Raw genomic sequence first — 72089 nt, 5'->3', positions numbered from 1 at the left:
TCTGAGATGGATGTAATTGATGGAAGGGGGTTACGGAGCATTGAAGGAGTGAGTTATTAAATGGATGAAAATTAGGGCTACACTAAAAACAATTCCCTTAAGAAGATGCCAATACACAAACTCAATTTATTTTACTTTTGAATTATTTTAATATCAAGAAATTATAAGAAGCCTTAGTATTTTAGGAAATTAGGGTGATGGACCAATAAAAAGATGCCAAGTGTACATAATCTCAATTTTTTTAATAGTATAGATAGATTAAATGGATGAAAATTAGGGCTACACTAAAAACAATTCCCTTAAGAAGATGCCAATACACAAACTCAATTTATTTTACTTTTGAATTATTTTAATATCAAGAAATTATAAGAAGCCTTAGTATTTTAGGAAATTAGGGTGATGGATCAATAAAAAGATGCCAAGTGTACATAATCTCAATTTTTTAATAGTATAGATAGATATTGTTCACAAATTAGTTTAAAAAAACGCTAAGCGAGGCGAGGCGTTTTGGTCCAAAAAGCCGAACCGTGAAGTGAGAGCTTCATGTATGTGAGGCGCTCAATTAAAAAAATACTAAAAATTAATTATACAAGACATATTCTACTTGTTAATCAATCATAAAGATAAAACATATTTGTAAAACCGAAAATGAATACTTAATACATAGTTTAAACATTATAACAACATACTTGAAAATTGCAAAACACTTAAATTCTTAGAAAAAAAGCCGATTAAAAATAAAAAAATGTATTACACAAGCATTTAATAATAAAAAAATAAAAATGTATAGTAAGAAGTAATAATGAAGAAAATACCTCTAGATTCATAAATATGTGTTTAAGTTAGGAGGGGTTTGAACCAATTAAAAAGATGGGACTAATAACTAAGGAGAAGATAAACTTGAACCATCTAGAAGGTTAATATTTGGAGAAGATAAACTTTGAATATGAAAATTAAAGAGTGGTTTGAAATGAAGATAGACTGATAAGATATATATATATATATATATATATATATATATATATATATATATATATATATATATAATACGGTTGGGTAATGTTTTATGGATGGGCCCCAACGTTAATATTTTAAGCAAATGGGCCTAAACAGTTACATTTTCAACCTAACTTAGTCTGCATCACATGAAGCGCCGTCTCAAACGCCTCATGCCTCACCCGCTGATGCGACGCTTCAGGCCGCCTCATGTTCGCGACTTACGTAAAATAAGGCGTTTTACAAAACGCCTCGAGCGCCTCACGCCTGAGGCGCACCTTTTTAAACCAAGTTCACGAACATGTATTTCTTTTCTTTTTGTTACTACAATAGTGCCTCTATTGTAACAATATTTTCTGATTACGATAATAAGTTGATTACAATAGTATAGTTTATACATAACAATAAAAATTTTGTTATGACAGGCTACTTACAAATTTTTGTTATTTTCCTCATTTCTATGTTCTTGATTGCTATTAAAAAAATTAATATGTATTTTTGAATCTCTTAATCATGTTTGATTCAACTTGCATATTGTCGATAATTGTGTTAAGTAATGACTCTTGTGGTTTTTTTATTGGTGAACATTCTATGTGATCTTACTTAAACGAATGTCTTCATGTTGTAATTGCTGAGCATCTCATGCATGCCTAAATAACAGGAAAGTTATTTAAAAAGATTGTTTATTATAATTTGAACTATTAGAAAGCTATATTATATTGTATAGATAAATGTTGATATGTCACTGCCACAAAATGTGTGATCTTTTTTGTTGTTCTTTATACAATATTTGTTTGTTGGGTTCAGAAACAATAAGTAGTTTTGTTCACATGGTATTTGGTGTTTCTCTTAGGTCTCTCTGCAGCTTTAATCTGTGAGAGTTCAAACCCTATATTGACTGTTTCTTTTTTTTTTTTACTTATTTCTCAACTTTTGTACTTTATGTTTTAGTGATTTGTCAGGCTTTATGGTTCCGAACCGCATTTTCCGGTCTTATGATAGTAGATGCTGTGTTTTTTATAGTACTTTAGGTCTATTTAGAGGTTTGCATACCGAAAACGTTTAGTTTAACGAGCAAGTTCATTTGGTAGTTCGGTACCGGCTTTCCGCATTTAGTTGTTCAAAGTTTTAGTTAAAGTTTTGATTGGATATACTTATTTAACTTTTTCGGTTCAGGTACCCAAAAACTTCGGCTTGGTGGTTCTGGACCGGGGTTTGGTGGTTCGGTTCCAGGCTCTCCGCTGGTTAATTATTAAAGTTTTGATTGTTCAGAGTGTTAGTTAAATTTTTGATTGAACGTATTTAGGAAACTTCTCCGGTTCCGGACCTTCCGGTACCAGAAAAGTTTGGTATGCTGATAGTTTGGTGGTTTCGAACCGGTCTTTCCGATTCCTGTTTAATGGCTTCATGTTGTTCAACTTTTTATGATTGTAGATGTTTTTTTAGTACTTTAGGTCTCTTTCAAGGGTTATATACCGAAAAAGTTCCATTTAGTGGTTCTGTACCGGGCTTTTCGGTTCCTGTTTAATAACTTCATGATGTTAAACTTTCTATGATTGTAGTTTTGTGTTATTTTTTTAGTACTGTAGGTCTATTTTGAGGTTTGTATACCGTAAAAGTTCGTTTGTTGGTTCGGTACCAGACTTCCCAGTTCCTGTTTAATAGCTTCATGTTGTTATACTTTTTATATTTGTATACCTTGTGTTTTTTTAGTACTTTAGGTCTATTTTAAGGTTTGTATATTTGGTTGATGAGTAAATATTGGTGTTCGAATTGAATGTTCTGTTTTCCCAAAACATAGGCTTTTTTTCCTACTATGTCGTTGTATACCAGTAGCGTCGTTTAGATATATTTAGGCAACTTTTTCGGTGCTGGTACCGAAAATGTTCGGTCTACGAAAAGGTTCGGTTTGGTGCTTCCAGACCGAGCTTTCCAGTTACTGTTTAATAGGTTCATTTTGTTAAAGTTCTTTATGATTCTAGATGCTTTTTTTAGTAATTTAGGTCTATTTTGAGGGTTTTCCCAAAACAAAGGCCTTTTTTTCCTACTTTTGTGTTTGTATACCAGTAGCAGTTTTAGTTACCATTTTGATTGGATATATTTTGCCAAATTTTTCGGTGCCAGTACCGGAAAAGTTCAGTTTGGTTGTTCCGGACCCGTATTGAATGGTTTTCTTTTTAAAAGTTTTAGTCAGTTTGTATCTGAATTAATAACTCAAACCTTTATTTTTTAATTCACTTTTTGATCTTTTGTAGGCTTTGAGTTCAGTTTGGATTTGCTGAGGCTTTCAGTCCCTGCATGTAAAGGTATAGAAAGTTTTGTTGTCTATAGATATTTTGTACGCATTTAGCTACCCTTAATTAAAAGTAGCACATAAACAATAGTTATTTATTGAAAGCTTTTATATATCCGTCTTAGTGTAAATATGTTATTGAGAAAATTCTTATGTTATACATGTCGGCCTCATCTAATAATGTTACCGAAGATCCGTTGTGTCCAAAAAGACAACATTCGTCATCATTTTCTTATGTGCATTCAGCTGATGCGTCTAACCCGGCAACCGTTAATGATACGGTCAACGGTTTTGGCTTATGGTTTGGATGTGGGTGCAGCTAGCCTAACTTTGTCTTTGTTTATTTATGCGCGTAATAATCTGCGGACTCCGTCTAACCCTTGCATTTCTTTATCCGGGTCGACTTCAGCCAGTTCGTGCTATAACGATCTGGGAGACTGTACTTAGTCGTGTGAGTTTTGTAAGGCTCTTTTCTGGAATGCTGAACGACTGATTTCGGTCCCTCTTAATAGAAGGCCTAGGTATAATCAGTGTTATAAAGGTGGTCGTGTTCGTTTTCCCCTTCGTCCTGGTCCGCCATTGCAAATGAAAAACCATATTGAGTAACAATATTATCTTAGAAGACATACATGCTTACAACTCAATGTTCGCAATGACTTCGTTCGGCGTAAAGGTTGACGTTCAGTAAATAGTGGTTCGGCCCCATATGTCTATAGGGTTGAGGGTCAAATTTCACATTGGCTTGGCGGCATGTGTCCGGATAATGATCAGCCTCCAAGATTTTTGCAGATGTATTGTCGTCATTGTGGGTTGGTGTGCTAAATTTGTTTTATATTAAGCCCATAAGAACAGGTGTCTGGGACAAAACAGAACTAATGTTTTAAAGTAACAGCAGTACGGGACTATCTGTTGTTTTATTTGCAAAGGTCAAACTGCAAATTCCAACAGATTATGATCATATATGTTCGTCATCTTAAAAAAACCTGTTTTCATTGTCATTTGCTACAACCACCAGAAATAATGTGGGAGCACTTTCTTAACATAAACATTGGTTTTGACTTTAGACTAATTGTCCAACATTGGCACATTTTGACCTGTTTGGTTTAATTCGTGGTGTTTTATGAAGTTTGACTTTAATATGATTTATGCTCTTATCCTAAAGCTCGAACAGAGCTCGTGAGTCGAAAGTCAAATGATCGGCTTTCACCAGTCAAAGCCGACAATTCCGCTTAAAACCACTTCACCTAACAACTAAAAAGGTCAATGATCGGGTTTGAACGTTTTTCAACCCAGGTTATGTGGCAGTTAAGCTCTGGTAGCCCAAAAGTTTGACAACAGGGTGGTTAAACGGTTAATGTAACACTTAAATTGTGTTGATATTTAACTCTAAATCTAAAACTAAAATGACAACTCAACATAATATTTTCTTATTAACATATAAAGTTTTGATCAAACTCACTTGGTTAGTATTGTATCTGTGGTGGACTTTTAACACTTAAAATGGGACAAATCCAACATATAATCGCCTGTTCGTATTTCGTTCATATAACTATCACATACAAAGAACATGTTGCGGGATACATGCGATTGGTGATTGATACATACCGTGGGATTATCTTTTAGGTCTTTTTGGGGGTTATTGGGTCTATACTAATTTCTAGACTGTATCTCTCTTTTTATATAAGTGATGACTACCTTTTTATATAACCGATACTACTTTTGGCGTTTGCAATTTAACCTTTCGGTTTAGTACCTTTTTTTAGCATAACCTATACAAATTTGAGCTTTTTTATAAAAACACTGTTTCAAGCGTTTACAGGTCAAATTTGGATTTAGTCTTGGTAAAGTAACGAAGCTAAACGATAGAATACGCGCCGTTGCAACGCGGCGGGCATAAAACTAGTTATTCATTTAATATCTGCCTTTTCCTTTTGATTTGAGTTTATATTTTGGTTTCTTAAAGCTAATTATGGATGGTCAACCATGTATGCATTAAAAACACAGAATAATTATTCGAAAGGTATGCCCATTATAAATTTGTATTATTAGAAGCGTATATTACTCATTTAATATCTATGTTTTCATTTAGATTTGAGTTTATATTATGGTTTCTTGAAGGTAATTATGTTAACTTGATGATGCAATTGGTAATCTAAACAAGTGATCACCTGAAACTAGGGATGAGCAAATGGCACCGGTCAGTATCGGTATTTACCGATTTTTGCCTACGGTATTAGTACCGAACAAAAACTTTCGATACCGATATAGATACCAACTTTTTTGTAAAATTATAATCGGTACCGTACCGGTATGCTACCAGTTAAGCTCATAATTATCTGAAACATTAGGTAAATTGTCGAATTGCTTTAGTATTTTTGTTTTTGTAAATCACTGTAATCGTGTATTTTGAACAAATGTGTTATGTATTTATTTAACATAAGATTTATTGATTTTATAAAATAACTAGCAGGTTAATGGTTATCGGGAAATTACATCTATTGTTGTTTTGACTTTTGAGTACAATAACTTGTATACTATTTTGATGTTGTATGAGATGCAATAGTATACCATGTTTTATATAGATTGGGACTGGCGAAAGTTATGGTTCTCGAAGACACTGTTAAATACTTAAATTATGGTTTTATCACTTTATGTTCATAAATATATGAGATATTTTTTGAATTTTGTTAACATCATAGCACCAAAATTATGCACTTACTATATTATTTACATTAACCTTTTTATCTCCCTTGGTTGTTGACTTGTTGCACTAATATTCAATTTATTGGATGACAATCAGATCAATTATTCTTTTCTTATAGTATGATCGTTATGATACAATTATGTTCTTAAATCAATAACAGTTATCGAAATTTAGAATGTTTTGAACTTATAAAATTACATTTATTGTACACGAGTACCTAACCTAGTATGAGATTATAACAAAGATAAAAAAAATCGGTCGCAAACTTTGCGACCACTTGCAATATAGTTGAAATAATTGCAACCGTTTAGGGCTGTCGCGAAACATCAAAGATGCAAATCTCTCACAAACTTTACAACCGTTAGAGCGGTCGCAAAAATAATATATAATACAATAGTTTAAAATATGAGAATATAACAAAGATAATAAAGCGGTCGCAACCTTTGCGACCACTTGCAAATTGGTTGAAATAATGCGAAACATCAAAGATTCAAATCGCTCACAAACTTTAGGACCATTGATGACCGTCGTTCAAGTCAATCAAAAACCTAGTTAAACTATATAGATATGATAAGTAAGGTATCGTATCTACCAGGAGTATGTGGTCAATGTAATCGTGTAAACAGTTTCAATATTATGAAGTAATAGATTTAGTGCTGATCACACAAGCAAATAAGATTGATTTTAATAATAATAAAGCAACTTTCAAATAATTAACAAAAACAAATCGCACTCGGGTTTCAAGTAAGCAATTATACAGTAATCTCATGTTCACTTAACAGATTAATTGTCAAAGATCATATCAGATTGACTAACTAGGCAAACCTTAGGCATCAACAATCGCTAACACACGGCACTGGTTATCAAAAAGTCATTGCCAGTGTGACTCAACTAAGGGCAATTGTATGCTTCATCATATTTAAACTAGTCAAAAAAACCCTATAAGCAATTATTATAGCAATTGGCAAACTAATCGTTCTGATCGAAATAAACCTAAACCGACTGAGTGCACAGTAATACCAAACATCAATACTCATAGATTAATAATAAACAATTACAAAATAATTCGTTCTAAAACACATGAGAAAACTAAAAAATGCAAACTCTACATTCCGGGTATGACTTGAAGGAGACTGGCCACTCATGGTATCATTAGGGCTTCACTCAATGTTTCGGAGGCCATCAAATATGGTGAATGAATGAATGGAGATTAATTAATATTTTCTTTTTCTCCTTTCTCCGTTGATGCCGTCCGTCCTCCTGTGTGTGTTGCCTCTCTCTTTCATCCTAATGTTGTGCAAGAACAACCTTGTACCTCTAAAACCTCCTCCTGTCTTCTTTTCCAACTGTTATATCCCCCTTTTCTTTTAATTGCATCACTCATTTTATTTCATGTTGGGCCAATGACATCTCAGTTTTGCCATTGGATCAAGACTTCCTTTCAGCCCATTGAGATTAATCTTTATGTTCACGTGAGTGCATCTCTAATTTAATTCAACCTGACATAGTTCAAAAGCAATAGGTGAAGTATTGTTGGCAAATCAATTTAATCTTTCATTCACATATTATTTTACAAGCTATTTTCATTGTCAAATATAATTAACTAACATGAATATAAATTCCCAATTAATGTTGTCACGTCCATTATTATTATTATTGATATTATTATTATTATTATTATTATTATTATTATTATTATTATTATTATTATTATTATTATTATTTAACCCCGAATCATGCGTTCATCGAACCCGATCCCGAGGCTTCCAAGTATGCTCGTAAATGTCTCCAATTAGTATCTTTATGCCCATGACCTAAAACACAAAAGCAATCTTGAAGTACCATTTGTCTAACAAAAAACTAATTAAAAACTATACAATTAAAGCAATAATATACAAGATTTATACCCGACCATCACATCCCCACTATTATCTTTTGCTTGCCCTCAAGCAAACTCTAAAGTAAACATTAACCTCCATCATAGGTATGTGAACTATTACCATTTAGACTTGTAAGGTTTAAGGTCATACCCAGTTTCCAAGACTGACACATTTTTAGATTGACATCCCACAAATAAGGTTAAAGGGTACTATAAAAACAATAGAGCCGCCCAGACGAGTGTACTTTGTTTCCGGTTAAGGCACACATGCTCATACCCCTCAACCAATTACCAAACTGACAATCGAACCTGCAAAAATCTCGAGACGTGTAAAAACAAGCTTCTCGCAAGTGTAAGACATAGGTCTTTTAAGGATTATGAAAATGATTTTCTGTTAATTTTATTAAAACAATTACCGAGCCGAATTAAGTCGTTTCATAATAAATTTTGTTAAACAAGTTAAAACGTTAAAAGACCTATTCGTAGGAATCACGATTGCATTTAGCGTATGCAACAAGCCCTTTAAACCTCCCCGGTAGCCCGGGTGGACGAGTGAGGTCGCGTGAGGGTTTATAGCGAACTACACCCACCAAGTTCAAAATACAAAAAAATATACACGAACCTGGAAACACATGTAGTTAACCATCAAGTGTCTTCATAAACCGGTGAGGTTACAATGAAACTCACTGATTCCATACCCATGTTATGAATATCCTCCATCTCCAAGTATGGCTTCAGCCAATAGCCATTCACTACTTGCCTCACGTGGTCATCAAAATCTTCAATTTCGTATTGCCCGTGATTTCCAACTCGAACAATCAAATACGGGCCCATCCACTTACTTTTGAGTTTACCCGGAAAAAGCTTCATCCTCGTGTTGTAGAGCCAAACTCTTTGACCAACTTCAAAATTCTTCAACTAGATTTTAGTATCATGTATCTTCTTCATCTTTGCCTTATAAGCCGATGCACACTCGTATGCCCCATCCCGCAACTCCTCGATCTCGCACAAGGCCAACTTCCTAGCTTTACCTGCATCATCATAACTAGTGTTAACTTTTTTAGTGGCCCAATAAGCTCATTGTGCAATCTCAACTGGTAATGGCAATCCTTTCCATACACAAGTCTATATGGTGTTGTACCAATCGCCGTTTTATAAGTTGTTCGGTAAGCCCACAAGCATCGGTCAACTTAGTTGACCAATCCTTACGGTCCGTCCGAACGGTTTTCTGTAAAATATGTTTAATTTGCCGATTAAACACTTCAACTAGTCCACTCATTTGTGGATGGTAAGGAGTTGCAATCCTATGATCAACCCCGTATCGTTTAAGCACCTTACCGAATTTAAAATTCTTGAAGTGGGATCCCCCATCACTAACGATGGTTCGGTGGATTCGAAATCTTGAGAATATAATAGATTGAACAAAGTTGCAAACGACAATATGATCATTCGTCCTATTGGCTATCGCCTCAACCCATTTAGACACGTAGTCGACGGCCACTAGGATGTATAAATTACCGTAATATTTCGGGAATGGGCCCATGAAATCGATCCCCCAAACATCAAAAATATCAACAACAAGGATCGGGTTCAAGGGCATCTCCTCCATCGTGGAAATGCTCCCGAGTTATTGACACTTTAAACAGTGTGTCGCGAATTCGTGAGCATCCTTAAACAATGATGGCCAACAAAAGCCACTCGTCAAAACATTTCTAGCTGTTTTCTGGCCACTAAAGTGACCCCCACACGCGAACGAATGCGTGTGTTCTAACACCGATCTGACATCCTCCTCGGGTATGCATCGTTTAATCATTTGATCAGCACCAATTTTCAACAAATCCGGGTCATTTGATTAGCTTGTGACATCAAGTGCTTCTTCTTCCTCCTTGGCCAATGCTCCGGTATGTCATCTGAAACTTTAAAATTAACAATATGTGCAAACCATGGGGTTTGGGAGACAGCCATGATTTGTTCATCTGGAAATGACTCGTTAATGGGCCTGTCCATGACTCCATCTTCCACCATGATTCAGGAGAATGATCTGCAACAACATTTTCACTACCTTTCTTGTCCCGAATCTCTAGATCAAACTCCTGAAGTAGCAAAACCCACCTGATCAATCGCGGCTTCGCGTTCTTCTTATTAATGAGGTACCTGACATTATAGGTCAAAATATATAATGACTTTACTACCCCAAATATAAGACCGGAATTTATCTAGAGCATATACTACCGCTAGTAACTCCTTCTCGGTTGTGGTATAATTCAATTGAGCATCCGAGAGGGTTTTACTTGCATAGTATATAGCAACGGGTTTCTTTTCAACCCGTTGACCCAAAACAGCCCCAATCGCATAATCACTCGCATCACACATTATTTCAAAAGGTAAATTCCAATCAGGTGATTGCAAGATTGGGGCTTCAACCAATTTTTGTTTGAAAATGTAAAAGGCCTTAGCACATTCATCATTAAAGTCAAACGGGGCATCCTTAAGCAATAAGTTACATAAGGGTTTGGTAATATCACTAAAACCCTTAATAAACCGTCTATAAAACCCGGCATGCCCCAAAAATGATCTAATGTCTTTGACATTCGTGGGATGGGGTAGAGTGGAAATAACTTGAACCTTCGCTCGGTCCACCTCAATCCCACGACTCGACACAACATGGCCCAAAACAATCCCCTCTTGGAGCATAAAATGGCTCTTTTCCCAACTCAGAACCAAGTTTGTTTCGACACATCTTTTCAAAACTCTTTCGAGTTGATTTAAACATGACTGGAAAGATGTGCCGAAAATAGAAAAATCATCCATGAAGATTTCTAAAGACTCCCCCACCAGATCGGAAAAGATACCCCAAATGGCATTCGCCAATATGCGAATGTGCCATACGGGCACGTAAACGTGGTCTTCTCCTGATCTTCATGATGAATAGCTATCAGGTAATACCCGGAATAACCGTCTAAAAAGCAATAAAATTTTTGACTAGATAGCTTTTCAACAATTTGATCGATAAACGGAAGCGGAAAGTGATCTTTAGATGTTGTCACATTCAGTTTTCGATAATCAATAAAAATGCGTCACCCGGTTACCGGCCGGGTGGCGACCTCGTTACCTGAGTCGTCCTTGACGACTTGGATGCCGGCCTTTTTCGGTATTGTCTGGGTCGGGCTCACCCACGTGCTATCTGATATGGCAACTATAATGCCAGCATCCAACCACTTCAGCACTTCTTTCTTCACTACTTCCCTCATGTTCGGGTTTAACCTCCGCTGAGCATCGTGTGAGGGTTTGACAGCCGGATCTGTTGAAATTTTGTGCATCACAATTGAGGGACTGATTCCTTCAAATCCGCTATCGTCCATCTGATTGCTTCCTTGTTTGCAACCTGCACCTCCATCAAAGCATTTTCCTGATCAAAAGATAAGTTAGAAACTATAATAACCGGCAAAGTATTATTCTTACCAAGAAAAGCATATTTTAAATGCTTTGGGAGCTCTTACAGCTCGAATTTCGGTGCTTCTAGCATTGACGGTCTCAACCCGGTATCAATCTTCTCGGGAAGTGCTTCCACCTGGACTGACCATGGTGCGTGATCTCCTCGCACAGCTGCAATTTCCATCTGTTTCTCCTCCCCTTCCAGCAACTTGTCCGTTTCCACCTGTAACCTGTCAAACAAAAAACACATCTCCGCTATGCTATCCGTGCTGACGACAGAGTCGTAAAGCGGATGCACTCGTCAATGACATCGGCCATGAAGCACTCGTCATCAACCGTAGAATTATCTCCACGTGTGAAAACATTAATCCTCAACTTACAATTACCAATGCCATGTCAACAGTACCATTTCTACAATTAATGTTGGCATTTGCGGTGACCAAAAATGGTCTACCGAGGATAACCGTAGGCTGTTTGGTCCTTTCACCCGAAACATAATCGAGGACCAAAAAGTCAACTGGAAAATAAAAGTCTTCCACCTTAACAATAACATCACTCAGTATTCCTCGGGGAAGTTTCGGTGTCTGGTCAGCCAAGACAACCGTGGTAGCAGCTGCCCGAAGCAGGCCAAATTCATACTGATCGTATAGACTTCGGGAGAATATTGATGCTAGCTCAAAGATCTAGAAGTGCCCGAGTCATTTTAAAATCACCCACTTGAATGGGTATAATGGGCGTTCCCGGATCTTGTAGCTTGGGTGGAAGAGCACCCGAAAGAATTGCACTCACGTTATTGGTAAAATCAATATGTTTAGGAATCTTATGACTCATTTTCTGTGTGCACAACTCTTTTAGATACTTAGCATTGGCGGGAATTTGTTTTATGGCATCTAAAAGAGGAATATTATTTTTTTACTTGTTTAAACGTTTCCCACATTTCCTCTTGTTGCGGGCCTCTTTTCGATGCCATCTTCACCTTCGATGGCGCCAACAAGGCATCGGGATAAGGGACGGTTTCACCTTCTCCTTGTCCTTAGATTTGTTGGTGTCATCCTTCGGAACTGGTTTGTTAATTTTAGTTTCACTTTGATTAGGTTCATTTAATTCAATCAGTTCCAGCTCGTCATCACTGACGAGGTTTTCATCAATCTCTTCCACCACCCCCTCAACCAATAGTGGTGGAACCCCAACTTTATTATCATACTTTTTACCACTACGTAAAATACTTACCGGGTTAACGTGCTTTTTCTAACTCAAGCTGTAGTGGTTCGGGTTGACTGTGGTGTTGCTTGGGAGCTGGCCCGCGTTCTTCTGTATCTTAGCCATGTCTGCAGCGAGCTGACCAATCTGCTTCATCATTGCCTCTGACGACTTATCCTGTAACTCGAACGGTTGTTTAGTTTCAGCTTTGTGATCAATCATGACTTTCAACAACGCATCCAACTTTGAGTGCACCAACTCATCCGAATTTCCAGAAGACCCTTTCTGCTGGTCCTGATTACCCGAAGAATTTCCACCCCGGTTACCGTCTCTGTTATATCCCCGATTCTGGTTATACGAACCCTGCTGCTGCTGATAACCGCCTTGGCTGTAATTACCATGCGACATGTTCTGGCTCGATCCCTGAAAATTCGGGTTAAACTGAGTAGACGCGCTCCTGTAACGAAAGTTCGGGTGATTCCTTAGGCCCAGGTGATAAGTGATTGAATTGAACCCTTGGCCTTTGGAATCCCCGTAAGGATAGTTAACCTCCTCGGTGTCATCCTCATCGTCATCATAAACTCGGGGCAATTTTCTGCCTTATGCCCGAGTTCACCACAATCTTCAGAAACTGGTAATTTAACACCAACCTTCTCGACTTCTTTCTTCTTACCCATTCTGTATCCAGCCAGTTCACGTTCTAACTCAGCAATTCTTTTAAACTCACTCGTGACTGACTTAACTGACCTGGAGGAAGTACCACGTCTTCGTCTCTCAGCTGCTGCTTCTGCCTTGGAATCTTCACACATAAACTCTAAGAATTCCTAATCATCTTCCTCTGGCTGATTCAACAACTGACCATTACACGAGGCCTTAAGATGCTTTCAGTCCTCGTATGTTAAACCGTCAACAAAGCATTTCACCAGTTCCCACAATTCAATCTGGTGGTGTGGACATTTTTTGATCATATCCTTATACCTGGTAAAAGCTTCATGGAATACTTCACCCGATAATTGTGAAAAGTTTCGGATCTCCATTCGGGCCTCACTTGTCTATGATTGCGAATAAGACTCGTCTAAAAACAACTGCTGCATCTCGGCCCAGTTCCCGATACGGTGCATCGGTAGCGAGTTAAACCAGTTCTTTGCTTTGTCTTTTAACGAAAACTGGAACAACCACAACTGAACCTCATCCTGATCATAAGTACCATCACCAATCGACCCGCAGATAGCCGAAAAATCAGTCAAATGAGAATACGGGTCCTCAGAAGCCATCCTATGAAAATGAGGTACGATGTTGATTTATGACGGTCGGGACTTATAAGTCGGTTGTCCCTTCACTCGTACTTGTGGAACCAACGGGGATGCTCCATCTGAGATAGCCTGTCTGAACCGACTGTTAACACCATGAACCGAGGCTACAAAATTCCTTCGCCCCCCGGGATTTACCATACCACCCCTGTTCACCTGAATCTGTCGAACTCTTTCGGGCCTTTCCACCCAATTCACTCTGTTTCGACCCAAACCATTTCAGTTAACCGCTTCAGCCCGTCTTCGATTCATTGGCTCTTCTACCTCTTCATCCCAATTCTGATTTCCCTCATTTTCCATCTCAAAACCCTCATTCTCGGGCTCAACCGCCCGATTCCTTCTAACCCATCGGTTAACCTCTTCCTCAACTTCCAAACCCCGGTTCTCATCATTTTCTTCCCCCTCTTCTTCATCCTCTGTCGAAATGCTAGGAACAGCATCATCAAGGTTAATCTGAACTATGCGGTTAGGGGTTTTAGGTGGGACTGCTGGTTCAGCCTGGTTAAGGTTTCGGTTTCGGGTTCTAGAAGCACGAGCTGATTTATTATGGTCGTTTCGGTTATTGATGTATGGTGGTGGAGGTATGTTGTCTGGGTGAAACGCGTTATTCTGTGGGAGTGGGTCTTGGTTCCGATTATCGTTCTGGTTTTGTTTTTGGTGTTGGTTTTGGTTCAGGTCTTGATCTGCCATTTCTGAATTTCTGTTATGCGCTCGGTTCTGCCGAGCTACTCTCACAATTTCGGGCTCGAAAATTAACGGCGACTGTCTGCCCGAGTGGCGGGTGTGCATAAACCTATTATCTGCACAAACAACACACCCCGTGTAAAATAGAAAAAATAAATTTTAAACTAAAAACTGAAAACAAAATTAAGACTAAAATTAAAAGTAAACACTAAAATAAAATAACACGAAAAACACTAAGCGCACTAAATCCCTGGTAACGGCGCCATTTTGATGACCGTCGTCCAAGTCAATCAAAAACCTAGTTAAACTATATAAATAGGATAAGTAAGGTATCGTATCCACCAGGAGTATGTGGTCAATGTAATCGTGTAAACAGTTTCAATATTATGAAGTAATAGATTTAGTATTGATCATACAAGCAAATAAGATTGATTTTAATAATAATAAAGCAAATAGCAACTTTCAAATAATTAACAAAAACAAATCACACCCGGGTTTCAAGTAAGCAATTATACAGTAATCTCATGTTCACTTAACAGATAAATTGTCAAAGATCAAATCAGATTGACTAACTAGGCAAACCTTATGCATCAACAATCACTAACACACGACACTGGTTGTTAAAAAGTCCCTGCCAGTGTGACTCAACTAAGGGAAATTGTATGCTTTATCATGTCTAAACTAGTCAAAACAACCCTATAAGCAATTATTATAGCAACTGGCAAACTAATTGTTCCGATCGAAATAAACCTAAACCGACTGAGTGCACAGTAATACCAAACATCAATATTCATAGATTAATCATAAACAATTACAAAATAATTCGTTCTAAAATACATGAGAAAACTGAAAAATACAAATTCTACATCCCAGGTATGACACGAAGGAGACTAGCCACTCATGGTGATGATTAGGGCTTCACTCAATGTTTCGGAGGCCATCAAATATGGTGAATGAATGAATGGAGATTAATTAATATTTTCTTTTTCTCCTTTCTCCGTTGATGCCGTCCGTCCTCCTGTGTGTGTTGCCTCTCTCTTTCGTCCTACTGTTGTGCAAGAACAACCTCGTACCTCCAAAATCTCCTGATGTCTTCTTATTCAATTGTTATATCCCCCTTTTCTTTTAATTGCGTCACTCACTTTATTTCATGTTGGGCCGATGACATCTCAGTTTTGCTATTGGATCAAGACTTCCTTTCAGCCCATTGAGATATCTTTATGCTCATGTGAGTGCATCTCTAATTTAATTCAACCTGACATAGTTCAAAAGCAATAGGTGAAGTATTGTTGGCAAATCAATTTATCTTTCATTCACATAATATTTTACAAGCTATTTTCATTGTCAAATATAATTAACTAACATGAATCTAAATTCCCAATTAATGTTGTCACGTCCATTATTATTATTATTATTATTATTATTATTATTTAACCCTGAATCATGCGTTCATCGAACCCGATCTTCCCGAGATTTCCAAGTATGCTCGTAAATGTCTCCAATTAGTATCTTTATGCCCATGACCTAAAACACAAAAGCAATCTTGAAGTACCATTTGTCTAACGGAAAACTAATTAAAAACTATACAATTAAAGCAATAATATACAAGATTTATACCCGACCATCAACCATTTAGAGAGGTCGCAAAAATAATATAAAATACAATAGTTTAAAATATGAAAATATAACAAAGATAAAAAATCGGTTGCAACCTTTGCGACCACTTGCAAATTGGTTGAAATAAATGAAACCGTTTAGGGCTGTCGCGAAAGATCAAAGATGCAAATCTCTCACAAACTTTACGACCGTTTAGAGAGGTCACAAAAATAATATAAAATACAATATTTTAAAATATTTAACGACCCATACAGTTTGATCATTAATTAGTCAACCATGGTTAATATTTATCAACGACGCTCAATCATGGTTAACGAGAGTCGGGTATAGACAAATGCCACCCATTATGGCCCGGCCTGGTTTTTCTCATTTGGCTTGCTTATTAGCTTGGCTCAGTTTTGGCTCGCTCGTTAGCTTGGCTGTAACATCCGTCAAAATAAGAAATAAAGATTATATATTATATTAGAATGATAGTTAAAATATTCGCCTTGCTTGCGGTGCACGCATATAATATATATATGTGTGAACCCCCGGGTGGGCAAAAGTGAAATTGCACTAATTTTGACGTTATTTTACTAATCAAGTAAAAATAACGTTAAAAGTGGCAGAAGGTTAATCGGGTATCATGTGGTGGCATTGATAGCCGAAAGACAAGGGTACATGCACCAATCGGCGGTGTTCCGATGGGTGAGTGTTATGTGCCTTATGTCAAAGGCTTGATACAAAACTACTATCGAGCCGGGGGTCTCACCTATTGAATAGGTTTAAATAACAACAATTTGAATAAATTAACTCCTTGACTCAATTTGACCATTTATATTGAATATGTTTAAATAACATTTACATACTCCTAATTTGACTAATTTTTTTCAACCCTTTTTAATTTTTTGAATACCATCCATAATTATAAACCTATTTCATAATTATTCAATATTCATGCCTTAAATAAAAAAAATATATTAGTTTCTTCTAAATATTTCAAGTTATTATGAATTTAATGTTAATTTCAACTAAATCCCTTTAGTGAATATTAAATATTATTTATTTAAACCATTTTGAAATTCGAATTCTTGACCACTTATATGAAGTTTACAAAAATAGGTTACACGGTTAATAATTCGGTGCTCACGTACATTATAGAATCTTTAATATATTTGACCAATTTAATGTGTCTTTATTATAATTTTTTAATTACCGCGAGAATTAAGGTAATCAATAAATAATTATTATTATTAATTAGTTAATGTATTTACGTTCTTATAAAAATTCTTATAATACGTGTTTTGGTTAGGTTAACCAAAAAATAGTTATTAATGAATGTATTTCTGTTTCTCTAGAAATTTCTATAATTTTCATGTTTTTATTAAGGTAAACAAAAATTAATTATTAGTTAATGTATTTTTGTTTTTTATACAATACTATAAATCTGAATTTTAAACTTTTAATTAAGGTCACCAAAACATGTTTAAAATTATTGAACAAGAAGTATGATCTATAAGTTTATGAGGTTAAGAGTGGATATGTAGCTATAAGTGAAACAAATAACATTTTGTCTTTTTAAATTTTGATGATTGTCTGCAGATTAAAGAATGGGCAAAGACACATGGTATCATAGATCCCAAAGCCAGACACTTTAATTCTTATTCACTAAATGGTGTTTTTAAATGTTTGTTTTTAGTTTTAGTTAACACTTTTTGATGTTTGTATCTTAATTTTTTCTTAATATTCATAACACATTTAAACCTGATTAAATACGAAATTTGACCAATCTTTAAATACTATTAAAGCAATACAATGTGGACACATGGCCTTCTTCTAGGTTATCCACATGTGCAATCCAGTCACCATGTTTCCATTTTCATGTGCTCTAATATTCTGCCATGTGTCATGTTGACCAAACACCAAAAAACTTATTTAAACCTTAATATTTTCCACCAAAATCATTTTAATCTCTCTCTCTCTCTCTCTCTCTCTCTATCTCTCTTTATCGACTTACTAACTCCACCATCCACGATCTTCTATATTCCGGTAATGTAGATCGGGATTAATCGTTTTCCGGTAAGGTTATATATTATACTCTAATGGCCAACAATGTTATTTGATTTTCCGGAAAGGTAATATCTCTTGCCGGTAAGGTTTTCCGATATGGTTTATATTTATTTTAATTGTTATATAATTTTGTAATAATCTCTTTAGGTTGTATATCAAAATCCAAGATTGAATTGATATTTTAAAGTTATTACGGTTTTGCGGTAAGGTTTTCCGATAAAGTTTCCGGTAAGATTTTTGTCACAAATTCAACATTTTCCGGTAAGTTTATATATTATACTATAGTGGCCAACAATGTTATATGATTTTCCGATAAGGTTATATATTTTTCCGGCAACATCATATTTTCTTCCGGTTATTGTAGATCTAACCTTTTATCTTTGTTTTCGTTGTTAACTGGTTTTTTTAAAATCAGTTTAGGTTCTAAATCGAAAACGGCGATGTAGCTAATATTTCTACGTTTTTACATTTTTCAGGTAATTTTTTCCGGTAAGTTTTTCCGTTCATGTGTTATACCTATAACAATGGTTGTTTTATATTTATTTGAAATTTTATATTTTTCATGTTTTTTTCTTTCACATGTTGTTCTTTTAGGTTATTAATAAAAAGTTACATCAATGGACATTATCGTTATTCTTTTTCCGGTAAGGCCAATAATAAATTGTAAATCAGTGGTTTAACATTCCATAACATGTAGCATTACGACGACTAATTTTTTTTATTTCTAAAACGATTACAGTTTCGAATTTTAAATTCCAAATTTAAGTTAAAGTTGAAATTTGTAAATGATTGATCAATATTCCATAACGTCTAAACTTACCATCATTACAATTTATTATTTTCTAAAACTATTTGATTGCAAAAGTCTAAATTTCCAAATTTAAATTAAAGTTGAAGTGAAGTGGAGGATGTGGTTATGTGGGATGTTTTGAAGTGAAGTGGAGGATGTGGTTATATATGGTGTTTGAGGGAAGGGTTAAGTTTGGCTATATATTACCTCCATTTTTATGCAACATTTCGTTATGATCTCGAAAAGCATTCCCAAGACAAGTTCTAAATCACACGAAACAAATGACTCACTCAATCCGCCATAACGTAAGCGATGATATATTGTTGTAAGGCTTGAAGCTTTGCTCACGGAAACGGAGGGATTGGGTTTACACGCCACATTTTGCATAAAGTTTGTCTCAAAAAATACAAACCATATTTTTGGTTTTCACATTAAGTTAAAGTTGATTCGGTGGTTGGTTTGAACGAGCGCTTTTCGAAATACAACCTTAACCTTTGGTTTTGTCAAAACAAAGTTCATTAAAAGCTTAACGGTCTTTTATTTATTATTATTCCTTTTATTTTGAAGTGTTTTATTTAAAATACGAAAATTAAAACAACTAATTAGATAGAATAATTTATATTTTTTTAATATGAAAATTAAAATAAGTACATACAAATGCCTAGCTTTGATTTGGGTCTTGGCGAGACCCGAGCATTATTTATTCGTTTTTGGGGTGGAGGTGAACAACCTCCAACGTTAGCTCGACCGGTCTGTCGAGATATTGTTTTAGGCGGTGGCCGTTAACCTTGAAACTGCTACCGTCATCATGTTCTACCTCCACGGTTCCGTATGGGAAGACTTTTCGGACCGTGTACGGACCCGACCACCGAGACTTCAACTTTCCGGAAAATAAACGCAACCTAGAGTTGTAAAGTAAAACACGATCACCCGTTTTGAATTCTTTGTTTTCTTTCAAACGTTTATCATGTAACAACTTAGTGCGTTCCTTGTATATTGTGGAATTCGCATAAGCTTGATATTTCAATTCCTCTAGCTCATGAATTTGCATGAACCGAGTCTCGCTCGCATCGACTAAGTCGAGATTAACGGCTTTCAACGCCCAGTAAGCTCGGTGCTCCAATTCCACAGGAAGATGACAAGCTTTTCCATAAATCAACCTAAATGGTGTGGTACCGATAGGAGTTTTATGAGCGGTCCGCAAAGCCCATAATGAGTCATCTAACTTTTCAGACCAAATCTGACGATTTTGTCCGACTGTTTTCTCAAGAACTCGCTTAATGCCCCGGTTAGTTACTTCAACTTGCTCACTGGTTTGCGGGTGGTATGGTGTTGAAAATCTGTGGTGGACACCATAGCGAGACAATGCTTTTTCCATCTGGGTATTGCAGAAATGTGTTCCACGATCACTAATGAGTGCTTTCGGGACACCGAAGCGCGAGAACAGTTTTTTTAGGAATTTAACAACTACGCTAGCATCGTTGGTGGGTAAAGCCTGAGCTTCCACCCATTTTGAAACATAGTCGACTGCAACTAGGATGTACCGATTTCCAAACGAAGTCGGGAATGGTCCCATAAAGTTAATCCCCCAAACATCGAAAACTTCACAAACTTGTATGCCCTATTGCGGCATTTCATCTCGTGCAGAAATGTTGCTTGCCTGTTGGCATGCATCACAAGATTTTACAAGGTCATGAGCATCTCGAAAGATGGTAGGCCAGAAGAAACAGGCTTAAAAACCTTTTTCGCGGTGGATGTGACCCCATGATGTCCTCCCGTGGGCCCTTCATGACCATGTTGGAGGATTTTGGTTGCTTCATCTCCGAACACACATCGACGAACGACTTGATCGGCTCCGATTCTGAACAAGTGTGGATCCTCCTAAAAATAGTTTGACATCGGAAAAGAATTTTCTTCTTTATTGATGTGTCAAACCTTTGATCATGACCCCACTTGCGAGATAGTTAGCAATGTCAGCAAACCATGGACATTCCTCTTCGTTTGTTTGGATATACATAAGAATTTCGTGGGGGAAATTGTCATTTATATGGGACCCCACTAATTCTTGTGAAGCTGGGCATTCCAAACGGGAGAGGTGGTCGGCTGCTACATTCTCGGCGCCTTTCTTATCTTCAATTTCAATATCGAATTCTTGAAGAAGTAGAATCCATCGGATTAATCGAGGTTTATCATCTCGTTTGCTAAAAAGATATTTAGTGGCAGCATGGTCTGTGTAGACAATGGTCTTGGAAAGGATAAGATAAGAACGGAACTTATCAAATGCAAATACTACCGCCAACAGCTCCTTCTCAGTGGTGGTGTAGTTTTCTTGAGCATCATTGAGAGTCTTGATGGCGTAATAAATAGGATGAAAGTGTTTATCCTTTCTTTGACCCAACACTGCCCCAACTGCGAAATCACTTGTATCGCACATGAGTTCAAACGGGAGTGTCCAGTCCGGAGCTACCATGATTGGGGCATCAACAAGCGTATCCTTTAAAAATTGGAATGCTTTTAGACATTCCTCGGAGAACACGAAGGGAGCATCTTTTTCTAGAAGTTGTGTCATTGGCCGAGCTATTTTTGAAAAGTCTTTTATGAAGCCGCGATAAAAACCAGCATGGCCAAGAAAACTTCGAATGGATTTGACAGATGTGGGTGGCGGGAGCTTTGAAATGGTCTCGATTTTTGCTTTATCAACCTCAAGTTTTGCCTGGGATATTTTGTGTCCCAAGACAATGCCCTCTTTGACCATGAAGTGACATTTTTCCCAGTTCAATACAAGATTGGCTTCTTCACATCTTGTTAACATCTTTCTCAAATTCTCAAGACAGTGATCAAAAGAATTTCCAAAAACAGAGAAATCATCCATGAATACTTCCATAGAATCCTCGATCATGTCATGAAAAATAGCCACCATACAACGTTGAAAAGTGGCCGGGGCATTACATAGTCCAAAGGGCATTCGCCGGTAGGCAAATGTGCCATAAGGGAATGTGAATGTCGTTTTCTCCTGATCTTCAGGGGAGATAGGAATTTGAAAGTATCCAGAAAAACCATCAATAAAACAATAATACATCTTCCCTGATAGACGCTCAAGCATCTGATCAATGAAAGGAAGGGGGGAGTGATCTTTTCTTGTGGCGTCGTTCAGTTTGCGATAATCAAGGCAAACTCTCCAGCCTGTGACGGTTCTCATAGGAATTAATTCATTCTTATCATTTGTTACAATCATCATACCACCCTTTTTTGGTACCACCTGTACTGGGCTTACCCAAGGGGAATCGGATATTGGGTATATCAATCCAGCATCGAGCAATTTAATGACTTATTTCTTTACAACGTCTTGCATGTTTGGATTGAGACGTATTTGATGCTGCACGACTGGTTTGAAGTCCTCTTCCATCAGGATTTTGTGAGTGCAAAATGATGGACTGATTCCTTTGATGTCCATGATTTTCCAAGCAATTGCTTTCTTGTGGAGTTTAAGAACTTCAAGCAATCTTTTCTTTTCCTCATTTGATAAACAGGAAGAGATGATAACGGGTAATTGAGATTCACCATCGAGAAAGGCGTACTCGAGATGGGAGGGAAGTTCCTTAAGTTCAAGAACTGGTGGGTCTTCAACTGAAGGTTTTGCCTTTGGTTCCAATTTGCGGTCAACGGTTTCGTACACATCTTGGTGTTCACTTACCTCCTGATCCTTAGTGGATTGCTCCTCATGGAGGATGGCGTATGCTTTTTTCTCAATCACCTGAGTGTTGCATGCTTCCTTTTCAATGGTTTCACGAAGGTGACAACTTACTATAGACTCACACACATAATTATAATAAACTGAATCATCAGTGTGTTGCAGGTGTTTCATGGATCTGCCTATATCGAATGTTACCTCCTCATCTTCGACCCTTAGTGTGAGTTTGCCTGTGCAAACATCAACGAGAGCCCTAGCGGTTGCTATAAATGGTCTTCCTAAGATGAGGGGCACAGATTTGTCCACGTCCATGTCGAGGATTACAAAGTCTACTGGAAAAACAAATTTATCAATTTTGACTAACATGTTTTCAACTATGCCCCTAGGATACTTCACTGATCGATCGGCTAGCTGGATGCTCATGCGGGTTGGTTTTGGTTCTCCAAGTCCTAATTTAGAAAACACCGCATAAGGCATCAAGTTAATGCTAGCTCCGAGATCAGCTAGGGCATTGCTGACAAATAAATTTCCTATCAAGCAAGGGATGGTAAAACTCCCTGGATCGGTCTTCTTTGTCGGTAGATTGTTTTGGAGGACAGCAGAGCATTCTTCATTCAGAGTTACATGTGATAGCTCTTACAATTTTCTCTTGTTTGTTAACGCATCTTTCAGAAACTTTGCATATTTTGGCATTTGTGAAATTGCCTCGATGAAAGGAAGATTGATGTGTAATTGTTTAAAGAGTTCAAGGAATTTTCCATACTGGGTTCCATCTTTTCTTTCTTAAGACGGTTTGGGTAAGGAATGGGTGGGACATATGGTTTTACTGGTTCTCTGACTTGTGCGGTACTTGCTGGGACTTGCCGATAATGCACCTTGTCAGGAATCTCAGTCTCATCATCAACTGGCTGTGATGGGAATACCACATCTTGAGTGGTCTCGCCACTTCTTAATGTTATGGAATTAGCTTGAGCATTTGGCTTTGTTACCGTGTTGCTTGGAAGACCACCGGGTTGTCTTTCAGAAAGCAACTGGGCTAGTTGACCCACTTGATTTTCGATGTTTTGTAAAGATGCCTTCTGATTCCTTAACTCCGCCTCATTCTTATGGAACCTTTCTTCGGTCAATTTGTTTGAAGTTTCAGTACTGGCTAAGAGTCGTGTTAAAAGAATCTCCACAGTATCCCCACTGTTTGGGTGTTGACTGGTGCTTGGCCCTTGACTGTGGTATTGAGGCTTTGGTTGGGCTGGATGAGTTTGGTTAAAAGGACGTTTGTCAAACCCAGGCGGTGTTTGATTGTTTGCTCCATCCTTCCAACTGAAATTAGGATGATTCCTCCAACCAGGGTTATATGTGTTTCCGAAGGTGTTGTTTTGTCGTCTCACGTAATCAACATCTTCGACCATCATGCTTTGCTGGCAATATTTCGTTTTGTGTTCACCCCCACAAGTGTCGCACTTAGTCTTTGCTTTCACTAACTCTGTTTGTAGTTGCTCAAACTTCTTTGAGAGTGCTTCCAGCTGTGCAGTGACAAGAGTGTTGGAGTCAACATGGTGCATACCCTTGTGTGATGGGGTTGATCGCGGTGGGTTGTATGCGAAGCTTTTCTTTGCTGCTTTCTCTAGAACCTCGAATGCTTCGTTGGGAGATTTGGTTCCGAGATCTCCACCGGCGATTTGATCAATTGCCTGCTTGTTTTGGCTGGATTGGGCATCGAAGAATGTTTGAACTTGGAGCCATTTGTTCAACCCATGGTGTGGGCATCTTCTTAGCAAGCCCTTGTATCTCTCCCAGGCTGCGTGCAGCGACTCGTCTTCGTCGGTTCTGAATCCGGTGATGCTGGCTCGGTACTTTGCGGTTTTGTCTGGTGGAAGGTATTTCAGGAGGAACTGCTCTACCATTTGGTCCCAATTGGTAATGGTGCCAGATGGTAGTGACTCTAGCCACTCCAAGGCATGGCCTCGGAGGGAGAATGGAAAAAGTTTGAGCCTAATTTGGTTCTCAGAGCAGTTTTGGATTTTGAAAGTACCGCATATTCGTAAGAATCGAGCGATATGAGACAAGGGATCTTCATCGAGAAGCCCGTGGAATTGAACAGAATTTTCCACCATATGAATGATGCTGGATTTGATTTCGAAGTTTACAGTGAATTCCGGTGGTGTTACACCACTTCCATAACCTTCGAGGGTCGGCTTGCCGTATTGGTTCATGTTAGGTTCGTTTTCTGGACCATCTTGTTCCGCCATGTTTTGTTCCGTTACGGTTTCTTCGGTTGTTACGTCCGCAAAAGCCTCGTTTTCGATTGTCTCAGCTACTACACGTGAACGGTTGCGTAACCTTTGGTGAAGGCGACGTTCGGGTTCCGAAAGTTGTGAAACAAGCTCAGGTGCGGGCGTGGTGGACATTCATTACATAAGAAAATAAATAAACTAAACAGGTAAAAGTGAACTACAAGTAAAATGGAAATAAATAAACTTTTTTTTTAATTAGACTAAAAGTAAATATACTATTTTTTTAGACTAAAACTAAACAAAGTAAAATGAACAAAATTTTTAATTTTTTTTTGAACAATTATAAACAACGGTTAAAATAAAAAAACTTAGATTAGTATTAAAATTTTACCGTGTCCCCGGCAACGGCGCCAAAAACTTGATGTGGTGTGAGATATATATATTTTTATTAAAGATTTTTCACACTTTGTCGGGTTTTAAAAATGGTTTTCACCTAGACTTAACCACACACACAAAAGGCAAGTGTACCCATCGTGTGGTAATATAGTAACGGCGAGAACCGGTTATCAATCCATGGACACTTAAATTTTAATATCAAACCTTTGTAAATATAATAACCGTGAGAAGTGAGCTTAATTGATTTGTTTTTAAGATTAATTTTTAGAAAAAACTTGTAACAATAAATTAAAGTAACACGATAATGGAGATAAACAAGAATTAAGAAGCTATCACCTTAACTTAGAATCCACTTGACTCCTAATGATGGTAAATTTAAATATATGATAAATTCACTATTTTGTTTTAAAAAGAATAGTTTCTAGTTATAGATAACCATCCAAATGATTTTTTGGAAAACTTAGTATGAATTATACAAACTAATCACCTCAAATCATACTATAATGTAAGTGAATCTTTATGTTGAAATTTAAAGATATAAATTATCATTCAATTACGAAACTCAAATCTAACAACCGGTCGGAAAGATTACATGAACAACACATAATCCACCTATGGTTGATTAAATTAGACTAAGTTCAAGTATATCCTTGATTTATGAATTTTCAACTCAAGTGTAAAGCGTTAACAAATTATTTATAATATTACTTAACAAGAATATCAATTCATAACAAATGTTCAATCTTTTCAAATCTAAACATGAGGATATGTGTTTAACCAATTTTCATGTACCATACAAGAATTAATTTAACTATTTCTAGATTAAAAGTTATAAAGTTGCATGAACAACATTTATAAATAAATGATAAAATCAAGAGTCTTTCAACATAACAAGATGTACCATTTATAATTCTTGTATATTACTTTCAATTGTTTAAACACAATATTTCATCAAAGGATAACCAAGAATTAGTCATTATTTTAACATAAAGTTATCATATATTAATTCCAACCATCAAAAGTTGTCAAGTTTCATCATTGGTTAAGGTGATATAAAGAGTTTTAGCTCATGATAATTATAAAAGATACACCAAAATAGAAGAATATAGCATTCGTGTTTAATATTAAGGTATTCTAACCAAGCTAGATAATTATGATGATGCTAAGACTTCTTCTTGATGTTGTATGAAGGTTCAAGAGCTTCTCTTCTTTTACTTCTATGAATTATGAGAGTGAAATGGGTGTGTTTTTCTCCAAAATTGTGCACCCCAAATGAGCAACATGCATGGTCTTTATATAGGCTAAATGTGCACAAGGCATGACCCATGCTTAGTAGGGCATGACCCATGTTGGTCCCCATGTAGTACACCACGTGCTCCCTGGTTGTACTCTTTGGAATATAGCTAGGCACGGGGCATGTTTGGTCTAGGCATGGGTTGTGCTGGTCCCTCAAGCATTAAATGCGCATGCTACTGATTGTACTTTCTTGGCAGATTTGATTGGCATGGGGCATGCCTGGGTGAGGCATGACCCTATGTGTCTTCAAAAAGGGGGACAACCAACAATGTACTTTATTTTGTCATATTCTGAGGAGGCGTGGGGCATGTCTGCCTGAGGCACAGCCTCATGCTTAGCTGATGTGTCTTCAGATGGAAATGGGGCATGCCTGGCTGAGGCTTGGCCCATTCTTAGCTGACAGATTCTCATTTTTCTTGATTTTTTCTTGGTTTTTTCTTTGTTTTTCTTCATGTTTGATTTCCTAAGCTCATTTTTCCTACAAAAACAAATAGAGGCTTATTAGAACCGATTCTCAATAATATTATCATGAAAATAACATGAATCGAGTATAAAATGATGCAATAAAGATGTATAAATAACTATACATCAAACATCCCCACACTTAAACCTTGCTTGTCCTCAAGCAAACTTAAATATAAAAATTCTCCAAATTGTAAAAGATTACGAGACCATAGCTATAACACCCCCAAAACATTAAGGTGGTCTCGAAGAAAGACACACGGACAACCCAACCATCGGAGATCGTATGAATATATGTAGTGACATAGAAAACATGGCTTGTATTTATGAGTTTCTTTTTATGCAAAATTACACGTTCTCACAATGTTCACTCACACTTGTCTTTATATCTGATCATACATGTAATGTTGTATGTATATGAACACTCTTGTAAAAATGCAACTTGGGAAAATAAGCTTGTCGAGAGATCTAATCTTCACCAACTAATGTGAAATGTTGCATAAACGGAGAGGTAATATATGTTGGTTTTTTTGGTTTTCTGTTGTGAAGGTGTGGGTATGATTGGTGACTTAGAGTTATTTTATTTTGAAAGATGTGTGTGTACAATCTTGAATCGGGAGCTTTTTGATTGTCTTCAATGTCTTGAGTTCACAATTTCTTGCTCTCTTTATCACCTATTTTGTGGTGATTTACTTGAAACCATTTTTTTTAACATAATATTTGTTGACCGAAATATGAAGATTAATTCTTGACTAGCATTGGTCATCCTTGAGACTTGACTTGAACCGGAAATAAAAATGGGAGTTGGCTAAATTTGAAAGGGTTGTTATGTGGGAAGTTTTGAAGTGAAGTGGAGGATGTGGTTATATATGGTGTTTGAGGGAAGGGTTAAGTTTGGCTATATATTACCTCCATTTTTATGCAACATTTCGTTATGATCTCGAAAAGCATTCCCAAGACAAGTTCTAAATCACACGAAACAAATGACTCACTCAATCCGCCATAACGTAAGCGATGATATATTGTTGTAAGGCTTGAAGCTTTGCTCACGGAAACGGAGGGATTGGGTTTACACGCCACATTTTGCATAAAGTTTGTCTCAAAAAATACAAACCATATTTTCGGTTTTCACATTAAGTTAAAGTTGATTCGGTGGTTGGTTTGAACGAGCGCTTTTCGAAATACAACCTTAACCTTTGGTTTTGTCAAAACAAAGTTCATTAAAAGCTTAACGGTCTTTTATTTATTATTATTATTATTCCTTTTATTTTGAAGTGTTTTATTTAAAATACGAAAATTAAAACAACTAATTAGATAGAATAATTTATATTTTTTTAATATGAAAATTAAAATAAGTACTTACAAATGCCTAGCTTTGATTTGGGTCTTGGCGAGACCCGAGCATTATTTATTCGTTTTTGGGGTGGAGGTGAACAACCTCCAAAGTTAGCTCGACCGGTCTGTCGAGATATTGTTTTAGGCGGTGGCCGTTAACCTTGAAACTGCTAACCGTCATCATGTTCTACCTCCACGATTCCGTATGGGAAGACTTTTCGGACCGTGTACGGACCCGGCCACCGAGAGTTCAACTTTCCGGAAAATAAACGCAACCTAGAGTTGTAAAGTAAAACACGATCACCCGTTTTGAATTATTTGTTTTCTTTCAAACGTATATCATGTAACAACTTAGTGCGTTCCTTGTATATTGTGGAATTCGCATAAGCTTGATATTTCAATTCCTCTAGCTCATGAATTTGCATGAACCGAGTCTCGCTCGCATCGACTAAGTCGAGATTAACGGCTTTCAACGCCCAATAAGCTCGGTGCTCCAATTCCACAGGAATATGACAAGCTTTTCCATAAATCAACCTAAATGGTGTGCTACCGATAGGAGTTTTATGAGCGGTCCGCAAAGCCCATAATGCGTCATCTAACTTTTCAGACCAAATCTTACGATTTTGTCCGACTGTTTTCTCAAGAACTCGCTTAATGCCCCGATTAGTTACTTCAACTTGCCCACTGGTTTGCGGGTGGTATGGTGTTGAAAATCTGTGGTGGACACCATAGCGAGACAATGCTTTTTCCTTCTGGGTATTGCAGAAATGTGTTCCACGATCACTAATGAGTGCTTTCGGGACACCAAAGCGCGAGAACAATTTTTTTAGGAATTTAACAACTACCCTAGCATCGTTGGTGGGTAAAGGCTGAGCTTCCACCCATTTTGAAACATAGTCGACTGCAACTAGGATGTACCGATTTCCAAACGAAGTCGGGAATGGTCCCATAAAGTTAATCCCCCAAACATCGAAAACTTCACAAACTTGTATGCCCTTTTGCGGCATTTCATCTCGTGCAGAAATGTTGTTTGCCCGTTGGCATGCATCACAAGATTTTACAAGGTCATGAGCATCTCGAAAGATGGTAGGCCAGAAGAAACAGGCTTAAAAACCTTCTTCGCGGTGGATGTGACCCCATGATGTCCTCCCGTGGGCCCTTCATGACCATGTTGGAGGATTTTGGTTGCTTCATCTCCGAACACACATCGACGAACGACTTGATCGGCTCCGATTCTGAACAAGTGTGGATCCTCCTAAAAATAGTTTGACATCGGAAAAGAATTTTCTTCTTTATTGATGTGTCAAACCTTTGATCATGACCCCACTTGCGAGATAGTTAGCAATGTCAGCAAACCATGGACATTCCTCTTCGTTTGTTTGGATATACATAAGAATTTCGTGGGGGAAATTGTCATTTATATGGGACCCCACTAATTCTTGTGAAGCTGGGCATTCCAAACGGGAGAGGTGGTCGGCTGCTACATTCTCGGCGCCTTTCTTATCTTCAATTTCAATATCGAATTCTTGAAGAAGCAGAATCTATCGGATTAATCGAGGTTTATCATCTTGTTTGCTAAAAAGATATTTAATGACAGCATGGTCTGTGTAGACAATGGTCTTGGAAAGGATAAGATAAGAACGTAACTTATCAAATGCAAATACTTCCGCCAACAGCTCCTTCTCAGTGGTGGTGTAGTTTTCTTGAGCATCATTGAGAGTATTGATGGCGTAGTAAATAGGATGAAAGTGTTTATCCTTTCTTTGACCCAACACTGCCCCAACTGCGAAATCACTTGCATCGCACATGAGTTCAAACGGGAGTGTCCAGTCCGGAGCTACCATGATTGGGGCATCAACAAGCTTATCCTTTAAAAATTGGAATACTTTTAGACATTCCTCGGAGAACACGAAGGGAGCATCTTTTTCTAGAAGTTGTGTCATTGGCCGAGCTATTTTTGAAAAGTCTTTTATGAAGCGGCGATAAAAACCAGCATGGCCAAGAAAACTTCGAATGGATTTGACAGATGTGGGTGGCGGGAGCTTTGAAATGGTCTCGATTTTTGCTTTATCAACCTCAAGTCCTGCCTGGGATATTTTGTGTCCCAAGACAATGCCCTCTTTGACCATGAAGTGACATTTTTCCCAGTTCAATACAAGATTGGCTTCTTCACATCTTGTTAACATCTTTCTCAAATTCTCAAGACAGTGATCAAAAGAATTTCCAAAAACAGAGAAATCATCCATGAATACTTCCATAGAGTCCTCGATCATATTATTCGTCACATATGATTTAGTGAATATTATTAAACATGACAACTTTTCATAATTTATTAATATTATTATTCCCATGAATCAAGATATTTCAAATTATTTCTATCTTTACATAGAAGACCAAATTCAAACTTAAAACTACAAAATTTAAACTCCTTTTTAATTAACATATTTAAACTCTTTTAAATTCGGAAATTGATCAATATTTCAAAAAAAATTAAAGGTTTTAATACTCTCCAAAATTTTATACTCATTTCAAATCTTTCTATAACTTTTTGAAGTTTTAAAATTAACCGATTTAATTTTCATTTTTGTAATTATTTATAAATTAATTAGTCATATTAGTAAAATTAAAACCAATTTGATTTTAATTTTTGTGATTTGACATTAACTAGAATAAGTTATCATTTTAATATTCAAAAAACTGATTGTCAAACTAAAAATACTTACCATAATTGTAATGTAATCTTACTTTAATTTACGTGAATATTAATTAGTAACTAATACTAAAATAATAACCGCGTTATTTTAGAACACGTTATTCAAATTGACATAATTTCTAATAATCAATACTTAATATATCATAAATTAAGTAACCGTTTTATCATCATTTGTAAATATTATTCGGCACATATGATTTAGTGAATATTATTAAACATGACAACTTTTCATAAAATATTAATGTCACTTTTTATTTCAAAAATTAAACTAATCACATATTAATTTATTATTGTTATTATTTATAGTGGATTCAATTGATTATGAGATTCCACACCCGAAACATAAGTTTCTTTTTATATTCATCGTTTTAAATTTGGTTATGTATGTTCAATTTTTTTTTTGAATTTGTGTTCACAAAATATTAATGTCACTAAATTTCTGAATAATATATAATAAACACGTATTATATTTTTATCCATTTTAACTAAAAAGTTTTTTAAACATAATATAATTCTTCTAATTATAACATCCAAACAATTTGATAGTCTAAATCTTCATAATGTTTTCAAAGAATATTATAAATATTTGATAATTTATTTCTTATACGTTTATATTTTGTTTTCATTGATTTTGCATCATATTTTTTCACCTTTAATTTTTTCAAAGTTAACATAAAATTTTTTAATCTTTCCAAAGTTATTTGAAAATTCATTTATTGTAAAACGTTTTCAAGTTTTCCAAGTTTAACAAAATATTAATGTTAGTGATTTAAAGTTTGTTGGAAGATTGGTCAAAAATAAAAAAAAAATCATAATTTTTTAAAGTTGACTAATTCCAATTTTTTTATATTTTGTAACTATTTTGAAAATATTTCAAAACATGTTGTTTTAGAAGAGTACCAAATTCGTTAGGTATAAAATTACGGCCAAAAAGGGTTTTTATTGATATATATTTTTGGTTTAATGGTTTAAGTTAGAAATATATTTTATGTTGTCATTTTACTTTGTTTGTTGTTGTATGTTATTTTGTTTTTATCAAAACAAAAAATTAATAAAAACAACTTTATTAATGTTCAAATGTTACTCATTATTAAATATGTTATTATGGTATATTTAATTTGGATGATATTGTTTTATTATATTTTCAGGTGGTGAAACAAAATGAGTTTCTTTTGGTAGAATGTTTGAAGAAGTTGATGGTGGTTTAATATGAAAGTACATGTTTATGTCTTTTGTTGATATTGTTTGGTTGTTCGATGTACATAAGTTATTGTAAGTTTTAACTTTTAAGATTTAGACAATGAAAATGGTTAACGTTTTGGTCCGAATGTTTGAAGAAGTATTGTGTTGCTTGAATTTGTTGTTTAAATTTATGATGTTTGTTATGTTCAAATTAACTTCCTGTAATTTGGAAGTTATAATATTAAGACAACGTAAATCTATAACTTTTTGGTTGGTATGGTGATGTGTTAGGTGACAATGTAAATCTATCAAGTTTTAATAGTTAAAGAAATATTATGTTTGTTTAAATTGATGTTTAAGTTGATTATGTTTAGTGACAAGTTATTCCACCCGCGTGTCATGTGGGTATATAACCTAGTTAACAACAAACTTTTAAGTTTTCTATACTCTTCAACCTCAACAAACTTTTTCATTTTCTTATATTGGACCATTTTTTTAATTATGCCTAAATGTCAAAATTAATTTTTGAAATAAACACACCATTTTATTATTTCAAAATTAATAAAATTTTTCATATTTTTGGAAGTTGACTAATTAACCAATTTGATTTTAAAATTTTTATAATTATGTCGAAATTATTTATTACAATACAACTGTACTAAATGTTTTTTTTTTTGAAAATTTAATAATTTTTTATTCATAAAAGTGAACCATAGCTTTGGATTTAATAGATCTAACTACAAAATCATTGAATGTCTCTTATACAAAAGTTAAAATAAAAATTATTTTATAACAATTTGTAATCAATTGATTACAGTTTTATATAATTATATGTTTTTGTTCATATACAAAACGTGTGTATGTTTTAACTTCATTCAAAATTTTATTAACAAGTACTATAATCATGATTTGTCAAATTCTAAAAATATAATCTAATTGTAGTAGTATCCCAATATCAACAAACATTATTTGACAAATTCTCAATGACATCTAAAAGATTTTAATGAGTTTCAATCACAGGAAAGTTTTCATTTTTTATTTATTTGATCAATTTATAATTATGTTTAAATGTCAAGATGCATGCCTAAAATAAACCACACATATTTTCGATAACCATTTTATAATCATAGCTCACTGTCTCTTGAAACTAACAAAATTCAAATACGAGCCAGTCATGAACAATATTTATCGAAAACTAACTCAAAAGAAAGAGTATGGAATATGTATAATTATCGAAACAAATATAACTTTTTAAAATTAAAAGTTAGACATTTTAATTAAAAAAACAATTTTTTTTCTTGATTATAAGTTACTAACTATATATTTTTTTCCAGTTTGACATTTGTTAGAAGTAATTCGAATTTGCAGCAGCCAAGTCCAAGAGATTCGCAATACAAAGTTTATCGTTCATTTCAAAGTCTATACTGATTGAATAAATGAGACGAATGTTGTAGGTTATTAGTCTACTTGTAATCGTCTTTGTATTTACACATATAATCTTAGATATTCACTATAATTGATTAATTATGCTAGATAGTCATCATCTTTAATTTTAATGATACATTACAATCATTTATACATTTATTTATTTATGCTTTTAAGAATCGAATTTGACAACTCTTTTGTAGTTTATAATAGTCTCAAATCTCAACAAAGTTTCCAACTTTTATATTTGAACAATTTTTAATTACACATAAATGTCAAAATTATTGTATACAATTGAAAAAATAATTATTTAATGAAATTAATTTTAAATAAAGTAATGATGTAAAAGAGTTTAAAACATAATTTACTACAGATTGCAGCCACTTTAATAAAACTTTAATTAGGGAATGACTTCAATATAATAAAATTAAAATTAACCGGTTTAATTTTAATTATCTTTATATTATTTTAATTATACTTAATTAGTGAAATTAGTATAAAAAAACTTTAGTGGATCGATTTAACTTAATACACTTTTAAAAAGGTCTTTGAATCGAAATAAAACAAAAGTTTAATTATAAAATAGTTTATAATAAAATATACTTTTATTTATTTATTAATGTTAAATGAAACTCATAATACCTTAAGAATTTAGTTGTATATTTACTCAAGTTGCTATGATTTATTTTGTTTTTTATATTGTGAAGCAAAATGATTTTTTTTTTGTCAAATGTCGAAGAAGTTGATGTTGAGCTAATATGATGATAACATGTTCATGTCTTCGTTTGGTTTTGTAATTTAGGAGTATAGTAAGTTTGTGTAAGTATTAACTTTTTATGTACACAATTTAAATGTTTAATATTTTGGTTACAAACTTATGTTAAATATTTGTGTTGGTTTAATATGTTAGTTATGAAATTTTATGGTTGTCTATATTTATATGGTTGTTTCTATGTTTTCAATCCATGTGTAACATGGGCTACTATTATAGAAATATATTGGTGGGTTAGATACTTTTGCATAAATGAATTTCTGATCATCTATATCGATTCAAGTTAGCCTACAGTCTTCATATCCAGTTGAGTAAGTTGTGTTATTTTTGTTTCATGTGTAATATTTCTAATTTTCATGTCCTTAATATCTCTGTGAACACCAAATATAAATAACCTACAATTATCACTAAATTTAATAGTACTTGGTTTCCTGGTTTTCTAATTTTTCTATTTTTTGTATTAAAATTCTTCATTAAGTCAGCAAAATTTAAACATCATGCTATATAAAATTCTGTTTTTATATTTATGTTGTTCATCTTTTTCATATACTAACCATATTATTTTCTATTATAGATGTCTTCAAAATTAAATAAAATGTAATTTTTAGTCAATCAACATATTCCAATAAAAGGGTAATTCAAACGGTTAGTCATTTTAATATTTTTTAGTTACCCTTTAATTGTTTTTAAGAATGCATTTTTTTGTAAACGTGCAGCTTCAACTCCAAGAGAACTACTTACTAGCATTTTGAACGGTAACATTTTATTTTGAACGCGTTAATACACTATATTGTATTAAAATATAATTTTTTATTGACTAAAATATAGTATATAAAAATTAATATGTTATTAACTAATAATTAGGCACTTGTAACAGAAAATTATAAACGATTTTTAATGTATTTATTATTAACTACATTATACCTTTTTGATAAACAAATTTTTAATAACATTAAATGTATGTTTACACATTTTTTTTTCTATTTTCTTTTTTAGAAATGATACGAAACATAATTTTCAATTATCCAATACTAATTTATTTTCTTAAAACCAATTAAAATATATAATATAACTAAGATGTGTATACGAATCAATTTATGTTAATTAGAGGCGCAAAGATATTTCTCCATTTTTTTTTACTTATATTTGGTTAAATCAATTTATATTGTTCCAAACTTTGCAACAAAATTCACAAATTTAGTTGTGGTCCATATAAAAAAATCAGTTTTTTGGTTTTTAAGTAATATCATACCAATTATTTTTTATATTTCATTTGAACTAAAATTTTCATAAACACATTATGCTAAACAAAATCAAAAAGACCAAGATTATTTTGACTCATAGATTGGTTTTAAAAGTCGGTGTGCCAATAATGTTACTAAGGAATATGGATCAAAAGAACGGTTTGTGTGATGGAACTAGATTATGAGGTATTCGTTTTGTTGTAGTAAAAGTTATTTCATGTACTGATACTAATTATCGCACTTATATAATTCGTTTTGGTCTAACACCTTCAGTGTAAAGCCCCGTTACCAGTGCCTCACTTTAACGTTGGATTTACTCATAAACACATTTCTAAATATCAGAGTTAATTAAAACATTCGCGGGATATTAAACTTCAAACCAATATATTACATATCCATCATTTCTTGTCATTAACGAACATTCAAATCATTTAAACTCAAAACATTGTCTTTTAAAATAACATAACACAACACTTCATTGAGATGCCAGTGTCTTCAAATGCATGCCATGTGCGTCCCCTCAAGCAAGTTGCTTCATTCTGCTCACCTGCGTGCATACTAAAAGTCAGCTACGCAGAGTGAGTTCTAGTTAATCAAACAACATACCATACATTCACATACTGACATATGCACCCGAAGGTACATACTTCATATTTACTTACATGCTTACATACATTCGTACTTTCATCCTTTCTTTCATACTTACGTAATACTTCCATTCGTACATATACGTTTTAAAGAGCATTTCGCCCGATTAACTTCGCACATATTCTTAGGGTCGGTTCCCTACATTCGCCGATACTATTATGGTCGGTTCCCTTCATTCGCCGATACTATTATGGTCGGTTCCCTTCATTCGCCGATACTATTAGGGTCGGTTCCCTTCATTCGTCGATACTATTAGGGTCGGTTCCCTACATTCGTACTACTATAACATACCTGTCCTTTACATACTTTCCCTGACAATACGTGCAATCTCCGAAGAGCGTTCACGTACCATCAACATATCATACATACATTATTCAAACATCATATATTTTCATACATACATCATTCATACATCATACATATCAATCATACCTTTAACTACCACTTGACGGCACATGCAATATCCGAAGATCGTTCACACACCGTCAAGCAATCATCATATATAAATCATACAAAGCATACGCTTACCACCTAAGGTAAGTGTATTAACTATCACATCGAGTATGCACACAGCCCCGAAAACATAACAAGAAAGTGGGGCTAGAAACTCACCTATACTCGATTACGTTCACCGTTAATTGTTATTCCTTTCCTTAGCTGGGGTCGACTACCTGTATAACAATTACACGTATCAATTTAACTATCACTACTCAAATCGCGTTTTTAGTCTAGTTATAACACTCAACGAACGGGGGTCCGGGGGCAGCGCCCCTGGCAGCAGGGTCTAGGGGCGGCAGCCCCTAGCAGGGTCCAAGGGGCAGAGCCCCTGGCTGGGGTCGAGCTGTTAGGTCAGCTTGGAAAAATTTTATTTTTATTGTCTTATCACATTTTCCATTAGAATTTTGAATCATTTTCTAATTCGCTAACTCACCTTCCCTAACGAATTAAGCCAGATTCGTTAACTAATTCGTTTTCTCAACATGGTCTGGTTCGTTACTTGGTTCTTAACGAATTGGGTTCATAGCGAACTGGTCTGTATAACGAATTGAACCCTATAACGAATGAACCCTCTGTAACGAATTGAACCTTCTAATTCGTTATCTCCTTTAACGAATGACTATAACGAATTGGGGCTAATTCGTTATCTTTTCCTTAACGAATCTGGATACGAACTAAAGCTAGTTCATTAAGCTTCTTGTAACGAATCATCTGATGAATTGCCTCTAATTCGTTAACTCTCCGTTAACGAATTAGGGTTAGGTCAGAGAATGTCAGAAACATTCTCTGACATTCCCTTCCTCATACCCGCCGCCTTTCCGGCGCCGTCGTTGGAAAGCCGCCGAAAAACCGTGGGTTCGCCGGTTAACTCGTTTTTCACCGTTTTTCGTCCCGTTCGATCCAGATCTGATCTAGGGTGACCCCTAAGCTCATCATAGGTTCGGTTTATACCCGATTCCACCCGGATCTCTTGACTTAAACGGTTTAACGGTGTCGGCTCGTCGTTTTGTGACTATATCTAACGGGTTTAAGCTCATATAATATCATACTATCATTACCTTGGATCGGTGGTTGGTTTCCTTCTTGATTTCGGCTAAGATAAGGAGAGGATTAAAGAGAAGGCTTAAGTGTGTGTTTTGAATGGTGTATGGAATATGTATAAATGAGGAATTAAGTGGTGTTTATGGTTTATATATTTATGGATCATGGGCTTAGCCCATGGTCTTTCCTTTTTTCCTCTAACCCAAGTCCATAACTCATCTTCCTTTAACCGACACAGGCCCAACTCATGTTCTATTTATCTAAACCGATAACGACCCACTATAAAATAGACGAAAATTCAATTTATTATTATAACCAAAAGTAGGATGTTACATTCAGAAAAGAAACTTTTGTTTACTTGAAGAGAATGTAGTTTTTCCAATTGTAGTCTGTTTTGCAATGACCATTAACAAAAGTTAAGGTCAATCTCTAGTAAGAGTTGACATATATCTCAGAGACCCGGTGTTTACACATAGACAACTCTATGTAGTTTATTCAAGAGCAAAGAGTGGTGTTAAAATTCTTATATTAAACAAGGAAGACAAAGTTACAAATAAAGAAAAAATATGGTTTATAAGAAAGTCTTTTTAGTAGCTTATGAATTTTACATTTTTAACTTTTGATTATGTTTTCAAAGATTGTAATTTGAATATTGTTTGGGTTTATCTTTGTATTTCACAATCATTGGGTTTCGTACCAATATTATTTACATCTTAAAGTATGTTGTCGTCTCGAATAACATATAACAACTTATGTTGTCCTTTCAAATGACATGTGTTTATTCGAAAATTTCAATATTTCCACCCGTGTAGTACATGAGTTAATAACATAGTATAATATATAATGTGTAATTTTTATTTTGCTTATGGCATTGTAAAAAGAACAAGTGGAGAAAGATTTACCCATTCATACATTTGTTAATTTTATAAGATACTAGGTTTTATCTCCAATATTACGGGATTATTTTTATTTTTCGTTTCTAATATTTATATATATTTTATTTTAATTTTATTTATTGTAAAGGAGTTAATAATATACTTAGGTTTTGATAAGATTTTCATAAACAAATGAGATGTTATAACCCGATTAAAAGCAATCTGGGTTTGGTGAGACCCAGAGCCCGCGTATTTTTTACTATAAAATTGTTTCTCAAATATAAATAATATCTTTTTTTAATGAATATTAAGTTTTAGTATATCCCTATTTTATAGGAATTTCATATTAAATATTTGGTGATTAATTTTTAATATAATGAGATGTAATAACCCGTTTGAGGGTTATCTGGGTTTGGTGAGACACATATCTTGAATTCATATCAAATACATGATAAACCTTCATTTACAAATAAAATAAGCTATTGGCTTGGAAGGATGCAGAAATTAAGCAGGGAGCTTTTAAAGGCTTCTTTTGAAATTTAAATGCTTAACCAACTTTTATCCATGTTATTATTTGCAAAGCTTTAAAATAAAAGAAGATGCGCAACTTTTAATTTTGCATGGCACTAGTAAAATAAAGTTGGATTTAATAAAATAGGGTTAATTCCATTACCAATTCCATATAAGAGCATTTACATTTAGTTTATCAATACATGTGAGTAAAGTTTGGAGTAGTTTAGGGTGTTGTGAGTGGATAAAATAGAAATGCAATGATTTTTCAGTATATTTGAAAAATTACCGTTCATATCCTATAATTTTTTAATATATTTTGAAAGTGGTTGAGTTAAGGAAGGAGAAATGATAATGATAAATGAATAAAAATGTATTATTTAATTGAAAATGAGAGATTAAATGTAGTTATTTTTAATATAATTTTAGATTTAGAAACAAAGTATTGGATGAGAATGCTCTAAGGAGTTAATCGCCACTACCAACACCTATTAGTTACACCTACAACTTTTCTTACATTTCTGCCATACTTATTACACACTTACATCTCCCACTTAATCGCCAAAACTTATGGCAATAACCCCTCTTGTGATTGAAAAAAAAATCTACCCCCCCATGTGATCAAAAGCCTCAAAAGAGCCCAAGTTATAATTTTTTTTTTGCAAAACTAGACCTTTCGGTTTATCTAAAAATCGCATTTATGACCTTATAGCAGCTACATTAGAACTCTCCAAGGGGTTTTAGAGCTTGTTGAACCACCCTAGGCCAAGTTTGACCTCGCAAAGAAAGCTAGACCATACCATGATTAGACTAGACGTCGTATAAGGTCAAAATGCACAAAAATGGGTTATGCGTGAACCGGAACTTTTGCAAAATCTAGATCACGCGAGAAAGGAAAATTGCGTGAAACCCCCTTCTCACATGATCCTTCTTTTGCAAAAAATCAGGTTATGTGAAAAAGTCCATCTGTGTGATCCCTTTTTTTTCGAAACACCAAGTCATGTGAAAAGCCAAGCCATGCTGTAAGGCCCCGTTATCGGTGCCTCACTTTTGACGTTGGATTTACTCATAAACGCCGTTCTACAAATCAGAGTTTATTTAAACTTTTGCGGAAACGTTAACTTTAATCACTCAATACAAAAATTCAATCTTTTCTTTAAAACATAATATACGACATTATAATTAAAACACCATTTCTCTTCTATCTTCAGATGCCAACCTTTCAATCCATGCCATGTGCCCTCCTCGTGCTAGCTCATCAATCATACTCACTTGCGTGCATACTAATAGTCAGCTACGCTAAGTGAGTTCTAGTTAATCAGGCAACATACCATTCATTCTCATACATTTCTTCCCGTATTCGAGGACACATATTATTAACTTAACCTTGTATAAATATCCATAAGAGGAACGTCATGTAATATCTATTAAAAGAACTATTACTATTACTATTACCCGTACTATATATATATATATATATATATATATATTCTCCATAGAAGGAACACTCTATATACTTTCCATAGAAGGAACACTCTATATATTATCCATAAAAGGAACATTATACTATCCATAGAAGGAACACTACACTATCCATAGAAGGAACACTATGCTATCCATAGAATGAACATTATACTATCCATAGAAGGAACTCTATATATTATCCATAAAAGGAACATTATACTATCCATAGAAGGAACACTACACTATCCATAGAAGGAACACTATGCTATCCATAGAAGGAACATTATACTATCCATAGAAGGAACTCTATATATTATCCATAGAAGGAACACTGTATATAAGTTATTATTTAATATCCATGTAAGGAGCTAATCACTTCCCTTGGCAATACGTTCAATATCCGAAGATCGTTCACATACCGACAAGCTTTCTTTCATAACGTTCATATATCATCCTTACATTACATACAATATTCATATCTTTATTTATAACCTGACAGTACGTGCAATATCCGAAGATCGTTCACGTACCGACAGGCAATCATTCGTATCTATCACATATATCATACATGGCATACACTTACCATTTAAGGTAAGTGTATTAACTATCACATCGAGTATGCACACAGCCCCGAAAACATAACAAGGAAAGGGGCTAGAAACTCACCTGGATCCTGTTGCATTCGCCGTTAATCGTTATTCCCTTCTTTAACTGAGCTCGGCTAACTGTTAAATATATATTTGTTAATTAACCGTATAATTACTTAAGTTGGTATTTTAGTTAACCAGCTTATTTTCTAAGTTGAGCTTGCTGGTTTAGTTCATGATAATGGGCTAGTCTTGTTTTAACTTATGGGCTTGACATTTGCGGACTTAGTTAAGTCAGTCCCATTGTCCATTAAAGCATCTGGTCCTAACTGGGTTCAGGCCCAAACCAAACAGAAAACTGAGTGGCCGAGAACTCAAGGCAGAGAACCCCTGGGACCGAGAACCCATGTTGACCGAATACTCATGCTGACCGAGAACTCCCTTTTTGAGCGAGAACTCTTTTCTTGACCGAGAACTTAGTTCACCGAGAACTCAATGGCCGAGAACCCTCAGTCTTGGCCGAGAACCCTCAGCTTGGAACGAGAACTCTCAGGTCGGGTGTGTTCAGCTCATCTTTCTATCTTTATCACTTTTACCTAGCTACGTTAACTGTTTATGGTTCATATCATGAACTTTTAACCACTTTTCTCCACCATTCATAACCGTTTTACACCCATCATCATTACGGCTTCAAGATCTAGCTCGTTCTAGTCATAAAGTTTAAACCTTTATAGTGTTAAAACGTTCTAGCTAGATCTAGGGTTTCCTTTATGAACCGTACATAATCATAAGTTCGTTAAGTCCATTTTAATCCTCAAGTTTGCAACTTTATGGTATAGCTATACTCGATTTACTATCCTACTTAGTTTCATGCATAACCGACTTCGTTTGCCCGTCCTTTTCACAAACCGAACACTACTCGTTTTACCCGATACGAACCAACTAACCCGTTTATTATCAAGTTCATTACTTTATCATTAATCATGACCCGATCTATCATCATACCAATTTTCATGTAAATCCGTTCATGAAAAGTAAGTTTTTTTTAACAAAAACGTACCTTTAAGGTTTTTGTATGAAATCACTCGAGCTACTCAAAACCATATCAAACGAACTCCGATTTGAGTGATTCAAGCGGCCACGGAACCATCTCGTCCAGATCTACAAACCCATCAGCTCACCTTCTCCGTAAACCGCCGCTACAGTCACCGGAACAGCTGAACAGTTGCCGGGATCTTCACTTTTGAGCTGCTATGGTTTTGCTGATAAAAATCGGACTTCCCGTCCTCTGATCGAAGATCTAATCGGTGGAAATATTCATTTACATACCATGAACACTCAGTCAAATTTTGAGACCGATCCGACGGCTAGATCTCCGGGAATCGTTGTGTCTTTGTGGGTGGTTTTCTCAAAAACGAGAATTGTGTTAAGTGTGTGTTTTGATGGTGTAGGCTATGGTGTGGAGATGCATGAAAATGGAAAGAATTAGGGTTTTAAGGGGTATTTATACTCCCTTAAGCCCATGAACCTTAAGCCAATCTTTCCTTTTTGGTCCATAATTAATTCCATCTAATTAGCCTACTTATCCTTCCATCTTTATCATTTTATTTCTCTATTAACTTAAGTAAACTTTTCCACCATAAATAAATAATATATTAAATATTATTCTTAGAAATTTCGGAATGTTACACATGCACAAGACCATAAGTGGTCAATGTGGCAGCATCAACTTTTGCAAGCCCAACGATATTTACTATTATTATTTTTAGCTCCGGTAAAATAATGAATGTAACCAAAACCGACCCAATTCGCGCTGACTCGCCGCTGTAACTACTGGGTTTTATCGATCGATTTTTTTTCTTTTAGCTCGAGCTATATGTTACGAACTAATTTAGTTTTTATATTTAGTGCCAGTACCATAAAGAAGCTAACTGAATTCGTGTCGCTTTAATCATAAGTCGTATTTGTTATTTTTTTTTTCTAATGTTAATATTTCTTATTATAAGTTATACCGGTGTCATACTGTTTTCTACAGAGAAATATTATTTTTTTCAATTTTGTCAGTGTAACACGAACTTTTCCCATACCAACAGAGTACACGTTAATGTACTACTTCATTTTGTAGATTTTACTGAGTTGTTTTTCTTAATTATGTTCCATTGCCCTGGTTTTTTCATCGCATTATCCAAATTGCAGTGTTATACCAATCCCGAGTTCCAAGGTTTTCAAGAGTGATTCTTGAATCTTTTTGGACAATGACACTATTAAACTCCCCAATTCATCATCAGATGAGCAACTCACTTCATGTGTTCAAACTGATTTATAATATATTATAAGCATGTGGTATAATGTACAGGCAACTATTTATTGTTTTGTGATTTAAATTTTTTTAGAATTTACAAAACAATTGTTTTAGAATGTGATACCCAAGTTCTGGTATATATCTGCAAGGGCACGATATAGAGTGGCGGCGGCTGGAGGAGCAGGTAACGAACCAAGAAGAATTTCCTGCGCAGTAATCAATTGTTTTCCATAGAATCGGGAATTTTTGTGGACACGAGTTGTGACCACACTCCCCTCCACCGAGCATCCAACAAATGCTCCTTTTGTACAGCTGTAAGTGTAGCACGTAGCATACCCGCCACTTCCAGCTCGTACATCTGCTTCAGCTGTTCTTCCGATAATACCAAGAGCCGCACTCAAGCCAGCTCCAAATGAACCATGCACATCACTGCAGAATGTCTTCACAGCTTCTTCCGACCTCAAAACAATTATCAAGTCTGCAAATTCACCCCCACCCTGCATTTTATAATTATTAACATCAGAAATAATAACTACCTGATGAAATAGAATATGAAACAAGACAAATATACCATATACTTGGCAAAACTAAAAATAACATATTTGCCCTTACAAGTAGTTAAAATACCAAATATACCAAACTAATAAAAATATATAATATATGACAATTTTACCCTTATTTTCTAAACTTTAATATTTTATATATACCCATCTTTAAATTATAAGTTTTTTCATTTACCTATTTTTAGCTTAAATTTCCTTTTATCCTCTTTTTACTTACTAGGGCTGTCAATTTATGACACGGACCTGTTAACACGACACGGGTTTTAACAAGCTTTGGTTTGAGCTTAACAAATAGATTTTCAATTTAAAAAATAAATAAATATGCACTCCTAAAGTCCTAAACCTAAAGTCATACTTACATACAACATTTCACTCATGCGGTCATGCCCGTTGATATAATATTTTTAATGAATGTTATGATTTGCCTCAATGGTTTTTCGTCTTAATTATGTTATGGATTTGTAGTTTTTTGTTTCAAATATGCTATGGATTATGTATTAATTGAGACTTTTATACTCGTTTTGAAAATTTTTTTTTCATTACACATGTATTATTCATTGTGTTTAAAGAGGTCCCTCAACAGGTCTTAACAGGTTAATTTATTACTAAACAGGTTCCTGTTCGTGTTTGGAAAAAAAATGACACGATTAATTATTGTGTCGTGTGCGTGTTTAGTGCCACAGGTCATCATGTCTTATCGTGCCGTGTCCGACATGTTATGGCAGCCCTAATTTTACCCATATGTAATAGTTTTCGCAAAACACTAGATTGCTTATCGTTCGATTATCATGCAATTATACCTGGTATGATTTTCTGATTCGAACATGCAGATTCTATTGTTCGATTATCTGTTGTTGAGACTTGAGAGGACAAAAGAAAAGCGACCACGGTTCAGTTCGCTTGCTTATTTTCGATGTCAGTCAAAATCAAAATTTTAATAATTTTTTATTAAAATTGGGTGTGTATATATATATATGATATTTTTCAAGTTTGTAAAAATATATATGAAATTAATCCTAAAACGAGCACTGTAATACCTGAGCACCCCATCCAACACCAATACAAGATATAGCAGAGGGGGGAGACCAAGACCCGTCTTTCCTACGAGCAACCACCAATCCGGTTCCGACTTTATAGGTAACCATCATACCAACCTTTACTATTGTAACTATCGCGAGGCCCTTTGCGTGTCTTAAAACTGCATCAGGAATTGACTTTTCGGGTCTCGAAGAACCAATCTTGCTATGATATCCTTGAATCGTGTTTGTAGCTTTGTATATCTCATACTCCATCGACTGCCCCCAAGGAAAATTCAACCACGATCTTAACGTGCTTAGATCCGTGAGATCATGAGTTGGCAGTTGTGAAGCACGGCTTACACAATCCATCAAATATGGTTGCACGGATTCAAGGCGCACGAAACACACGTCACACACTCGTTGGGTGTTTGCAACACGAAACTTTACAGGCAGTAAGCTTCTTCCTTTGGTACACTGACCGCAAAATATTCCTCCACAGAAACGACAGTGGTGTCGGGTGCACATGATGGGGTGAAAGCGCACGTTACATAGCATACAGGCGGTTGCACAACTGTCGGGCAGCCATTTAGGTGGTTCAGTTTCGAGGAGTTGTTGGATGTTGCCAAAATTGGCCTCAGTTAGAGTTTGAGCCATTTCTTTCCATGCTTGGTTAATTACGTTTCTAGACGTATTATTATTGTTACTATTACCACGAGCCGCTAGTAGCATTTCATGTACAACATTCCACATGGTGAGCTCCTTGTCTTGTTCATCAGGAAAGATTCCGCCAACCGAGTTGGAGATACCTCGGCTCCATTCTTCATGTTCGGTTTCTGACATAGCGGGTACGGAAACGGGTATCCACACTCCGGTTTCTTCTACAAGAGGCGGGTCGTAAAAGAAGTATCTTCCAAGCATCTTACTTTCTGTATCGTAATGGTTACATTTAAGTGATGAATTATCAATTTGGACCGAGCGTTGGGTTAAAGGCTTTTCATCATTTATCGCGATTTCTTCCGTTTTGAAATCAGGAGTAGTTTCAGACTTGTTACGAGCTCTGCAGCCCTGTGAAGATCAAATTTTTGTTATTCGTAGATTTCACATAAAAACGATTACAGTAAAGTGGGAGGCTGCAAACCCCTTTTTATTATGCAAGACCCGCTAAACAAACTTAGTTTGTGTAAGAGTATGTATGTATGTATGTATCAGTTGTTTGTTAAAAAGACATAGCTAACAATTAATGGTTGGAAAAAAAATGAATAACATAATTATTAGGTGACTGATCGATCGAGCTCAGAATTTACAATACAATTACCAGAACAGAATCAGCAGCAGCAGTGTTGATTGAATTCAATGTCTCTTTCATTCTTCTATCTGCTTCTTTAAATTCCATGTTGATGATTAAATAAACCAACGATACGAAACCCTAGATTTATTTCACAGAATAATAGTAGTAATATTATTATTAATTTTCCGACTGCATAGCGAGTTATAAACCTCAAAGACTAGGAGGGGTCATCTTTTTTTACAATCTAGTCCCTCCTAATTTGATTAAATAAAAAAAATAAATTAGACTTAGCAAAATGGATGAGTTTGGGTCAAGACAGTTTTGGTTTTAGGTTAAGTCGTTATGATGGGTCATTTGATAAATATAAATAAATAAAGATAGGATGGGTTTTAATCAAGATGAGATAACTTAAGATTTTTTTTAATACTAGATAACTTTTTTACGCATTCGATTTCGAGTATATCATCCAGTTCTTTGTTAACTAGTTAAATTCGAACCTCTAGCAAATATTTTAGAAATCAGTTTACACCGACCGATTATAATAGTTGCCGTTCACTAGCCTAGTATGTTTTAGACCGGTAAATTGTGTGAAACGTAATACTGGTTTGTACCGTTGTACCGTAAGCTCAATGTAAAACTTTAGGCTTATGCTTTAGACCCAAGACTTTTAGCAGCCCATCCATGAACAATTTACCTCCCGATTTTAAGTTTCAACCTAGCAGTCTTTGATCAATTTACCATCGTCATTTTACCATTAAATCTAATTGCTCTCAATATTGTCATCGAGCAACTTTGGATTATTTGGTATTATGAAATCATGCACTTTTCAAATATCTTTTAGTTGAAGTATTTTTATGGAAATATAAGGTTAAACATCCACCCGGTAAAACTGGTTGTGCCATTTTTAAGCCCAATCATGTACGGTTAAAAAACCCTATTTTAATTCACTGCCTCTAGCCACAGTCTTTACAACTTTATATTAGGTCACACTTCGTATTCAAATAATTCAAAAAAAAAAATATGACAGTTGATCATACAGTAATCTATACTAACGTGCCTAATTTTTTGTTTTGACAACTAAAATCTATCACCCATGAAACTCAAACAATCACCAATTTAGTGGAGATAAACACCAAATGATTGAAGTAAACACCAAATGCGCTAGGCCTAAGGAACATAGGCACAATGTGATTTATCATATTAAGTATGCTCATAACTTATAACATTCTGATTGAAGTAAAAATAATCAATTGTTCATCTTAGTCACACTGACATACCTTTCCATTAATGTATAGTTGTCATTGGCAGCGAAAATGAACGTTAGTAGTGTTAATTGATCATATTGTCAATATGTATTATATTTATTATCATATAATATGCCTTATTGTGGATTGTTCATCTGACGAGACACGCCTAAAAATGTCATACTAGTCAATCACTTTGTATAATAGAACGAGGAACAAGGGTTAACTCCAAATGAATTTTTGAAAACATTGGATTTCAATTATGTAGATTTTCATGCTCTAACTATAGTTCTTTACCGGCTTTAGTGTAAGATTTGATCCAATAATTTAACCTTTTTTTTTTTTTACTTTTACAAAATTTCTTAGCAACTTTTGCAACAACTCAAGAGATTCTCGTATCCAAAGTAACTACAATAGAAAGAGAAAAATGCGATGTATAGGGGTTCAAGTGAATATTAACAAAGTTAACATACATCTTCCAGAAAAAGTTATACCTCATTAATGCTTATCTAAACAGAGATCGTCGTGTCTCATTACCATCAATGGTCACTTTTATATAAATTGTGAAACTATGTTTCAAGGGTACTTTTAAAAACAATGTTGTCAAGTGCAAGATGTGTGTCAAGAATGAAGGATGGCCGTTCATAGTTAAACTGGATCACTATTCTCATCTATTGAATATTTATAAAAATTAATCTAAATGAACACTAAAATATCAAATAATCAAAACAATATAGTATCTATTTGGTTTAATGAAATGGAATATGTTTTTACATTGCTTGTAGCAACACAAATAAATAACAAATTCAAATTAATACAAAAATATAAATGAAAAACTAAACTGAATCAAATATATAAAATTACAAAACAATTAACTTACATAAATTTACTATATGTTCTGCTTCTAAATGAATATCTTCATTAAAGAAGGGGTAATTTACCTCTTGGTAAACATCCCCTGCGTTAACGAAGAGAAGTCGTATTCGCCTCCTAACTGAGTCGGAAGACTTAATGGTCCCTTTGAATGTCTATTTGCCCCTACAGGTTTTGTGTTCGGGGCAACCTGACTTGCACCATACATACTGCAAACAACAAATACAACCCGATTAATGTACACATCACATGAAAGTTGTTCTTGAACAAGAAATCAGGTAACTTAACTAGGAGTGTAAACAAGCCAAACCACCATGAGCTACTCGATATTGGGTTGCTAAAAGCTTGAATCGGAGACAAGCTTAAACGGGCTTTGATCCAAAAATTAGTTCGTTTAATATACAAGCTCAAGCTGGCTCATGAGCCTATTATTTATGTAATGTTTATATAAAATAGTAATTATAAATCTTTATAATAATTATCACTGTATATAAATTTATGACTAAACAACTAAAAAAAATTACTGTTTATAAAAATTATATTTGAAATATAGATAATAACTACAAACGTATAAAAATTAATTAACAAGTAATACACGAGCTGAGCCCAAGCTTAAAAATTTGCTCACAACTTCACGAGCGAGGCTCGAGTTTCAGAAATAGAGCTTGAAACGAGCTGAGTTCGAGGTCGAACCTAAACAAGCTAGGGCTTGGCTTGACTCATTTAGAATCCTACGTGAAATTACACGTGTTCACGGTCCGGTTTTGACGAGAATTATGGGCCCAGTTGGATGGGTTGGCGGACCCAACCGGTTTTAGCGGTTTAAACCAATTGTTTTGTACTATTTTTTTTCAAAATCATAAGTTTGTATTAGAAACTTTAAAGTGACAAAAGAAGGTTCGTGGATATAATACACATACTCAACTAAATGACTAAATAATATAAAAGTTACCTTGATGGTCTGTAAAATCCAGGATTCCCAATAGGCCGGTGGAACCCGAACCCATTCACGCTGTTTTGTTGATTACCCGTGTGCTTAGGTTGCGGTTGAGTATGAACTACTAGCTGTCGCTGAACTGAAGATGTTGGCACCATAGTCGACTGGTCAAAGGTTCGCGAGACACATTAAAATGTTGCAGTTAAATCAATCAAAATAACCTGGTTTGAACCTTGAGCATATGTGTTGGTGAGCATACCTTTTCTGAAAGATTCATGATGTCTTGTTTACATGGTTGTTGGGTGGGAGATGGGGTCACCCAATCTAATCCATCAAAAAGATCCTCAAATTCAGATTTTGTTTTTGTTTTCGTGTGTGCTATGTTACTTAAACTTTTGTCTTCTGCCACCGGTAACATTGGACTAGATGCTGCAAATATGTATATCAAATTAATCTTTTAATTAATATGCAGCTGAAAAGAGTATCTATCTTCTAGGATGCAAAAGACTAATATACCACTAAAACTTACTTTGATTCCTTGCTTGTGGAAGATCAAATAAATCTGTGGCTTGATAGTTATCAACTTTTTGATCCGACACAACCTCAACAACTTTATGTTCCACTGGTTTCAATTTGGGTTCGATTTTATGTTCCACTGGTTTCAATTCGGCTTCAATTTGTTTTGGATGAACAATGACCTATACACGTCACGGGTCAACTGATGTGACTATTTTTTCATAAAAAGACAAAGCTAAAGTAGTTTAAAAACTAAGTGTCAACATTAATAATACCTGTTGCTCAAGAACTTTAGGAGGGAGAGGTGTGGGTTTGTTTAAGTTGCGAAGTTGAGGGTTTTGTTTTTGATCAGGTAAATGAACAATGACTTTAGTTGGGGTGCTGACAGTGGGCCCGGTGGGTTTATAAACCGGAACATGCTGCTCGCGTGTTGTACTCGAAAGAGGTTCGACTTTTCGTTCTCGAGAAACCCATCTCTTGTCTACATACCTGACCATAATATTATTTACAAATTTATTTGGCATATGAATAGTAGAAAAAAAGAGAAAACCACATTGTAAACATTAAACTGGCTTTTTTGTATAACCTTTTTTTAAAAAAATAATTAAAATCGTTTTAGTGAAAATGCTAACAAAACTAAGGAGTGTAATTGAGCCAAGCTGCACGGGAGTCGGGAGCTAATCGAGATCGGCTTGCTAAAAGCTTGAATCGAGTATGAGCACAAGCGTAAAAATGAGCTTGTTTAATAAACGAGTCAAGCCCGAGCTTCACTTAACTCGAGTAAGCTCCCAAACATAAATGAGCCCATCATTTATATAACTTCTACTTATAGTTTAATATATATTTACATAATAGTTATTATATATATATATATCATTATTCATTATGATAAATATAACCAAATAATATAAAATTATAATTGTATATATATATATATATATTAAATTAATTATACGTGTATATCAATTAATAAATAAACAATAAACGAGCAAAGCTCGAGCTCTCGTAAGTTAAATGAGCCAAAGTCGAGCTTAAACGAGCTCAGGCTCAGTTCAGCGCGTTTACACCCCAAACCGAAGCAAGTGAGCTAGTTCGCCTGGTTTGTTATTATTATTATTATTATTATTTATTTTGAAATATGCAGTTATCAACAAACAGAAAGTACAGTTTAAAAGAGAAACATACTTTGCACGAATGAAATTTTCAATCCCGACTCTATCATATTTAGGAGGCAACAAAGCTTCCCAATATTGATTCGATTTATTATTTCCCATTGCTGCAATAACCACAAATATTTGTTAACAAAATACAACTTCATTTTTCAATTCCTAATAAGGATACTGAAAGTATAAATGGTTTCAAGATTGCTAGATGCACAAGATCTAACAACTCACTTTGTATATACGCAATCTGATCTGGCAGCCATGTATCAAGCGTAGCCGATCTCACCTAAAACAAAACAAAAAAAAGTTAAAATCAACAAAAACTCAATAAACATTATTATAATCATAAGTTGTTGGTAATAAAACAGAACCTTTGATATGTGTACTCCAAGACTTCTATGAACACCAGAACAATACATACATATAAAAATCCCAAGATTCACACTAGCCCATCTTGGACCCCTGAAATCATAACAAATATATTTGAATAAATTGCACATCTCAACATTTTTCATAAAGATATAAATTAAAAGAATACTTTCACTGTGCTACAATGTCACGCACTCACGCCACCTACTTGCTTTTGCAGTCAGCACATTCCCGATTCTCTGGTAATTTAAGTAACCCTTCGAGTATCTGCAACACGGGTCAATATTTAATACAGTAGGTACAGGTGTTTATACGCTAAAAGTTACAATATTTTTTCAAAGATATGCAATATTCTGTTGGAATCTCATGACACCAAAGGGCAGCAATTTGAGGCAGAAACAACCAGTTTCAACTGTCAACAACTAAACATGTTGATTTTGCTTAAAAGTTAAAAGTATACTATTAAAAATTATGTTATGATATGTGTCAGAAGAATTACAACTCATAAAAGTGGGCCCAGGATACGATGCATTATCTTGGCATCTACCAAAGCTCCAAAACATTCTTTGACAGCTATTAACTCATACAAGTGAATACAAACACAAAAAAGGTCTTCCAAGTTCCAACTGTTTGATCTTATTAATAATCTAATAATTTGTTTAATGTGTCACAGCATCATGATTCATGAGACTCCTTTTGTGATTTCCTTAATATTGCCAAATTGCAAAAAATAAAAACTATTAATAACTTGTTCATTAACTGTAACCTTTTATTGGCACTTTACAGCTTGTACAGCATGCATTAGTGGTTGTACTTTTAACAAACTTAAATATTAGACTTTTTGTTGCTAAATGAATTAGGCCAACTACTCACTACATGTCTACATTATTCAAGTTATTAACTTCCATTAAAAGAAACTACTTTATAAGTTGCCAAATAATTTCTACCAAATATTCCAACAAGATAGCATGCCTGCCTGTACATCATGCATCAAAAGTTGTAACCACAAGAAATGAAAAGCAAGCTGTACTATATTTGAATGAACAGAAAGGACATGGACGGCATTTAACAATATATGAATTCAAAAATAATACCAAAACTTAATTCTCAAATTTTGTATTCCAAATCATAAGAAAACTAACTGCATACATATTAAGGAAAATGAAAGGTCAATTAAGTAGATGAAAATTTGTTCAATGATGAATAGAAAGTATCGAAATCAAATAAGAGAGGGGAGTTGATGATTATTATTATTATTATTATTAGGAAACGGAAAGCGTACCTTTCGGTGCTTTTGATCGAGGCCTTTAGTAACGCGTGATTTATCATTCATGTTATGTTCCTTCCTTCCTTCAACAACCTGCTTCTTCTCTCTGTCTGTCTCAAGTATCAATCCGCGGGAATTTGTTCAAGAAAGAAAGAAAGAAAGGTCCGCAGTTTGTTTGATTGGATTTTGACTTTTTGATGATTAAAAAGAATGAAAGATTCCTTTTTTCTCTTTCGACTGTTTTGGGATTGGTGGATAATAATAATAATAATATTATAGATACGTTTTGCAGGCTTTGGATCTTACTAATGTATTTCTTTCCAACTTTGTTCTTTTGGGGTAGGGGTGTTCTTCGAGTTCGTTTTTTGGGATCCGGGTTTTTCGGGTCGTGTGTTTCGGGTTTCAAAATTTTATATCTTAACCAGAACCCCAACCCAAATCTCTCATGGGATTTTCGGGTTCGGGTTTTTTTGGGTTGGGTTAATCGGGTTTCAAGTATCCTAGAAAACAAAAAAAAATAAAAATTTCAATGCTAAATTTAAAATAACATATTCTTCTTTGCTCGTAACGCAAATAATCAAATAATAAACCAACATAACTTGATAAAACAATCCAAAAGAAGAATAAAACTAAGTAACTAACTTGAACCATAATTTTTTCAATCAGACGTGATTTGGTTATTCGATTACGGTTGCTATTAGTAATAAACGAAAAACATAAATAATGATAAATAAGCATTCCATAATAATTGGAATGACAACAATCGATTAGGGTCAGATTCTGATAACTTTAGTAGCTAAGATTAATCATATCATACCTAAAAAATATATTTAATTTCAAAACTAAAAGTTTATTCGGGTTGACCCGAAACTTATAAATCAAACCCGAAAACCAACATGAATTACTTCGGTTTGGGTTCAAGTTAGTCTTTTCCAGGGTTCGGGTTTTTTAGTTCGGGTTAGTTTGGGTTCCGGTACATGTTTTTTCGGGTTAGGTTTCGGGTAAAAGTGACAGCGCTACTTGGGGGTATGGTAAGATAGTTGGACTTTTATTGACAAAGACTAACAACATATTTATAATACTAAACTAAAGAGCAGTGATTACAACTAACAGAATGTAAATATTCAACAAACTACGTCGCTACTCTTTTTTAAATTGCAAAATCTAACCTTTTAGCTGATTTTATGTTTACAAAAGTTATATTGCGGGGTATATGAAATTGTGCAATTAGTCTCTTAAAATTTAACTAAGGAGAGTGATGGGTCCAATAAATAGTTATACCAAAAGTTGCTACTTTAAATCATAGTTAGCTGTTATAAAGGTGATTGATGTTAGGAAGTATATACAAAGTGTGATCTTGTTATTTTCGTGAGTTATAACTGTGGTCAGGACCGTCCCTGAGAATGCTTGAGTGTTCATTGTGCGAGTAAAAAAAATGGGCCATAATGTAAACCCATATACACACACACTCGCGCGCGCATACACACACACATACATATATTTATATCAGTAGCAACTCGATAAGCGTGATAACATATTAACATTAAACAAAACAATACTATTATAACAATATGATCTGTATAAAATAGTTTGTGCAATTATAATCTAAGGATATTTAAGTGCATCCCGATCAAAGTTTCACAATGAGAAAAAAATAAAACTTCTTTCAACTTTAAATAATAAACATAAAACATACTCCGTATAAGATTAAACTCTAAAGGCAGAATAGTTCAAATTAATTAAAAAAAATCTTATTATCTTGCAAAGAGCAGCTTAGATAATTACAGTAGAAATGCTAATTAATACAATTTTAATTAATTAACGAATGGATTTTAAATTTGGGTCTTTTTATTGGTTTTAGATTACTTTTGGGCCAAACAACTAACATTTGGACCAAGACAAAAATGATTTCACTTGGGTTTGTTTAATTAATTGTGCAAAATATATGGGCCGTTTCAGGTTTTGGGCCTTGTGCGGCTGCACAGTCTGCGTAGGCCCATATCCAACCCTAACTGTTAGTGCATGGTTTTGCGTCTCGAGTCTTTGTATTTATGTTTTGTATTTATTAATGAAAGAATTATTATTATATAAGCTAGTTTGTTAAGAAGTCTCTAGTTCGTTAAGGATGTTTAACGAACTAGATGTTAAGTTAAGTTTCCTCCTGATTCGTTAAGGATGTTTAACAAATCAGGGGATAGTTCGTTAAGGTTTATTATTTGTTTGTAATGTAACGAAGCAGGTGTCTAGTTCATTACGGAATATGTAACGAACTAGACCTGTCTACTATATATAGTGGTGTTTCTCCACTGTTTAATTTATGTTTTGATTTAACCTTATTGAATTGTTGTCCAAGTATTCTCCTAATCAAAGCTTCGTCTAATTAACGTATTGATATACTATATACACATATATACAACTAATATAATATATAACCTAATTAATAGTAATCAGGATCTAGATCCTTCACGGTATTAGATCTAATCGTTAATCGTTCTAGATCTGAGTTGAGATTCGTGTATTTACAAGTGGTATCAGAGCTTTCGGGGATTCGATTGCTCTTGATTAAGTTAATTGAAGTATAATAAATATTAGTTTGGTGTTATTTAGTTTTAGATTGAATTTGTTTGAATTCACGGTTGAATTGATTAGATATGGATTGAATTTGATTGGATAGTTGTTTGGTAAGGTCTGGTTGACTGGAATTGGGAATTGGTTTGAATTAATGTTATTGTTGATTGGATATGAGATTGACCGAAAACAGAGGATTGTACTTTGGTTAATTGTATTGGTTATTGGTTTATTCGGGATATGTATTGGTGCGATTTGGTTTCGCGTTGGATTGACGAGTAATTTGAGCCATTATTCGTGTGATTTGGTGTATTATCGAGTTTGTATTACGGATTTGATATTTTACTTGGTGTTCTCAGTTTTACAGAATTCCAGAAAATGATGATGAAGATTTGAAGATCTTCATCATCTGTTGAAGATTCTTCTTCGTTAATCTAATTCGTTACCGTGATTTGTTAGCTTTTAATCAATTCGTTACACAATTCGTTACTCAGTTCGTCATCAGTCTGATTCGTGTCATCTACTTCGTCATACACGTGGTCTGATTCGTTAACCTTAAATCTAACAAACTTTTGCCACGTGGCAAAAGTTGTCAGAGTTTGTTAGAACCGTTTTTAACAAACTGATTTGTTATAGTTGATTCGTTATCAACTGTAGCAAGTTCGTTATCTTAATTCGTTATCTTAAATCATAGATTCGTTACTTTGGTTCGTTAAGTTGACATTGTGATTCGTTAAGATTTCACTTAGTGATCCGTTACTTGATTCGTTAAGTGCACTCAGATATTCGTTACCTTGTTTCGTTATATTAAATTCAGATTCGTTAATCTGATTCGTTAACCTATTTCGTCAAACGGATTCGTCAATTGACCTAATTCGTTGACCCAGTTCGTTATAACCTAATTCGTGTGACACTGTTCCTGATTCGTTACTCAGATAACTTTCAATTCGTTAAAATTGATTCGTTACTTTAGTTCGTTAAACACACTGTTCACAGTTCGTTATTTACTGTTCCAAGTTCGTTAAAATATTTTCAAGTTTAGTCCTTGAAGTTTGATTGTCTTGTTACTTTTCAAGATGGCTGGTATGTACGCATTAGCTTCCCAAAATGCACTTATGCAGCAAATGTTACAATTGGACACGGAGATTGGATCCCATTCCAAGTGTCCTCGTTTAATGAAGTTTAGTGACTTTGCTAAGTGGGAACCTTGTTTCCGTGCTCATCTAGGATCGGTTCACCCTGATTGTTCTTATTGCTTGGATGAAGTGTATATCGTTCTGATGATAGGAGATGAGACTATCGGATTTACACCTAAAGCCATCTCACAATACTCTCAAGAAGAAAAGAAAGCGTTGTAGATTGAAAGGAAAGCATACTCTACTCTTACAATGGCATTACCTGAAAAATATTTCATCAAGTCGGTAGCATCAAGATTTGTGCTTCGTTGTTCCAACATATTCGTATGAGAAGTATGGGCAACACTGCTGAAAGCAAGAAGGTGATGTTAAAGTTTCAATTTAGAAACTTTAACTTACTTAAAGGTGAGACTGTCGAAGAGATGACAACAAGGTTTAATCTTCTGTGTAACAACGTGAAAATTTCGAGTTCAAAAAGTCAAACTTTCCAAAGTCAAGGGACTAAAATGGCCAAATTCCAAAGTTGAGGGTTAAAGATAAAAATTCTGAATTTTTGACCCGTCGCGCTACGCGATGGATCATAAAAGAAACCCATCGCGTACCGCGATGGGGTGTCTGACAGCAAGACGCGTGGCAAGCCACGTGTCCACACGTGGCACACCGGTCGCCACGTGGCCACACGTGGCACGACGTCCGCCACGTGGCACACCGTCTGCCACGTGTCAACACGTGGCAGACCTATGGTCTGACTCACCAAGGCTACGTCGCGGTACGCGACGGATGCCTTGAAGGCGGTCGCGTACCGCGATGGGACCCAAATTTCGGCTATAAATAGCAAGGTCCGGGTTTCATTCTTGGCACACCAAAAATCAGATCTCTTTCTCTTTATAAACATCTCTCTAGCCATACCTCGATAAGCGTGCCATACTTTCTCGATAAGCGTGTCCGATCCCTCGCTTGTGTAACAACGTTTCCTCGAAGTACGTGCCACCCTCCACCCACATTTAACCAAGAATGGTGTTTGTTCTCGAAGTACGTGCCAACGTGGGTTGAAGATAGCTGCTCAATTTCGTAGGGTTTCCAATACGCCAATAAAGGTTAGGCGTAACTACAAATTCAATATAATATAATATTATATTAAAGGCTTAAGCCTAAAGTCGAGGTTATACTCAATACCTCGATAAAAGAAAAATAATCATAACAAAGAAATGAATGAAAGATAAGATATTGAATATTGATACGTATATATGTGTGTAAGTATATATGTATGCTCTTTGTTATGAAAATATTATTTAATGAATAATGAGTATTATTAAATAATAAAAGAAAAAGAATACGTTTCTTGGAGAAGAAGAAACGTCAGGTTTTTAATATAAACTAAAGGTTTATAATTTACTTTTAAACTAAAGGTTTTTAAGTAAAAGAAAATGAACTAAAGGTTCATCGAGGTTGAGATATAAAATAAGACTAAAGGTCTTAAGCCGGATCGTGTATCCGACTAACAAATGTTTATACTCGTACTATAGGTGCGAGATAAAGAAGGGAAAGACCCTTGGACGGTGAGTGAAGCCGATCCTAAAGAGAAAAGGTGAATACGCCCCCAAACTTTTACTTATTTTTAAAATGAGTCAAACTTGTTTTATTAAATTGTTTACAAGGAACTATGTGTTCCTAAAACCGTTATAAATAAAGGGTATGAACCTAGCCCTCAGTCTGTGGTATACGTATGTCTGGATCCTTACATAGGTGGTACTATGCGATGAATGGGCATGATCGCACCACCCTTGGTCGTAGGACGCTCTCCTGCAGGGAGTACGACCGTTGTGTATATTTACGGGTACTTAACTAAGTCGAACGCTGCGGTGTTTGCTGAGGTGACCTAGAGTAGAGGCTCATGTTTATAATGTGTTATTTGACTTTGTTATTCCTAAGCCACGTTGGGCCGAGGCAGGCGTAGTCTCGAGGGGTAATCAAGTAAAAGAAAATATTTTTGCGTCAGCGTGTTCACCAGCATTCGTTGCTGACGTATTTTCTTACATTTTGCAGGAGAACAAGATTAGAACTTGGAATGTTGAAGTGCTACTTTTATATCCGATGGCTCGGATTTGTTTTGTATAAACTTAATGGTGGTTTGTAAATATAAACAAGTAATGTTTTGTTAACAACTCTAACGGGTGTTTTATAAATCCCGTCTTTTGAATATATATATAAAAGTTATGTTTTGATCCTTAAAGATTTATAAGACTTCCGCAAACCAACGCAACTCTGATTTATTTACAATTGTGGTACCAACTATTGGATCACACTCCTAGGCCTAAGATGGGGGTGTGATAATCTGATAGCCGAAATGGACAAGATAAAGATGGAACCTTCTGAATCAGATAAGATAGATACATTTAAGGGCGCTTACGGAGTTCTTACTCAAATTTCTTAATGGTTCTGAAAGAGAACAATTACTTTAAAAATGAAGATCTGACAGCCTCTGAATTCATGCAAAAGATCATAGCACGAGAATATGATGTTAAATGTCAAAAGTCTTCTAAGGATAGTCAAGATCCAGCTTTTTATGGTAGGAATATGCCCTTGAGTTCAACAATTTCTCCAATCACCACACTTCTTACACAAAGTGCAAGTGATAATGCTACAACTATCTATAGTGATCCACGAGCATGTTTCTACACTGCTGGAAGTTCTGGGTCACCTGGTGCTTCTGGTTCTTCTGGTGGATCTGGAAATTCATTCACTGCAAATTCATTCTCACCTCCACCTAATGTAAACATGAAGGAGGTTGAACAAAACTTTGCCTTCTTGTGTACCTTCATGACCTCATATGAGAATCTGGTGAGTAGTAAGATTGCAACGAGTGATTTGACTGATGAAGACTACGATCAAATTGATCCCGATGAGTTGGAACTCATGGATCTGAAATGGAACATGGCAATGATTGTCCGAAAGGTTATAAAGTTAATGCAAAGAACTTGCAAAGATCTTCCTGCTTTAAACAAGAAGGTTGGGTTCAATAAACTGAAGGTTAAATGTTATAACTGCCAAGAGTTTGGACATTTTGCAAAGGAGTGTGATAAACCGAAGAAGGAGTATACTGGTCCTAGAAATCAAGATCGAAATTCATCGAGTAAAAATGGAAATGATGCTGTTAAGACTTCTGGAACCACATCATCTTCTTCTGGGTCACAAGCTATGCTGACCAACTTGGATGGAACTGATTGGTCACAAAGATTGTTGTGCAATGATAATCAAGCTAATCTAGCTATGTACGGGTTAACTGAAAATTTTCAAGATGCAAGCGGGAGTGAGCTATCTTCTGATAATGATACTGAGTCTGATTCTGACGACTCGTGTGAAAAGCATCTTGTCCCAAATACCCGTACTCGTACCCGTATGCGTACCCGTACTCGTACCGAATTAGTATATTCGGTACGAGTATTGGTACTCATTTTTGTTGAATGTTGGTACGGGTACAATCGGGTATGGGTACGGGTACGGTACGGGTGCATCCGGTATATTGTACCCGTTTGGAATGTGTAGAGATTTTTATGTGATTCTCAATATTTACTATCTATAAATAAATTCTCTATATTCAATTGTCCATATAATAATCAAACTTATCATTATCATTATAATTAATATTAATATTTCACATAACGATTAGGGTTAATTCTCCATATTTCATTCTCCTTCTCACTTCAACCATCATCAATCAACCAACTGTTGGAGCATCGAACATCATCAGCCATCAAGCATCAACATCATTTAGATTATATATCATAAAAAACATGGACTCAAGTCAATTCATATTGTTTGTTACTTGTAAACATATCATTACCCGGACTAATTCGTGTTGTTTGTTACTCGTATCGGTGTCGGTTTCAAGATCGTTAGAGATTTGGATATAAAAAAGAAAAGTGGTACATAAGCGGGTACCGTACCCGAAATACCCGTACCATACCGAAAAATTTGGTATGGGTATTGGGACACGATTTTATTGATTTTCGGTACGGGTAAAACAGGGTACAAGTACGGGTACGAGTACGAGTACGGGTACTGTCCCAAGCTCATCCCTAACTGAGCTTGAGAATGAAGTTCTTGAGTTGAAGAACAAGTTGGGCAAATTTAGAAATTCTTCCTTTTTGCTAAATGAAATAATCGAAGTATCTGGCAAGCAAAAAGATTCGAAAAAAGGTATAGGTTTTGTTGAAATACCACCACCATTTCAAAATGATTATAGAGCAAATCCTTTTGCTAGGAAAGAATAAGAGGTGATTGTGAATGAACCTAATATTTCAGAAAAACCTAAACCAGTAAAATCTGAAAACGCTAAAGCCCAACCACCAACTCAAAAACATCATGTCGAAAGCAATAAAGTATTTGTAGAAAATGTTGAGAAGGTGATAATTGAGGATGTGTATGAACCTAAAATAATACACAAAAACCAGAACATTCCAAGTTCTAATCACATTTTATGTGAACCTCATGAACTTGAGGAGGCTGTGTATGGTTCACACACAACTCAAGTGAAAAAGGAAGAACAAGTTAAGGTTAAACCGGTGAAGGCCAAGAAATCAGAAAAACCCAAAATTTCTAATGAGGATTTGATGCGTTTTATCAATCCTACTGTTTCCTAGCCATCAACTGGTCGTGTGTTTAAGCTAAAGGGAATAAACACAATGTTCACTGAGAAAGACATTCCGATTAGCATTATCAAGCCAGAATTGATCGAAAGTGTCTTTCACAATGAAACTTCAAAGATACAAGATCTTGAACGTCAATATGCTTGTGCCAAAACATCAAACACATCAGACCCATTGATTAAAGCTAAACAACTGTTAAAAACTGCTAAAAAGGTTCATTTTGTGAAATCAACTAGAACTGACACATTGAAAAGTTTCTCCAATTGTTCTAATATCCATTTCTATATGAAAAAGAAATCTGTGTCGTCTGATGGGCTAGCCAAGAATTTTACTAGAACTGTGAGTCATCAACCTTCTGTGGCATCAGTTTTTACCAAATCTCAACATGATTGTGTGGAGATGAGAAGCTGCTTTCTTTGTGGACAACAAGGTCATGTGATAAGAAACTGTGGATAGAAGAAATCTAAGAATCTTCATCCGTTTGTCAAGACCAATCAAAACTGGTTCCTGTGATAAAGGAGATTCTAAAACGACCTTTGTCGTGTGATGATGATACTCAAATCATGTTTTCAAATGTGAATCCACTGAAGGTGATTCATGTGAATGAAACATATGGTCAAGTAAAACCAAAGTATGTTCCAACCGAGCCAATATGTAAGAACGTGAACTCAAATGTCGTTCAAGCTGCCTATTTAAGACGAATGTCTTAGAGGTCTGTAACTTATTCTCATCTTGCTGAACAACAATTAAATTCTGTTAAAGTTGATTCTTCTCATGAAACTCAAAAGGTTCCCAAAACTGAGGCCTGGGCTGCCTTTTTGAACTAATCACTTTCATTTGTGTGTAGGGTACTGTAACATCCCGAATTTTGTAATGATAAATAAAAGAGGTCTACGATTTAAAAAAGAGTGTTAATATTTAATTATGGACTTGGGTAATTAAATGGATTAAGATGGTGGGATGGGCCTCAGGTCCATGGGCTTTAAGGGATATAAATACCCCTTAAACCATCCTAAAACCCGAACTCTAATTTCCATAATCTCTACACACACTCTAGAACACACACAAACCTCCTCATTAATTGCGGCCAAGAGAGAAGAAGGAAGAACGAGATCGAGTGAACGTGATTCTTGATAGATTCTTCAATACACAAGATAAATACAAGAACTAAGGTTCATAACTAAGCCAAAGATACACGAAAAACGTATGTTTTGATCTTAAAGTTTACGTTTTTATAAACATTTGGCCTTGAAACTTGGACCTGGAGTAGATCGGGTATAAACGAGTATTAAATTAGCAAACTTGATGCTGGAAACGAACTTAACAAACTTACGGCTGCATATGACTCGTTTAAAATAAACCCTAGACCTTGTATTGAACGTTGCAAGCTTAATGGTCCAAGCTTTATGGTATATACGGGTTAAATATAAGAGAAAATGGTTAGGAAATGTTAGTGGGTGATATCGAGCCATAACAAGAGTATTAAAACCGCAATATACGTGTTAAGATTGATAGAAAAATCAACCTGTCGTTGCTGCTAGATAAGTTCGTTGCGATAACTTCGCTATCTTCAAGTTCGCATGATGTTAACTTCGCTATATACAAGTTCGCATGATGTTAACTTCGCTGTATGCAAGTTCGCTTGATGATAACTTCGCTACATGCAAGTTCGCATGATGTTAACTTCTCTATATAAAAGTTCGCATGATGTTAACTTTGCTGTATGCAAGTTCGCTTGATGATAACTTCGCTACATGCAAGTTCGCACGATGTTAACTTCGCTATATACAAGTTCGCATGATGTTAACTTCGCTGTGTGCAAGTTCGCTTGATGATAACTTCGCAGCATACAAGTTCTCCACTAATAAGTTCGCATGCTACCATGTTCGCTGGCATACAGGTTCCCTTAATCTAAGTTCGCTTATATATCTAAGTTCGCTTGTATATCTAAGCTCGCTTAAATATCTAAGTTCGCTTATATTGAGACCCGGATACCTGGCAACCCGTATATGTAGACATATATGTGTATACACTTGATGGCATGCATCGTATAGATCAAAAGAGATCATGATACAAGGAAGTTAAGATAAAGGAAAAACCATACAAAAATGCTAAGTAAAGTAAGCTAATACTAGTCCACTAGATTAGATCAGACAAGTATTGATACACGTACCCTATATATATATATACAGTTAGCAGGGCACAGTCAAAGAAGGGAATTACGATAAACGGAGAAAGAAACATAATCCAGGTGAGTTTCTAGCCCCATTCCTTGTTATGTTTTCGGGGCTATGTGCATACTCGATGTGATTAGTTAATACACTTACCTTAATTGGTAAGTGTATGTCATATATGATATATGTGATAGATATGAATGATTGATTGTTGGTACGCGAACGATCTTCGGATATTGCGCGTACTGTCAGGTTGTAAATAAAGATATGAATATTATATATGGATGATGTATGATCGTTATAATTGAATGTTTGTCAGGGCGTGAACGATCTTCGGATATTGCATGTACTGACAAGGAGTATGATTGTTAAATGAATGATGTGAAGAATGCCTAGAGTGTTCTTATGATATGATGTATTTATTGTATATGTGAAGTAAGGGTATGCAGGTACAGGAATGGTATGTGAGTTCTACGTCTGAAGTAGTAAGTTAGGATGGCAAATTCCTCTAACTTTCGTTGGACATAGACTTGGCATGTGATGGCGTAGTTAAGGACCGTGGGCCTTATACGTGTTATAGATGATAGATGAGAATGTAGTTAAGGACTGTGAACCTTATACGTGCTTCAGTTAGGAGCCAGCATAGGAAAGGACTGCGGACCTTACATGTGCTGTAATTGTGTTGTGATAGCATAGGGGAGGACTGTGGACCTCGTACGTGCTATGAATTAGGTTGCAACATAAGGAAGGACTGTGGACCTTGTACGTGTTGTTAATGTAGGATGGTATAGGGAAGGACTGCGGATCTTGCACGTACCATAAAGGGTGAACATAGGTAAGGACTGCGGACCTTTTACGTGTTCACGACCTTGAGTATAGATATAGACGGTGGACTATGAACATACTCTCAGTGTACTGAGGTGACTGATAGAATGTATGTATATATGTATGTATGTATGATAGAAAGGTAACTGGTTAAGTATGGATATGTATATTCGGATATGGACGTATGAATAATATGTGTATGTAATGTAGGTCGCCTGGTTAACTAGAACTCACTTAGCGTAGCTGACTTTTAGTATGCACGCATGTGATTATGTTTAAGGAGCTAGCATGAGGAGGGCACGTGGCATGGATTGAACGGCTGGCATCTGAAGATGGAAGAAATGATGTTTTAAATATAATGTTTTATGTTATGGTTTTATGGAAAAGATTAATGTTTTGTAACGAATGAATTAAAGTTAACGTTTCCGCGAATGTTTTAATTAACTATGATATTTAGAACTGTGTTTATGAGTAAATCCAACGTTAAAGTGAGGCACCGGGAACGGGGCCTTACAAGTTGGTATCAGAGCAAAGTTCGAGAGATTTAAGCATCTTACATGCTTAGACTCGAATAGAAAATGGGATGTTAAGTAAGAAAAGAAAGAAGATGCCAGTTCAAGATAGCCATGTGTCACTCAAGCAAGCTCAGTAACAGTAAAGTGTGTTAAATAATGTATAAAGAAGTTCGTTTGATTGTTAGAAGAAGGATATATGCAGGTTAGGGATATGATTTCTTGATTGATCAACTGTTTAAATGTAGAAACTAGCACAAGTGAAATCATTAAGGGAAGAATGTAGAACCTGAGGAGTAATGCAAATAGTTAATTACACTTGATCAATTTCATTAGCTACTTACCTTACGAATCACGTGCTAAATAATTCCTTGAGTGATGACGTTTGTGTTTTCCCTTTTAGAATACGATGGCTGGAGCTGGAGAAATTGCTGGAACTGGAGGTCGCACTGGACGTCGTGGCAGGCTTTGTCGTGTCCGACAACCTTCAGTTGAAGCAGCTTCCAACATCGGAGACAAAGGAAGCGCAGCTGGAAGAAACCCAAGCAACAACGAAGGGGTTCAACTAGATCCTGCAATTCAAGCAGCTATTGTTCAAGCTGTGGCAGCTGCTGTGAAGAACATGACGCCGGAGGGGTCTACTGGAGGCCGCGAAAGGACTGCTGAAAGGGCGGAAGGAGACGGTAGGAAAGATTATGAAGGGGAGAGGGAGGCCTCGAGTGTGGTAAGGTCAGTGAAGGTTGATGATAGTAGAAGGGGCCGAGGTGGGGGCAACTACAAGTCATTCAAAGGTTGCGATCCGCCGAAGCTAACTGGTTTGGGAGACGCAATCGCTACCCTTCAATGGATAACCGCCATGGATAAGATTATCCGCATTAGCGAATGCCGTCCCGACCAAGCGGTGGGTTATGTCACTCAGTCATTTGGTGATGAAGCTATGTATTGGTGGGAAAGTGTGGAGCAGAGGAAGACCCGGGATGAGATTAAGGCGATGAAGTGGGAGGATCTGAAAGAGTTGGTGATGAAGAGGTTCTGTGCTGATGCAGAGGTCGAAAGGGTTGAGATCAAGTTTTTGAGTCTGAAGGCGGGAAAGATGACACACCACGAATACACCACTGAATTCAACCGCTTGTCTAGGCTTGTGCCAGACATGGTGAACACCAAAGCCAAGAGAATTAAGTGTTACATCTGGGGACTACCACAGAATGTTCGCGTCTTAGTCTGTCTAGTAGACCTGCTACCTTTGATTCTGATGTGGGACTCGCAGAAATGGTCTATTACGACTTGGCGGAAGATGATTCGGTGGAGGAGAAGAAGGAGAAGAAATGGGCTACTCCTGCTAAGCGGTCTGGCGACATGGTAACAACCACTGATGAAAGGAAGAGTAAGGTTGGAAACAGGGATGCATGCAAGAAGTGTGGGCAAGTGCACCAGGGAGAATGCAAGACTGGAACAGACAAGTGCTATCGATGTGGAAAGAGTGGGCATTACTCTCGAGAATGTCCTGATCGCCCGAAATGCTTCAAGTGCGGTAAAGCTGACCACATGGCTAGAGATTGCAAGGAATCTGAGGCGGGAGGTGAGAAAGGGTAAGGACTTAGGAAAACTGCAGAGATGAGCACTCGATGAAGGAATAATTTCTTATGCAATAGTTTTATTTCGTTTTAAATTATGATTGCCGAAGAACTTGTTTTGTGTTAAGGATTAAAACTTATGCTTATCTGTGACGTGTAATATATTCAGTTGGTTATGAATGATTGTTGTGTTATGATAATATGTCGTTTTAGATAGTAGTGTTAAATAGTACGAAGTGAAGCCCCTTGGAAGGACGATACGAGACTTGGTACATCGAGGGCCTCATGGACAAGCTACCTTAATAGCTAAAACACATGAACATCACTCGATGACTGCAAGTCAGGAGTAAGAAGGATAACCCAGGAAGCAAGGCGATTCAATAAAGTGTGCGAATATAGGAGGTTTTCCTTTTACAAGGAATAAGTTAGGTTTCGGGGACGAAACCTCTTTAAGGAGGGAAGACTTGTAACATCCTGAATTTTGTAATGATAAATAAAAGAGGTCTCTGATTTAAAAACGAGTGTTAATATTTAATTATGGACTTGGGTAATTAAATGGATTAAGATGGTGGGATGGGCCTCAGGTCCATGGGCTTTAAGGGATAAATACCCCTTAAACCATCCTAAAACCCCAACTCTCATTTCCATAATCTCTACACACAATCTAGAACACACACACACACCTCCTCATTAATTGCGGCCGAGAGAGAAGAAGAAAGAACGAGATCGAGTGAACGTGATTCTTGATAGATTCTTCAATACACAAGATAAATACAAGATCTAAGGTTCATAACTAAGCCAAACATACACGAAAAAGGTATGTTTTGATCTTAAAGTTTACGTTTTAATAAACATTTAGCCTTGAAACTTGGACCTAGAGTAGATCGGGTATAAACAAGTATTAAAGTAGCAAACTTGATGCTGGAAACGAACTTAACAAACTTACGGCTGCATATGACTCGTTTAAAATAAACCCTAGACCTTGTATTGAACGTTGTAAGCTTAAAGGTCCAAGCTTTATGGTATATACGGGTTAAATATGAGCGAAAATGGTTAGGAAACGTTAGTGGGTGATATCGAGCCATAACAAGAGTATTAAAATCGCAATATACGTGTTAAGATTGATAGAAAAATCAACCTGTCGTTGCTGCTGGATAAGTTCGTTGCGATAACTTCGCTATCTGCAAGTTCGCATGATGTTAACTTCGCTATATACAAGTTCGCATGATGTTAACTTCGCTGTATGCAAGTTCTCTTGATGATAACTTCGCTACATGCAAGTTCGCATGATGTTAACTTCTCTATATAAAAGTTCGCATGATATTAACTTCGCTGTATGCAAGTTCGCTTGATGATAACTTCGCTACATGCAAGTTCGCACGATGTTAACTTCGCTATATACAAGTTCGCATGATGTTAACTTCGCTGTATGCAAGTTCGCTTGATGATAACTTCGCAGCATACAAGTTCGCCACTAATAAGTTCGCATGCTACCATGTTCGCACGATGCAAGTTCGCTATATACAAGTTCGCATGAAGTTAACTTCGCTGTGTGCAAGTTCGCTTGATGATAACTTCGCTACATGCAAGTTCGCACGATGTTAACTTCGCTATATACAAGTTCGCATGATGTTAACTTCGCTTCGCCTTAATCTAAGTTCGCTTATATATCTAAGTTCGCTTGTATATCTAAGCTCGCTTAAATATCTAAGTTCGCTTATATTGAGACCCGGATACCTGGCAACCCGTATATGTAGACATATATGTGTATACACTTGATGGCATGCATCGTATAGATCAAAAGAGATCATAATACAAGGAAGTTAAGATAAAGGAAAAACCATACAAAAATGCTAAGTAAAGTAAGCTAATACTAGGCCACTAGATTAGATCAGACAAGTATTGATACACGTACCCTATATATATATATACAGTTAATAGGGCACATTCAAAGAAGGGAATTACGATAAACGGAGAAAGAAACATAATCCAGGAGAGTTTCTAGCCCCATTCCTTGTTATGTTTTCGGGGCTGTGTGCATAGTCGATGTGATTAGTTAATACACTTACCTTAATTGGTAAGTGTATGTCATATATGATATATGTGATAGATATGAATGATCGATTGTCGGTACGCGAACGATCTTCAGATATTGCGCGTACTGTCAGGTTGTAAATAAAGATATGAATATTATATATGGATGATGTATGATCGTTGTAATTGAATGTTTGTCGGGGCGTGAACGATCTTCGGATATTGCATGTACCGACAAGGAGTATGATTGTTAAATGAATGATGTGGAGAACGCCAAGAGTGTTCTTATGCTATGATGTATTTATTGTATATGTGAAGTAAGGGTATGCAGGTACAAGAATGGTATGTGAGTTCTACGTCTGAAGTAGTAAGTTAGGATGGCAAATCCCTCTAACTTTCGTTGGACATAGACTTGGCATGTGATGGCGTAGTTAAGGACTGTGGGCCTTATACGTGTTATAGATGATAGATGAGAACGTAGTTAAGGACTGTGGAGCTTATACGTGCTTCAGTTAGGAGCCAGCATAGGAAAGGACTGCGAACCTTACATGTGCTGTAATTGTGTTGTGATAGCATGGGGGAGGACTGTGGACCCCGTACCTGCTATGAATTAGGTTGCAACATATGGAAGGACTGTGGACCTTGTACGTGTTGTTAATGTAGGATGGTATAGGGAAGGACTGTGGATCTTGCACGTACCATAAAGGGTGAACATAGGTAAGGACTGCGGACCTTTCACGTGTTCACGACCTTGAGTATAGATATATATGGTGGACTATGAACATACTCTCGATATACTGAGGTGACTGATAGCATGTATGTACGTATGTATGATAGAAAGGTAACTAGTTAAGTATGGATATGTATATTCGGATATGGACGTATGAATGATATGTGTATGTATTGTAGGTCGCCTGATTAACTAGAACTCACTCAGCGTAGCTGACTTTTAGTATGCACGCAGGTGATTATGTTTAAGGAGCTAGCATGAGGAGGGCACGTGGCATGGATTGAACGGCTGGCATATGAAGATGGAAGAAATAATGTTTTAAATATAATGTTTTATGTTATGGTTTTAAGGGAAAGATTAATGTTTTGTAACGAATGATTTAAAGTTAACGTTTCCGCGAATGTTTTAATTAACTATGATATTTAGAACTGTGTTTATGAGTAAATCCAACGTTAAAGTGAGGCACCGGGAATGGGGCCTTACAGGTACATCCAAGACCATGTCTGGTGAAAACTGGATAATGGACAGCGGATGTTCTCGTCATATAACTGGAATCTCAACCTCTTAACAAATGCTAGAAATATTCAAGGGGGATATATGTGGCTTTTGCTGGGAATTCTGGGGGTATGATTACACAAGAAGGTGAAGTTTCAAATGGGCATATTACGTTTAAGAAAGTCAATTACTGTGATAAAGTTGATCATAATTTATTAAGTGTATCGCAAATCTGTGACAAGAAGTACACAACAATATTTTCTGATAAAGAATGCCTGATTCTGAAACCGGGATACGTCATTCCCGAGGACATGGTTGTCATGCGATCCCCTCGATCGAATGATATTTATGTCTTAAATATGTCTTCTAAGGCGTCAAGTTCCGTGGAAACGTGTTTCTTTTCTAAAGCAACTGAAAAAGACTCTATTCTATGGCATCGTAGGATGGGACATATTCATGTGAGGAAGATGAATTATTTAATGGAAAATGACTTGGTTGAAGGTCTTTCTTTGAAGAAATTTAAATTATCTGACCACTGTGCTACTTGCAAGAAAGGCAAACAGAAGAAAAAGTCATATCCGGCTAAGTTATTGAACTCCATTGATACTCCTCTTGAACACTTCATATGGATATTTTTGGTCCTGTGAATCGTGCTAGTATCCCTGGAGATTGGTATTGTCTTGTAGTTACCGATGACTATTCAAGATATTCATGGGTCTTATTTATGAGTTCAAAAGATCAAACACCTGTTCTGGTTCAAAATTTAATCACTAAGATCGAATCACTATACAAGCAAAAAGTGAGGAGAATTCGAAGTGATAATGGTACTGAATTTAAAAACACTGTACTGGATTTCTTTTGCGTTCAAAAAGGAATTTACCGAGAATATAGTGCCCCTTATGTACCACAACAGAACAGTGTTGCTGAAAGGAAAAACAGAACTTTGATTGAAGCAGCTAGAACTATGCTAGCCGATTCTAAGCTTCCTGTCCAATTTTGGAACGAGGCTGTGAATACTGCTTGTTATACGCTTAATCGAGTTCTAACTGTTAAGAGACTCCAAAATACTGGTTATGAGCTTTTGAACAAACGAAAACCTAATTTAAAGTACTTGGAACCATTTGGGTGTCCTGTACGATGTTGAAAAGAGATGTGGGTAAATTTGAAGAAAAAGCCGTTGAGGGTTATTTCTTGGGTTATGCTTCTCCGAAGAAAAGGGTATTTAACTTTACTTCTAGTTGTGTGGAGGAATGGTACTATGTGGATTGTCAAAGATACACCACACCTTCTCAAGGAAAAGGTCCCGGCTGGATGTTTGATTATGATGGTTTATTTAACTCATTTACTCCATCAACTGAGCAACCAGATGAAGACCTGGTTCGTGCATATTTTGAAGACCAATTGGTAATTCCAAGGTTTTCAATTTCTAATGATGTTGAAGCTCCAACTGAAGCTCCAACTGAAGATCCATGCGATGATCCTCCAGCTTCTTTTGATAATGTTTCTACATCTTCTGATGATACTCAAGTTGTTGATCAAGTTATTGAACCTGATGTTATTGATGCAGTTGAAAGTGATGATTCATATCAGCTAGGAGAACATTACACTAATTTATTCGACAATGTTGTTGTTCCTGAGAATCCCACTCTTAGGATTCATAATTATCATCCAATGTAAAACATCATTGGGGAACTTGATGTGGGAGTACAAACGCGTCATCAAGTTGCCTCTTCGAGTGAAAATAATGTATTGTGAGCTTATGCAGATTTACATTCATCTGGAATCGTAAATCTTGCCAAATACACTTGCTTCATATCCCAAGTTGAGCCGACGACCACTCGTAAGGCACTTGAAGATCCTTCTTGGGTAGAGGCAATGCAAGAGGAATTGCAGCAGTTTAACAGACTGGGTGTTTGGGATCTTATCGATAAACCTCCTAGAGTTAAGAAGCCTATTCCGACTAAGTGGGTATCTAAATGTAAAAAGGACGATCTTGGTGTGATCGTGAGAAACAAAGCATGGCTAGTGGTGCAAGGTGTAACATCCTAAATATTTTAATATTAAATAAAGAGAGTTGCGTTAAATTGTCGTGTGTTAAATAATTAATTAGTATTAAATAGAGAAGAATAATGGACTTGGATAATTAAAAAAGGATTAAAGAGTAATGGGCCTTAGGTCCATGGGATTTAAGGGACCCCTTTAAACCATCCTAAAACCCTAACTCTCATTTCCATCTTCCATAATCTCTATTCACACTCAAAAACATACACACATATCACCATATATACGGCCGAGAGAGAAAGGTGGGATCCAAGCCAAACTAACGTGATTCTTGTTAGACTCTTCAATACACAAGATAGATACAAGACCTAAAGTTCATAACCAAGCTAAAACGTAACCCTAAAACACGTAAAGGTATATCTTTTACCGTAAAGTTTACGTTTTATAAACGTTTAGTCTTGAAACATAGAACGGGAATAGATCGAGTGTAAATGAAACGTAAAGTTGTAAACTTGATGCTAAA

At 35.6% G+C, this 72089-nt stretch overlaps 2 protein-coding genes across 2 annotated transcripts; both read right to left on the bottom strand.

The window, feature by feature from the left end:
* Positions 1-43634: 43634 nt before the first annotated feature.
* On the bottom strand, positions 43635-46135 carry LOC143568563 (uncharacterized). The gene is made up of 2 exons (XM_077054690.1): positions 45230-46135; positions 43635-44126 (listed from the first exon to the last, which is right to left on the bottom strand). The coding sequence occupies exons 1-2, from the start codon at positions 46127-46129 to the stop codon at positions 43740-43742; spliced, it is 1287 nt and encodes a 428-aa protein (XP_076910805.1). The 5' UTR covers positions 46130-46135; the 3' UTR covers positions 43635-43739.
* A 2490-nt stretch (positions 46136-48625) lies between these two features.
* On the bottom strand, positions 48626-52934 carry LOC143568562 (ADP-ribosylation factor GTPase-activating protein AGD5-like). Its single transcript, XM_077054688.1, has 10 exons — positions 52884-52934; positions 51810-51868; positions 51604-51694; positions 51464-51518; positions 51255-51345; positions 50345-50558; positions 50083-50251; positions 49813-49982; positions 49569-49717; positions 48626-48825 (listed from the first exon to the last, which is right to left on the bottom strand). Exons 1-10 carry the CDS (start codon positions 52932-52934, stop codon positions 48681-48683), a joined length of 1194 nt encoding a protein of 397 aa, XP_076910803.1. The 3' UTR covers positions 48626-48680.
* Positions 52935-72089: the final 19155 nt, after the last annotated feature.

This window comes from Bidens hawaiensis, unplaced genomic scaffold (genome assembly GCF_021521415.1).
Source record: "Bidens hawaiensis isolate Kalapana, Puna unplaced genomic scaffold, B.hawaiensis_p1.1 tig00024008_1, whole genome shotgun sequence".
NCBI classification, from domain to species: Eukaryota; Viridiplantae; Streptophyta; class Magnoliopsida; order Asterales; family Asteraceae; genus Bidens; species Bidens hawaiensis.
The sequence above is the reverse complement of the archived record's forward strand: the minus strand, read 5'-3'. Positions and strand labels throughout refer to the sequence as shown.

Coding starts and splice junctions, on each gene's coding strand:
- LOC143568562 (XM_077054688.1), bottom strand. CDS start 52,934: ATGAATGATAAATCACGCGTTACTAAAGGCCTCGATCAAAAGCACCGA. Junction 51,519..51,603: donor TTGGAGTACACATATCAAAG/GTTCTGTTTTAT, acceptor GTTTTGTTTTAG/GTGAGATCGGCTACGCTTGA. Junction 51,346..51,463: donor TCAGATTGCGTATATACAAA/GTGAGTTGTTAG, acceptor TGGTTATTGCAG/CAATGGGAAATAATAAATCG.
- LOC143568563 (XM_077054690.1), bottom strand. CDS start 46,129: ATGCTTGGAAGATACTTCTTTTACGACCCGCCTCTTGTAGAAGAAACC. Junction 44,127..45,229: donor GTGTTGGATGGGGTGCTCAG/GTATTACAGTGC, acceptor TATAAAATGCAG/GGTGGGGGTGAATTTGCAGA.